Below are 50,639 nucleotides of genomic sequence, written 5' to 3'. Positions count from 1 at the left end.
AGATAATCAGTTCTGAGTCACCTTGAGTCAGGAGCGAATCCTGCAATTGTTGGGAGGGAGGAATCGGACATCAAAACAGCCCGGTTATTCTACAGTATGAGCCAGGCTGATTGTTCATGCTGATTAGTGAGACCTTTCATGCTGCATCTCTATTGGTTGGTAGATGGCGTGGGTGGTAGAAGATTTTACATTGTGGAGTGAATGTCCTAAATGTCTGAAACTTTTATGTGTCGCAGGCTAACTTTGATTGCAAGACTGTGAGATCGCTCTTCTCTGATCATCATTCGCAGTGCAACATAGGCCGTCCTTTTTGGAGGCAAGACAACAGATGTTGCCACAATTCATCATCATTCATCTGGGACAGCCCAAAGTCATACAGTGCACGTATCCGTGTTTCAACAGAAATGTATGCTACAAAACTACATCTAAGTTAGCAATAAGTTAATACTCTTGTTACTCTTAGTCCTAATGTTAATAAAGAAAATCTATAAATGTGAAGCATAAAACACAGATGTCGTCTTGAAAAGTTTATAAAATAAAGTTTAATATTGAATATAAATAAATATGACTTTAATTTTGAAAATGTCACAAAATGCAAAATATACGATTTTTAAAAAATGGGAAACTTGCAAATTAACTTTTTTTCCCCTTAACTCTAGTTTGCTTGTTACCACAAAATAAGTCCACACACTATGATTTTATCGGTATGCTTTTTCATTTATCCCTAAAATATTGCATGCAATAACATGTTTAAAATCAAGGAAACCACCACAGGAAGGAAAGTTCTTCAAAGAGTTATTCTGAACAGAAAACCTGGCTTATTCCAACATAACTCTTGTTCCATTTCGAAGTATGCTGAACTGTAAAAGTTATTTAGAAACTTTAACTTAGCCTATAACTTCTATTGTAAAAGCAAATTGTATGTCACGTACCAGAAATAAAGACAGAAGAAGGACTTTTATTCTGTACAATAACCAAAGAAACTAAGACCATTTTATGTTATGTTCTGTTTTATTTTGACAAACATTGGTGACTTTAGGATGTTTGTATATGCTTGGTTGGTTTTTGCTGCCATTTCATTTTTGCTGTGCAAAGAAGAAACCGTTTTATTTGATTATCCCAGACAATCAATAAAGTGTTTTTCTTCAGAGATTTTCTAAATGGATGGAGTCAAACCAGCTTATTGTTTTATACATCTGACTGTGCTGCATGTAGACGTGATGCTATTAATAATGGAGCACACATACTCATAATAAACTCTGAGCTACAATAATATTTAAACAGCTGCTTTGTCCAGTTCTTCTCCAGAAAAGCAGCTTTAAGTACACTTCACGTCTCCTCGTCTTTCCTTCCTCTACACTTCTTCATTTCTCTCTTTCACCGTCCCATTTGTCTCCTCTGTATTTCAACCTGTTTATCACTTCTCTTCTTTTAATAGGTGGACCTATCTTACCACATATTACAGTAACACCATAATTTCACTCATCTTCTTCTCCATTTTCTTCTCCTCTCACCTTCAGGCATTATCAACCAGTCGTCAATGTGACCTCTCTCCTCTCTTACACTCCTCGTCTCTCTCCTTCGCTCGTCACTTTCACATCTGCCCGTTAACAAATCAGCGACTGTTCAGTGTATTTGACACATCGCCCAGTGGTCGGCCACCCAGGAATCATATCTCTTTACTTTTCCTGTTTTCCAATTATCATTTATTTCAGTCTGTCTCATAATTTCCCGTCCTCTTCCTTTTCAACAAATGCTCTTAGTCCTAATGTTTATTGTTTCTGCCTCTCTTTGTCTCGACCGACTTGTTTCACACTTCATCTCTCTGTGTTTCTCAGCACCACTTTCTCTATGTCCATTTACCCTGATGTCATGTGTTTGCTTTGGTCTGCTCTGCACTCTTTGACATAAATATGGACCAAAACATGTGACTGTTTACACAGACACCTCCTTTAATTGGCCGTTAAAATATCTGAATACAGTAATTCACACGTTTGGGTTATTAAGTGTGAATGAGTGTGCAAGATGAAAGAAGAGCTGTCTTGCCTTTGGAGATGCTCCTTGAAGTTCAATGTTTTGTAAAAACAAGCACATTTTTGCAAATGTACAAAACGCTTCAACCTGTTTTTGTACTATCAGAAAGTGAAGTTCATTCAAATAGAAAGTGTGCAATGCAGCTTTGTTTTGTTTTTGGAAGACATTTTCACTCTAAAATCACATAAATATGCAGATTACAGCATCTTCATTTCTCTTTTTGTGTCTTTAAATTCTATTTTAATCGATTCTTACCATGTTTGCCTGATTACTTTGATAATTGTTTTGCAACAAAACACCAAGACCAATTCATTGTATATGCATTTGGCAATTTAAAAAAAAAAAAAAAAAAAAAAAAAAAACAGATTCTGCTCCTGATCGTTATGTCTGCATCTGAGCCATCATAGACTTGCGGATTAGTGGGACAGCACCACGGACTCGTATACGTCTTTACCAAGAATAGGCCTTCAAAGTGTGTGAATCTGTAAGACGGAGATTGGGATTGGGTCTGAAAGAAAACAGTGAAGTTACAAGAGGTATCCCGCGCTATACTGCTGTATCTTCTTGTAAAAGTGATCCAACCCCCACACATCAAACCCTCATGCTCCACTTTGAATCCATGAGGATGGAGAATATCTGTTCTCCTGTCTGTCCATCTTTAAAGCTTGTCCTGCATACCAGTATAAAGCTTTGACTCCATACACAGTGGGATTCTTCCTCTCAGCTGCTGTAAGCGGTAAATGTTCAACAAAGGTAGTCATTTTTATGGGCAAGAACTACCAGTCACATATTTTTCATGGTTCCTGGGGCCTCTCCTCCATCATATTTGACACACATCTCCCCTCCTCCATCAAACACAGAAAATCAATCTGCTTTGGTCTGGTGGAAGTTGACAGGAATCAGACCTTGACCACCTGTGTGGATTTCTATCACTGAAGAACCAACAATAACACGCATAAGTATATAAACTTGATCCTCACTTGTGAATTAAATTACCCTTTAACTGATTGAGAACTAAAAATTATGATCTGGACCTTGAGCAATGTTATGGTGGGAGAGCAATCAGCAGGCTCCTGGACTAAGGACCCCTGTGTATTTTAGGCAATTCTATTGAATCTTTGCTGATTAAAAAAAAAAAAAAAAAGTTTGTTTTCTCAGTAACAAGTTAATCACTTGACTGCCAAAGTTCAGCAATGGTTTCAGTAACAACAATATAGAAGTAATCAATCTTGTTGCTGATGATTCCGTTTGCCTTTTCGAAGGCCCAAAGACATATAAAGGTTAATTTCTATTTCAAAACTAGGTTAAAGCTCCTTATTGGAGCATTAACATTCTGCTATAATGCATGTGCCATACAGTCCCTGCTCAGTTGTCTCTGCATTGTTAATAAGTTGGCCTAGCTAGGATGAGAGTTAGGTTGCCCTCAACAATGTAATGAACTATTGGTAATCAAAATGTTATGATATACATATCTAGTTTATTTTAAAGATTGCAGCAGAGGAACGTGAAACAACTGGTCTGTGTACTAAGCTCAATCCCACGGTACTGCCAGCACACGGCCTCAGCCTGCTGAGCCACAGATCACCTTGTTAGTCTCCATTTCAGATTCAAATCCAAACCTGGAAGTTCCATCTGTGTGATTCACTCCAAGGCCTAACTGAAGGATCGGGTTGCCCCTGCGGCTCCTTGAAGAGTCTGTGCAAGCTTGTTCTTCCAGACGTATACAATGTATATGTCAATGGGCTTTGTATTTGTATGCGTGTACATATTTGTGTGTGCGTATGTGTGTGTGGGGTGAATGAAGGCCAGGTACGGGTTAAGGAGAAGGATTGATGGTCCAGTAGGGACTCAGCAGCTGGAACAGAGAGCAGACAGACAGACGGATGGATGAAGGGAAACAGGGGAATAAATCAGAGAAATAGAGGAGAAGAGGAGAGTGCCCGGACAGAGGGGAGGAGAGCAGACAGGGGAGGAAAGAAGAAATGAAGAAGAGGGGGATCGTAGAAAAAAACAGATCGGTCCAGACAAACAAACTGCAAATTCTTCAGAAATGATGTGATGCACAATTTCGATAATGGCCCAGTAGGTTGCAATATGTGCCGTCATTTAGAAATGCCAGGAGACCATAGGAAATATCATATAATACTAATGTATCTGACCACAACCATGCTTGACTCTGTGCAGACACAGACAGACAGACACATACACCTCATATCCATCTTTCCTTTTCCTTCGTTCTCCACTTCTCCTCTTTTCACCACATCCCTTACTTTCTCTCCTCTCTCCTTTCTCCTGCTAACCCTTTCAACACACAGAGAGGGTGAGTAAGGGAGAGAGAGAGCGAGAGAGAGAGAGACACACACACACAGACAGAAAGACACACATACACACACAATCATGACCACATCCCCTCCTCACTCCTCCCCTCCCAACCTCAGGTCGTGTGGTAATGAGTGTGTGATGGAGCCTCGTGGCGAGCAGACTGGCAGAGGTATTTTTAGCACTTCTGGTGGTTTCCATCACTACGCTCCAACTTCATATTTCAGGATTGAATCCAACCTCAAAGGGAGAAATGGACAGTTTGTTGCAGTTAGTTTAAGCTATTAGACATCACAGTGAAATGTAGCGGGGAGATTTGTGGATTGACAGGGAGAACAGTAATCGGTGATAACTTAAAAGACAACAATTTGGTAATGGAAGAGGAAAAGGTTTGACAGGGATACAAAGATGGAACTTCACTTGGCGACAAAAAAGATAAAGTTACTTTACCTCTCTGCTACAGTTACAAACCAAGAGGGAAAATAATGAGTGGAAACAATCATCACATTCAATCAGTCACAGCGAAGAATTTTCCTTATGTGGCATCCGTTTTTATTTCAAACAGATGTGAATCATGCATCAAAAAGGCTGGAGTGTCTGAGAAATTGTTTAAATCAAATCAATCTTTTCAGATCTTTTTCCTGGTCCTGCATTGTGTTGTACCTTGTCATTGGCAACATACAATGTAGCAGGAAGAATTATTTCAATTAAAGTACTCTATACCTGGCCATAGATGAAGTCTTAATATACCATTGAACACTCAGTTATTTTGTGATCAGTTGTCCCCTTTTAGCTGACAGAATCAGAGGAGATTTTTTTTTTTTTTTTTTTGGCGCGCAGGAGAACTAGTTTAAAAGAACATCACAGGGAGCAGCCTGTTTGGAACTGGCCCCTTAGTTGAGACTGCAGTCATGAGGGGCAGCATCAACTGAAATGGACATACATGTATATTGTGACATTATGCAACGGTTTGTAACTTTGTCTAAGAGAGAACGGTGTTGGAGAGGTGCGAGGGGTTTGCAAAAACAAAGCTTTCAATGCAAAACAGTCTGTGCCCTTGGCTTATGAATTAGATGACTTGTATGAGCTAGTTAACCATCTTGATACTCACAGAAATCTAATAAAGATGGAGACCGGCTTGAGTTATTCATTACTGTATTATATTTACTGTATATATTTATTACTGTAGTAAAGAAACCAAAATCTAAAAAATGAAAAACTCCCTCAAAAATAGCTCACATAAAAGTTGAAGCCCAGTCTAAAACAGACTAAGGTTAAACTTAACTGTATACTGTGAAGACCCCTGACTGTCCACGCTCATCTTGCTGCCTCGAATTAATTTGATGTTGTGCACCTCAGTATCAGTATCAAGCTGGTTTCTCATTCTCCATCTCTGTCTTGTCAAGATTTTTGGGTTGTGGTGTTTGTTTTACCTCCACAACATCACACACATTCACCTCAGATTTGAAGACTGCATATTCCTTTACTGTTTTACCTTAGTTTTCAACAGATGGTCACTTAAATAACATAAAAACCTTTGTTGCACCATCTCACTGTGCCTGAGTTGTGACAACACCCATTAAAAAAAAAAACCCAAAACAATATTATTTAATAAGCCACAAATGGGTCAATTGCAACTGAAAAAAATCATTGAATTATTAAATTCAAACTTTGCATGGCAACAAACTCAAAACACTTTGCCTTCCAACACACAGGACCCTAATTGTTTATGGCCTTTGGACATACAAAATTCAAATAACATTTACATAATGAATCAATATACTTTGCAAAAAAACACCATATGCACTGCTGATATGTCCTGCTAATCTGTTCTGCTGCTCTGATCTACCTTAATAAACATGCAATTGTCTGATCCTGTGACAAGGCATGACATGGTGATGTGTTTTTGGACGCATTACACACCTTCTATCGCTTGTACCGAAGAGGAGCAAACGCACAAGAGTGACTTATAACGTGAGTCAATAAAGACCCAGGACGCACATTTTGATCAGAAACACGTCACCAGTCAGCAACATTAGACACATACAACGTTTTACAACTACTTATTGCAGATTATACGTTTTACTCAATCTAAAACATTAAATATTTCGCTCTCAAATTCGATGGAGCAGTTTCAGAAAGAAGGTTTACATGATGAAAGGCCAACAAACTATTGATTCAGAAGTTCTGTCTGTGTGTCCATGCTCGTGGATCCCGCTGAGCAACAGTTTCTCATGTTCTTGGGCTTCACAGTCAAGTGATAAAGAAACCAGCAACATTTCAGCCCAATAAGAAAAGACTAAATACAATCGGAAGAGAAGCAGTGATAGATATCTTTTGTAAAGAATTCATACAATATTCATTGATTTGTTTAAGTACAAAATCCATTAAATACACATACATCCCTACTGTTAAGTTAGATATTGTCATATTTGGCCTATGGGAAATGACTCTGGTTTTGGAGCAAGCCTCAAGGGGACAGCTAGGAGCTGCAGTTGTTGACTTATTTCTGTCAGAGAGGTTGCTGCTTGTATCAACACCATGGCAAACCAATTCGGAAATATTTTCACTTGATTCGTTGCATCATTTTCTCTCTGCCACATAACATACCAAAAGCCTCAGTCGCTTTATCATTATTAGAAATTTTAAATAGTCAGAACTGGTTTTAATCTTATTGTGTTGCATGTGGTCATGTGCTATTGTTTACTTACCAACCACCTGACAAAGTATCAGAAGTACCCTGAAAGTACATCTGACCTAACTCAGTGTGTCACATGTGCCTTTTGTGTTGTAGAGAAGTTGCTGCCTCAGCCTCATTTTGTGCTGATAAAACAGCTGCTCATGGATTGCTCACTATGTTTCCATAATGAACAGTCAGCTGCAGCTGCCACTATACAGTATATTTAACTCTTAAACACTTAGCAGAAACTCCCCTCACACAGCCAATCTGTTCCCACAACAAACTTTCCTTCACTACTTTTTCCACTTCCAGCTGGTTGTTTTCCTAAATTCAACCCACAGTGATTTTCTCTGTTCAGCTTTTACCTTTGTCTAATTTAAACCTTGTATTCAGAGAACAATGACTTTTCTGACTGAGAGAAAAACGGTTAAGTCTCTTAAAAAACACTTTTACCTTAACATCATGTTCTTAATCACAAGTTAATACAACACTTAAGGCAGTGGAATCAGACTGAGAAAATGCTGAAACCACAAGGTGTAAAAACATGTCAACATTTGTTTTTCAAAAACCATACCTGCCCAGCAAAGTCCCACTTCAGCACGGTAAACGGAAGAGTAGAAGGAGGGTGATCGTTGGTATCTCAAAAACAACAAAAACATCCACAGTTGGCAGGATGGACTCAACCTGCAAGGGGTTGCCATGGTTGCTTCCTTCTTCTTCATGGCGAATTTGAAAACAAACTATGTGCATACAGAGATAGCCACCTACTGCATCGGACTGTATGAACAAGTGTACTCGGCTATGGAATGATGATACTAAAGAGCAGAGGAGAGGGCAGCAATCAACTCAGGCATGGAACAATAACAATAATTCTTAATGTGAAAACATCCTCTGGTTGTGACAAAGGGAGACCAACTGTGCCATTTGTCACTAGACTGTAGTGTCCATGACATCATTTTACCACACCTTATTTGTTTACTTTCTGTATACGCTGTATTGTTACTTATATTTAAACATTTTACTTTTAAGGTTAGTTTTGCAAGAAGTAATAAAGTTACACAAACTTCTTTGTCCACTAAAATTGGCTGCAGGCTCCACAACACTCTTACTGTTAAGCTTTTTCAATGTTACCAAAATAATGTAAAGAACAATACAATGTCTGTATGTTTTTAATATGTATTGTTATTGAACAGTACATATTACACTGTAAATTGTTCAATTTTCCTCTGAAATGCGGCTTCCTGTGAGATATCTAATGTTTGATATCAAGCGTCCATAGTACGAAATACTTTAAAGTTATTTCTTCTCTCCTTTTGTTTCACCGTTTCTCTCTTTCAAATAAATGAATAAATAAAAATAAAAAATACAGTCAGCAGCAGTGGTCTCGTTTGAGCCCTTAGCATAAATAATATGTTAGTTTCTAAAGAGAAAAATAGAGCTCTATCCTGTCTTTTCCTCTACTTTCTTCCCTCAAAAAAAAGAATGATTGAATGATGATCAAAGTCCTGTGAGAAGAAAAAGTTAAGAGAAGGACATTGTAGAATAAAAGCATCAGTACTCCCTTCTGTTGTTTTTATAGATATTCTAACATCGGATTAATGCAGATATATGTTGAAATATTTATTTAGGTCAACCATTGTGTTTTTAATGGAGCCAACAGCATCTTATATGATCAAAATATAAAAATGTGTTTTTTTGCAAAAGGAAAGAAAATTCTGAGCTAACTGATGGCTAAATTAGTAGAGAAAAGAGCTAATTCTTTAATTCGTTTAAAAGCTGCTTTTCTGCATGCTCTATCTCCTCCATCTTTATGGCAGACTTCTATTCTTCTCTCTGAACATATTTTCTCTCACACAAGGATACTCATTGTCTGGAGAGGATAATGTTAGTTTGTGGTCTATGGACAAGTGACAGAAGCACATAACATTAGTAATAAATCCCATCCCCTCACATCTGACATTGGCTGCTTCGGTCAATTTACTTAAAATTCAGTCTGGACAAAGTATAAACTGAAGGTTCTCTTTGTGACAATGCAGCAGAAAATATATCCTCTCTGGGACAAAGCCAAAGTTTGAAGTAAAACACCTTTTAAAGTTTATTCTTGAACTTTCATGCCTTTATTTTAGATTTCATAACATAGTGAAACATAGCTTTGACATTAAGCTCCAAACCACGAGGCCAACCAGTGCCCAAGAAAAAAACACCTTTGAACATGCTTGTCACTCTCACCATTGACTAATTTTCTGTCTTTAGAGGAAGCTTCTTCCATTTGTAACGTCTACTGGCCCTACTGGCCTTGTTTTCTGTCCATCTGGCTTCCCTTACTTTACTCCTCTTGTCTGTTTTGTCATTTGAATCTGTCCAGGAGTCTAGGTCTTCTGAGTCAGCAGGTCTTCTGGGAAATAGAGTTCTTTATGTCCTAATCCTTTCCATTAAGACGGCAGCTTCCTTTTGTGCGCCTGTGTGTGTGATTTTGTACGAGGCTACATACTAATGTTTCATGGCCTGCTAGGACAAAAATAGAAAACTCATAAAGGCTTGTAAAATAAATTAAATGAAATGTCAAGTAAATGCACACAGGATACTCAAAGTTTCTGGCCAAACTCATCCATCCTATCTGAGGTTGATGTTGAGACAGGAGCAACATTAATTCAGAACCAAACAATCTTTTATGAAACTTCCTGAAATCTGCCTTAAAAAGTTAAAATAAGAAAATCCACTACACATGTCCAACAAGTTATTAATAACCATTATTAGAAAACTTCTTATTTTGCTTTTCCAATCATGTTTTGATTGATATCTTCCTGGCTCCCAAAACAATGGTGTAACATGTAAAAATCAGTCTTTAGTGCAGATTTTAACCATATGTTTGAGTTTGTCAGTTAGAAATATGAGCAGGGAAAAAAAGCTTTTTTCAGAAATCTGAAATGAGCTAAAAATACTCATTTCATTTTAACTGCGGCCACTGAATAGTGAGGTATGAAATGTTTGCAATCAAAGGCTGGTTATCAGTTAGCAAAAAAAACAACAAAATGTCTCAGATGTGGATTTTGGGCTGGCCAATCAGATTTCAAGGGGATCCATGCCACCTCTGGCCACCTTTTATTTTATTCTGCATTTTTTGGTCCACTCATCTGTCAGTTTCTATTGGGTTGAGTAACGATTGATTTATTTAATACAAAAAAAGGTACCAGTTGTATACTGCATTTAAAATGGATATGAAGTAATACAGTAGTAGTTGTAGAACAGTAGAATGAATACGTAAAATGTAAACTCTACACAACTACTTTAGCACGGTTTGTAAGTGCTTAAAAAGCTGCTTTATTGCTGCCATGAATACATCTAGAAAAATACTTTAATCCCGTTTTTTTTTTTTTTTTTAAATATTAAGAATTAATACTAATACTGCACTCTGTTTCATGAACATGAACACACAGGCCGAAATACACACAGATGTACAAACAGGATCCTATGGACATGCATTAATGAAGAGGTTTCAGAGTGAGGGGGCTGCCCACAGCAAGCGCCCCAGAGCAGTTGTTTGGGCTTTGGTGCTCAAGGCCACCTCAGCAGTAGCTCAAGAAGTGGACTGGCACCTCTTTAGCTACTCGGCCAATTTCCGGCAGTGGTCCATGCCAGGACTTGAACCTGCGACTCTCCGGTTCCACACCTAAGTCCCTACAGACTGAGCAACATAGTTTGAACAGGAAGGACACTTCAGGTTCAAACTGAGCGCTATTATAGGTAAGGTTAATTTATTTATATAGCACCCTTCATTATAGAATATAGGCAGTTAATGTGTGATCATTTTATAAAACAGAGATTGAATATAAATAAACATCTGTTTTAAGTCTCAGTTCCATCTTTGTCATTTCGTAAGGCTTAAATTTGTTGTGACAGCAGTAGCAGAGTATGTATCCACTGATCGAACCTTTGAGGGTTTTCATGCTGATGCTCCTCCTCTGTAGGGGAGTCCAGCATGCCCTGACCACAAACCCAGTGACTGCCCGGGTCAACTGCTTCAGGAAGTGGCTACAAAATCTGTGGCACACAAATCCCACAGGGCGTATGCAAGCTTCCAGCTCTGAATCTTCAGAGAATTTCATCTGAAATGTAGTTTACACCTCTTTTCATCAAGAGTTCATCAAGACTTAATGTTGTTCAAGATGATTAGTCTTTAAATAATACAAACGTCTCAATGCTATCAGGGAACAGATGAATAGAAGACATGCAGTAAATACACATTAAATTGCTCATTAAACTCCTGCCTTTTATTTTCACCTTCACTTTACCCTATGCTGCAACAAGCTAATGAACCAGGACATGTACACAATGAACACATGATGTATTATAACAAAGTTCTTGGACCCATAAGAACCCATAAGCATTTCCTCAGTTCATCAAGTCAACCCACAGGAGCATTCCCTTACGGCTTTCCTGATGGCAGACCAAAAGATAAAATATGAATAATGTTACACTTGTCATGTGTAAAGTACCTGAATAACTTTAAAAATGTTACTCTATAGAGCTCAACAGTGACCGCCCACTTTTTCAGTGGCTCAGGTTCAGGAAGTAAATTTCCACATTCAAATCCCATAAATTATAAACAATTACAATGGTATGACAAGGTTATTAATGCATTTCGTGTTAACTAACTAGCTAGCCTGCTAGCAAAACTTCTGTTCGCATATGGCGCCGCAGGGTGGGAAAACAATGCTACGGTAACCTCAAGCTCAACCAATCAGAGACAGACTCTTAACAGAAGAAACTCCACCAAACGGCAATTGAAATATGAGTTAAATTATGAGTTACTGAAATCCTTTTTATCTTACCCAGAAAGACTGTTTTTTTTTAATGATGCTATAGACTATAAATTGCCTTGACATTGATGATTTTGTCTTGTCCCTCTCTTTATTGGGTCCAGACGAGTACCAGTCAGAAAAAATATACAATACAAATCTGTGCAGCTTGGGTTGCATTTGTAGACAGTGCTGAAAGTGCTGAGGAGTGGGATTCATATGGAACATATCATTGTTGTTATGAGCGGTGGATGCCGTCCAGCTGCCTACAGAGCAAGAAATGTATGGGATCATGTGGTCAGAAATCACTTCTACTCTTCACAGCCAAAACCTTGTTTGTGTCTCTCCCATTCTTATATAGGCTGACACAAGCACACAAAAAAAATATCCCATACATAAATAAATGGATGCACACAAGGACACCCAGCAGGCACACACGCAAATAACCCTCAGTCATTCACATGCACGCACAATTAATGCTGATATGAATCACTGGTCTTATTTTTTGTTGGAGCAAGGAGCACTTTTTTCCAAATTCCACAAACTGATCTGCAGTAATTTATGGTGTGTTTTCCACCGAGGGGAGTGATACCGGGTTCTGGGCTGTAAATGTTGCTCTGCCATGTTTATTTTCTTTTCATTTTGTTCTGCCTCTACTAACACTTTACCTTGGTGATTTAAGGAGGCTGAGAGTGGTTTTGGAATACAACCAGCTGGCAGTGTGTGTGTGTGTGTGTGTGTGTGTGTGTAGGTGTGTGTGTGTGTAGGTGTGTGTGTAGGTGTGTGTGTAGGTGTGTGTGTGTAAATTGCAATGTGCTTGTGTGCCAAGGTCTTAAGCTACTGAATCTTATTCTCCTTAAATGCATTATTATAAGTTTGTAAAAAGGTGGCATTAAAGTATCACGTGTTGCAAATAGTGCACCTGTCACTGTCAATACATTTTTCTTTAGTGGTTGAATTTTCAGTTCTTAAGGTGCCGTGTTAGGTTTAGTGATATCTATTGACAGAGATTAAAAAGACATTAGCATCCTCTGAAAAGTGTATTTACATGAACATTATTTCAAAAATCATTTTGTGACTTTAGAAACGGTATATGCCATGTTTGGATAACATAAGGAGATGACCGAAGAGCAGACTTAACCAGAAGTAAACAAACATATCAGTATAAAGGCTCACAGGAATAATGCATTGAAAATCAAAATCTAAAAGAAAACCAAGACCAACTGAAAGTGCAGTTTAGAAAATGAAACACAAAAAATCCAAACTAGAGGCAAGGTTACGAGGTTGGCAGACCAAAAACAAAATTTAAAGAGACCAGAACAAAACAAATGAAAAAACACCAATCTCTACAGAATCAAGTGTGACTTAAAGAATCAAAGTGCCAAGTGGGTTGTCCAAAAATCACACATTGCATTATAAATGCATAAGTAAGTAATCTGTTCTTTACAAATTTATGAAACGTATTTTCACACCACAACTCATTTATGCATTCAGACTATACTCATGTGCCCTTTATCATCACAAAGAAAGACTAACATTGCTCATTTCAATAAAACAGCTTCTAGATTTTGGTTATAAAATGTCTCCTATAAAGCTAGCTTTTCTAGTGTTCTACGTTTGTGCTCCTCGTGTCTGTAATTTATGAGAACAGTCAAACCTCACTTTTCACTCATTAAAAGCTTTACACCACAATACATGATGGTATGTATTGATCCGATTGTGACAATTGGTTGTGCTCTACTTATAATCCCGAAATAGTGCACTGTATAACAAGACAATTAAAAAACAATTATGCAGTAAAGTAATTGCTAAAAATATGGTCTTATATTCTGAGATGGAAAAAATGGCTTCTGGGGGGCATGTAGACCACTCAGGGCCAAAACTGATCATTTGAACTAGTTCAGTTCAGCAGGTAAAAGAAAGAGCTCATTAATCTCACACATACTGTACTCTGCCAGCTGCCACTCAACCAGTCAGTAATCGTCGCTCATCATTCAGCCAGTCAATCCTTCATTCTGTCAGCCATGTTAGCCAGCCTGTCAGCACCCAACTAGCCCATCAGCAAACCAGAGAGAAGAGAAGAGAAAAACAGTCAGTCAAATCAGATCCCATCTAGCTGGTTAAGACTAGTTTTCCTTAAGGAAATCTAAGCAAGAAAAAGAAAGCAAGTGAAAAAGAGGCTTCAAGAACCATGCACGCAGACGTGTGTGATTGAATGAAGGAAGATTTGTATCAGTGTGTGAGTGCGCAGGCAGATCCGGGAGTTATTTTCTGTAATACCCCCAGTTTCATTTCAGGTTTGGTTTGTATCCAGGTGGTTGGCTTTAATGTAGTCCAGATGGGCGATGCAGAGAAAAGAGTGGCCAGATTTTTCCAGAGTTTAGTTCGAACTGGGGCTTTGCTAATAAAAGCAGAGGAGATTTTCACAGTTCCGCAGACAAAACCTTGCGCACCAATTCTCCAGGGGGAACGGAGAGCGAGCGAGACCGCAATGTTATACTTTGTTTTTATTAAAGAGGGTGATTGACAGCTCGGAGGGAATTTTCCAACATTAAAGCAGGGGTCTTATTGGAGAGGACAGAGCGGAGAGTACAGGGACCTGGCGAAGCAAAGCAATTCGCTGGCATGCGGCTACTCGCTGAATGCTTATTTCTTTTTTTATCATCCACCAATTTCTAGTCTATCTATAACTTAGTACAGGATTGCTGCAGTCTGCTCCTCTTCCTTTTTTCTCTAAACCAAGATCACCTTTAACTTCTTGTTTTCTGTTTGAGTTACTCCCTGTTTTCAGCTCTCTCTTCTGTTTGATTTCTTGTCTTGTGCCTCATAAATGTGAACGGGTGCTTTGACTTTCACTTCGAGGAGGGCGGTTCACTGTAAGATGTGTACACGCCCGCTTAGGGACTAATAAAACCTGACTCTCCTCCCAATTCACCAAGCGTGTAAAAGGATGAAACACTTGCAGCCCCTGTTTAAGCACATGGCTCCTTACATGCACCTCAGGGTGTGTCCCAACCTGCATTTATATCAATATACATCTATCCGGAGCTCAGATTAAGTAGATAAGTCGGCGTCACAAGTATTTCTCATATAGCAACAGTTTAAACCAGGAAAGACGGAAGATATCCGCATCAACAGCAGTCACCAGATATTCTATGTTAGTTGATGGATTTCCCACAAAACCATCGATCGTCAGCTGGTTGTCTCTGCGACTGGACTTGGTTAAGGTCTGGATATTGCATCCCTAACAGCACAGAGCTTTTCAGTGAAATGCAAAGACCAGCCCTTTATAATAATCCAGTGTATTATAAATACTAGCTAATTTTCCTCACAATAATTATTATGTTTTCCACTTTTCGGTAGCTTGTGGGAAAATTGCACACTTATCTAGCTCATTATTATTTTTTACATGTAGCCTGGCCTGTGTAAGGCCTGGCTCTGCTCTGGCTCAAGATCAGAGCTGGTGCCCTTTAATTTCTCAGCATATGCGAGCGACCACAGTCCAGATTGCACCTGTGAAACTATAGCAACGGCACAGCAGCCATTGTCAACATTGACAGTGTGAAATGAATGAACATTTATGTTATTAATTACTAGCCTGTAATGCAATTCAAGCATTTTTAAATATGCCTTTACCACAAATGTCCCCTCTCTCTGGCATGAACTTTTGTTAGGGTTTTAATACAAGACTGCAGACAAAAAAAGGGAAAGAAGAGAAATACATAAACATAAAAGCCAAAAATATTTATGCAGTAGACATGCTTGACTGAGGAGGTGACCTAAGCCGTGAGCATTTTGTTCAATCGTCTGCCAGCTCACTGCTACTGCCACTGGTGCCAGTACAGCATGTAGCATGTAATGTCTGATATGTAGCAATGTTCAATTGGGCGCCAGACAGACCCCTAAATCTGTCAATCAATTCTTAAGTTTAAGTTCATCAAAGCACACTACGAAACAAAAGTAAGTCAAGTTGAAATAATAATACTCAATGAAAATACACCATAAGGCAGAAAAGACTCATTGTACTCAATGAAAATGTTGAGACTTTTAAGTCCACATTAACACACATTTATGAAGCCATGTACAATTGGCTTAAGCCTTCCACCTCCATAGGCATCATGCTGTAGGCTACAAGTCTTGATATGAAGACATTGTCCAATAGCTATTATCTAGCTAAATCGATGAACATCAACTAACACACCTAGATAAAGCTGTTGGGAATCGACTTTCTCTAGCATGATTACACCTCAATCTGACCAAGTTGTAAAAGGGTAGTGTTATGAACCCAAAAGCAGCAAACTTGAAAACACAAAATATATAATTAAAAGGCTGTACTTTCTTCGGGAGCAAGGTGACACAGAAGAAACACAGAGTTCGTTTCAGTAATGAAACCAGAAGTTCAAAAAAGTCCAGTCCTGAATGGTCAGGAACAAACAAACAATGAATGTGTGAAGCTCAAAAGTGTCCAAAAACCACTCACACCCAACAGATCAAACTCCAGAAAACAGTACCTTGTAAAAGTAGGCTTAGGACGTAAACGAGGAGGCAGCAAGGTTGGCAACAGGTGAGCCGACTAAGCAAACTTTCTTAGTCGGCGAAGGCAGAAGACGGATGAGAGGCAGGCAGAGTTCAAACCATGTAATCAATCCAAAAAGAGTTGCTCGAAAGTCTGGCATGATGAGAAGAATGATCTGGCAGTGTCTGGGTGAACAGGAGAGGCCTAAACAGCGAAATGATTGTAGATGAGAGGCAGGTGAGTGCACAGGTGAGTTGAGTTGGCTGATTGGTGGGCGTGGCTGGCAGGCAGAGTGAAGCAGAGGCAGGGTGAGCGGAAAAGTACTGAGTGACTGAATGCAGACAGGTGAACAGAGGAGCAAAACTGTGACACAACTGGGCTCTATGTGTTCTTTGCATGCCCAGAGTTCACACGCTGGGCAATGAACTGGAAGTGGAACAACATACTGTACATGTGTACAAGAAAGAAGTGAAGAAAACAATACCAAGGTATTGATGCTTGAATGTCAACCAACTATTTTTGAAAAACGAAAACTTGATATGAAACTTGTATGTGACATAATTGGTCAACCAGAAAAAGTTCCAAGGGTAATTGGTGCCTTTACTGGGACAAGGTCAGCAGTCCAATTGTATCGATTAAACAGTATATGTGTAGCTGGACTTAAAGGTGCATTCTGTAGTTTGGTAGTGAAATTTAAAAGTTGGAGAAGTGAAACAAACAATGCTATAGTTTTTGCTACACATTTTTTTTCAGGTGTACTGGAACACTGTTCACTGTTGCGGCCCACCACCACAACTTCGTGCGTAGCATATTATCTACCAACATTGTTCCAGGGATCAAATTTTCTTCTGAGGAAATTTTGTGTGAACACATACAAAATCAAACGCTCATGTTTCTCCATACCAAAAAATATATGTGCACCTTTAACTGTGCATATAATTATATTACTGAATCATACCATCTACTAATTGCAAAATAAGCTATTTATATCTAAAGTTTTTGCTAATAAGTAAATTATTGTGCTTTCTTCTCAAATGTATTTTCTTGCATTTTACTTCTGGTTCTAAATATCTAAACTTGCTTTGTGACATTGAAACGATGTTTCCAGATGTTGTTTTACATAATTTATCAGAGATGTGTCACAAGGGGTGGCCTGAGTATAGACATGCACCTGTATATTACCATATGTCACAATAATTGTAACAAAAATACTAAAGGTTTATGAAATAAATGATCAACTAAAAACAAATAATTTGAAGAACAGGACACCAGCTGTCCCTTCAGGTTTTGTTGATTTAGAGTCTTTGTCATTTTTACATTGCTCAGACAATCGCTGTAAGCTCCCAATAAGAATTGTTCTTTAAAAACAGGTTGGGCAGAGGAATGAGGGGAGCACAAAGGGGAAACACTGTCACAACAGCAGCTTTCCATATCTGGCTTGATCCCCCTAAACTGCAGACTTCAGTGCATAGAACAGTGTCTGACAAGCAGAGCTGAGGAAACATAACTGGCCATCTATATACAGAAATATGTTAAGGAGAACATTGAGCAAGACAATAATTTTGTTTAAGAAAATGAAAGCAGAACAGACCCACACAGTCAAATACAATTATTAAGGCTTACATGGTGGTATCCACATGAGCAGGAAATGTCTTTTTAACAACACAATTAAAGGTGAGCCAGGCTGCTAGCTTACAACAGGAATGTTTACACAGAGGAGCTTTCTGAGAGAGAGAACGGGAGGAAAAAATCATCGTGGGGGAGAGAGGAGGGAGATAGAAGAGGAGAGGAGGTTAAAGAAAGCTGGAGAGCAAAACGAGGGAGCAGCAAGGATTTGGCACTTTCACAGGTGTGCACAACAGGGGTTTGAGGAGGAAGGAGTTTGTGTGTACATGCTGTGTGTGTGTATGTGTGTTAGAGTGGGTTTCCGAGTGTATGGAGCTGCCAAACTGGCCACCTGTCTTTCCCTCGTTGTAGTTTTAGTGTTTCCTTTCATCCGGCCCTCGGCAGCACAGCTCCCACTTGGAGCAGTTAGACTCCTGCCGTGTGTGACTGTGTGCATGTGTGTGTGTGTGTGTATGTGTGTGTGTTTGTGTAGCTCATGTCCCAGCTGGGTTAGAAAGACTAATGTTCCTAAAGGTGCATTTCACTCTTTCCTCCGCGTTTTTTATATCTTTGTTCTTGATGTTTTATTGAGACAGTTGGAGCTGAGGCAGGAAGTTGGCCAACAGGCCGACAGAGCGGGAGAGGACACCAGAGGAAACTTCTGCTCCAAAGTCAACAGGAGGTCATGCATCAGGAAAAACTGCTACCTATCCATCTTTAATTAATAGACCTAATTCAGCTGGGTACAATCGCAGCACAAAAACATGGATGAGTTGGAGAAACAACAGGAAGTGCTCCTGTCTCCTCCACTGACTCTCATGTTATGACAGTTGAAAAATGTAGACATGTCTCGTTTGTGATGCGGAAGGTTTAAGAGTGATTAAATACACAAAAAACAACATTCCTATATGTTAAAACTTTAGTTACAACTTTAATTTCAGAATATCAAGCTTCACAGCATTTGTTTCCTTCCAGCCATCTACTGGATTAATATTGGAGGGTGTTAAGCTAAATCCTTTTAAGCCAAGGTGTACAAACTTTGATGAAAACTAGTAAATAGTATTACAGTGTTTGAGTGTCTTTCTGTCTTATGAAAGAGGTTACGTTTAAGATTTTTAAAATTATAATCCAAATCTGCAGTTAGCAAAAATACACTGTAAGCAACCATCTGGTTAAAAACAAATTAAAAAGCTCTTATAGCAAATACTTTTCCTCAAAAGATGAAGGATTTCAAGACAGAGCTAAAAGGAGAGTGAATTTTGCCTTTACTTGTTTGAACAGTCGAACATTATTTGACATCCAGCTTTGAAGAGAAAAATGTAATTTACAACCATGTGTCAGCGCTGCATTTACAAAGCAGCATGTGTGCAACAATTCAAGAATAAACATGAGTTTCTAAAACTACAAGCAATGGAATCAAAGTGACTGATATTGTAGGGGTAAAAGGAATGAGTAACAAAGTACAGGTCAATCCACATTGCCTCTCTTTAGAGTATATACGTGCAGGTTTAATTGACCACTTCAGTAACTACTAGTCACATCCTTGTGACTTAAAACTATTGATTTAACACACCAACTTATTTTTATTATTTAAAATAGGAGAACCCACATAAATAGTACACATAGCTACCTCACAAACCTTTACATATTTTTTTGCATTTGACCTTGTTCTTTGGCTTTGGCTGTTGTTTTAATCCATTGGTTAATGCTTTGTCTTGAGAATAATATGCACTTGTTTTTTGGGGAGCTCAGCACAAGTTTAAGACAATCCAGGTCTTGGAGGATGGAATTAGAGACGATCTCTAAGTGCAAACTAGCTGAGAAAATCAGTTTGATGGTACATAGGTGCCATTAGCATAAAGATTAACTAAAGAATTTTACTCTTTTTTGCACCTGGTCAATGTAAATTGGCATCAAAGTGGCCCAAGGATAGATCCCTGAGGTACTCCGTTGCTGACTTTGCTGATCTACAATCATTGCTTGACGTATTTTAAGTAGTTATGAAACTGATTACAAGCTATTTCATTAATACCAATTAATGATGTCCTACATACAGTCAGCAAAAGCTGTTGATAAGCCAATGAAGAGGTCTACACATTTTGTGTTTACCTAAAGGTAAATACAAAACAATAACAATACAATGTTTGCAATTTGGAAGACTTTGTAATATTGAGACTCAAGGATGAATTCCAATGGACATTTTAATCTGCATGTCATGCCCTGGGTTATTCTCTTTCATTTTCTCAGGACAATTTGTAAGTCTTTGCTATGCAACTGCAATGACATTACAAGGACAACACAAAATATTAGATCAGACATCCTACATTCAAATGTGAAATTGGAAAACAGATTGACCTTACAATTGCTTTTTTGTTGAGCTCAGAAAACAGATAAAACCTTGATGTGAAGTGTGACATATTGTTAAATAAATGATTACATTTAATCACAAGTCATTCTTCATATTCATACCTCATCTACGTTCATCTAACTTTCAACAAATTCTCTCTTCAGACTGCAGCCCCTCTGGCTCTGGCATCTCCTGTACATGCCAAGACAAAAGCTGCTTTTTATTACTCGAGCTATCAGCATTCACACGCCAGATTTCCACGGGGGCATCATTGTCAGAGACCATTTTATTGATAATAAGAGCAAGTCCATCGTCCAACCTCCGGTTCACCTTGGTCCAAAACCGCCCACTTAACTACAGTGCAGCAGTCTGCCCTCTCAGCTGATCTGTTTTCATCAATGTGAAACCCAGAGATCATTAGACATATAAGCTATATCACAGATCTTTCTGCTTAACACAGTGCGTGCATGTGAGCGTGTGACAGCACGTGCAAGCGGACGTCCGTGTATTTGTGCATATAAGTTCATTGGAGTATGAGTGTGTGAATGGTCATCTGTGTGTGTGTTAAGTTGTGCCTGTGTAGGCGTTGGGGGAACTTGATCTGGTCTGTGTGGGAGGAACTGGTTCCTTTTTCCGCGCTCTCTGCTGCTCAGACAGACGCTCTGCTAGAGAGATCAGACTCTCAGACTAACTGGACCAGAAGTCATTAGGATACAGACACACGCAGTTATATATATTTTTTATAAATCTATTGCTTCCTTAAAAAAAAAAAAAAAAAAAAACCTTCTGCAGTAATATTATCAACGTCTCAGATCTAAGATCTTTTAAACAAGACACAAGGCACTTTTAAACCTTTGTCTCAGGAACCAGTGAGCAGCAGGGACCACTTACCCTCAAACTGTGCCCTGAGATTTAGTCTTTTGTTCCCAGTGTTAGGTTTTGGTAGGAAAATCTTTGCTCATGCACTTGAATCTAAAGGGCATTTCAAGCAGAGCAGGCCAGAACATTTTGTCTTTGTCTGGTATAAGAAATTTAGCCGGAAGGGTTTTGCAACAATCTTGAACTGCTGTTTTTGATTTTTTTTTTCTAGACTTTTTAAGCATGCTATTAACTTTAGAATTGTATATTTCCACAAGGCCCACATTTAAATCAACATCTTTTTCCCCTTCATCACCTTTATAAGTTAAAGAGTTCACATCTCATCTTTCAAAGTAACCTCAGCTCTCAGATCGACTGCACGTGTTCAGTACTGTTTATGGCACCTGGGTGTCACACACAATTAATTTGATGTAGTTCAAGACTCGATTCCATTAAAACTGTGCTTTGGCTGTGCAATCAAGTGACATTTAAATTCTTGTTGGTTGTTCTTCTTTACCAGGCATTTGTCACATTGAAGGAAAAAAATTCTCCATTATTGGCATTTTAGTTAGAGAAACAGTTTGTTAGCGTTGTTAAAAAAATAATTTGGAAACACTGAACTCGAGCAGCACAGGGCATAGCCTCCATTAAAAGAAAGGCTCGTTTTCGTTCAGCTTAATGGTGGAAAATGGCAAACTAAATATGCTGTTGTGAACATCAAAATACTGAGCTAGGACACCATAGAAAGAGTATAGACATAATTATATGATGCTTTAACTCTAAAGCCACTTTTGACTTTTTTGACTTGTTTGTTTCCATGAAATTATATTTATAAGTTTCTGCCTATTTTGTAATTTAGTTAAGTTATATCACACGATGCTGGGCTGAATAAGACCATGTGCCTAAAATCAAACCCCAACTATGCAACATTTGGACCTCGACTGTGATATTGCTTCTTTTTTTTTTTTAAAACAGCTAAACATCACAGATGTAGAAATCAACAACAGATCATATTTTAAGTCCACCAACTCAACTTGTTCCAAATTGTACCTGAAACTAGACTGTTGCTAAATGACCCAATCATTTTCCTGCACACTTACGACTGTTTGTATCCAGGTTATATTAGTTTTTATGAAACCAGTGAAAATAGAGTTATTTTGTGTGATTCGGATGTATGGGGTATTACAAAGAAAACTCTGTCAGCAGTAGATTTAAAAGAATCCAGAATAACATGTTGTGAAAAGTCTCAGTGATGTTATTCTACTATAGACCATTTTTGTGTTTGTAATCTGTGATGATTTTATATGGTGGGTGGAGCCAATAAAGTAGGCTAGTGGTAGCTAAAACAATTTCAAATTAATACTGCTGGTTGATCAGAAAGTAATGAACCAATTGGTTCATATGCAATTGGATCTTCAGGTGTTTTAAACAGTTTGTCAGCGGCAAATCAAGTGAAACGCTAACTCTTAGAAATGGACCAAAGTTTCCTTGACCCCATCAGACAGACAGACAGACAGACAGACAGACAGACAGACAGACAGACAGACAGACAGACATGAAAGGAAGACAGACAGACAGACAGACAGACAGACAGACAGACAGACAGACAGACAGACAGACAGACATGAAAGGAAGACAGACAGGCAGATAGATAGATATGAAAGGAAGAAAAGGAATGGTGCGTAGCTAAACACGCTGGAAAGTCATCACCAGCCAGACCCGGTCCAGTGGCCCTCCAGGGAAAAGAGAGGAAGAGCAGAGGAGGAGCGGAGGAGAAGAGCATGTGTAAAGGTAAAGAAGAGGACAGCAAGGGGACACAGGCAGATGTCCAAGCAGCCATACCTGCAGATTCAATTCCCCTAATTTTTTCCTCACTTTTTCCTCTGCTCCTCAAACTCCTCTCCTCTGTCTCATCTTTGTGACAGCTCAATGCCCCAGGAAAGAAAAAAGACAAATGGAGAATGTGAGAGAGATAAAAGACAGAGTGATTGAGAGAGTGACGGTCAAATGTCAAACCGGGGGTTATGTTGATGTGAGCTACAGGTGTAGTTGATGTGAATCCTCCATCTACTTCGTTTATGTATTACTTGAAACCGTCTTCCATCGACATGAACAAACATACGTTTGATAAAAGCTTCTTTTGGTTCAAAAATGTTGACTACCTTTTACATTACATAAAAGAATTGTACTCCTAGGTATACAAAACATTTATTGGTCATCTTGAATTATTTTCCAGCATTATGACATTTTCAGAAAGTGATTATCAAAGATAACCAAATACCACACCAGTTCCAGCATGTTTTTTGGATTGAGCCATGAGTTGGGTCTTGCACAGTTTTACCTTTCATATTTTGCCATGAGTGCTGGTTAAATTACATATTTTCAATATATAATGTTATATCACATAAATATACATTTTTATTTCAGTTTACACAATAGTAACACACAGGTTTATTTTTTAACTAAAGATATGTCTTTCATGTGCCATACGTTCCTCAGACTCTGAACAAAGAGCCACTTTGAATGATACAGTACAAAGTCTCTTATAAGTGTTGTTGTAGACTCTTCCTGGTCTTGATAAGCATAGGGACGCTCTTCAAAAGTACTGTTCAACTTTTAAGGAGTGTTTCAAGCATATTTGAAACACTTTAAAAAAAACAAGAGTCCTTGTAGAGTGATATAAAAAAAGAGAAAAGAAAAAAATGATCGTTGGAGTTCCTTAAAAAGTCCTGGAAGTGCTTAAGAAATCCTTCAAAGTCTTTGAATCCCTCACACGTCTGATGAGTCTTCAAGTTGGAGATATTTTAAAACCATTAAGAGCGCTGTGAAGCAGTATGTCTGTGAGGTTTGTGTCCTTGGTGTTAACTTCTGATGGCTGTCTTCCTGTCTCTGTCTTTATTCTGCAAGAGAGAGAAACATCTCACATCATTGTGCATTCAACACTGAAATAATCTTAAAGGAACAGTACAACTTAACTGTTAGGAACAAGAAGATATTTCATTTAATCGTATGGAAGAAACAAAGAGAGGTATAACAGTCAGTTTGAAAAGTGCTAGAAGGAAGATTTTGTTAGCTTTGGGCTACTAGCCATTTGGCTCATTAACCTTTTACACCGAGTGTGTCGTCGACGACACGTTTGCGCAGGCAAACTTTGGATCGCCGAAATTATGTGACTGTTTGTGCAATCCGAAAGATTTCAATGGTTTCTGAAAGCTGGGACTCTCCGCTTTACAGCCAACCAGTTACCATATTGAAATCTTCTGGAAACACTGAATTACGGCGACCCAAAGTGCACCTGCGCAAATGTATCATCAATGACACACTTGGTGTAGAAGGGTTAAGATATGTAAATCGCATTAATCTTCTCATGTAACTTTTGCAAGAACAAAAGAGTATTTTTCCTACTGGCAGAAATATTTCCTCCATGATTGAAATTGATCAGATTAGGTTTGTCATATTTTTAACCATATGTGCAGCTTTTGGTTTTTACAGTGTATATCTGCTGACTTCTATGTTTTCCAAAATGTAATTCACTACATTTCCTGTTTAAACTGTTAACCAAATGGCATAACACTGTTTTTTAAAGCAGGACAGATATGGCAACCTTCCTTGACTTCAATACATAAATCTGCTAAACATTTGAGTGAGAAAGCAGTCTTCAGGGAAATGTAGGGCAAATGAAGGATAAACATGTTCATGTAGCAGATGTATGTGAGGTTTTGTTTTGTGCTATGAATGTACTAAATCAGTGTTACTGAAGTTAATGTATCTTGGCTGCATCTAGTAAACTAACACATTAATACGTTTGTACAGTAGCATACATTCTACACATTAATTATGAAAGTGGTAGCTAATAATCTATAAACTATAACAGGATGCAGAGCTCAAGGTGAATTAGAGTTTGAAAGCCTTGCAAATGCTTCTCATTTATCATTGGTATCAGGACACAGAAGCCTTGATTTCCTGGCTGCTGGGGAGATTTCTCTATCTGGCCAGGAAAATAACATCACATTTTCCCTCTACATTTAACCTCTGCTCTGCACACGTCTCAGACCATCCACCACTCACTTTCCAAGCCACTGTCAAGGGAATTAATACCAAAAAAAAAAAAAAAAAAAAAAATCACTGAGTGATATGCAACACAAGCCACCCTCATCTTTATTATTATACTTCACAGTTGATGTTTATTTAACTCATCAGTCTCTAATGAGCCTATGGCTGTGGGTCGAAATGAAATAGTGGTAGACAAAAGTGAAAAAAACTCTCACTCTCCATTTTCATTCAGAAGTGACTGAAGGACATGTAATTTGGTAGTTAAAGCACACAAAAGTGCTAGACGAAAAAGTCTAACAAGTGACTAACTTCTGTGCGCCTCAGTCCTCTGCTGACTTTTCTTCCCCCTCTCTATCGTCTCGTCTAACACTCGCCTTCCTCTCATCAGCCTCACACCTGTTCCACATTTCCTCTCAGCCGGAGCAAAAGGTGTAGGTGTTTGGAAAAATCTGTTTGACTGACATCACCAAAGGTGGGTAGGTGTTTGGAAGCGTATCAGGCTGTACTGAGACAATGAGATCATAAGATCTGGATAGGAATCAGCCCTCCCACTGATGGATGGTTTGTGTGAGCAGACACATAAACAAATAGTGTCAATACTTCCTCCAGCTGGGTGGAGAGCAGATCATTATTCTAATATTGCTGTTGTTGAGAATTCAACCATTACATTTTTCTTGAACCATGTTTTTTAAAAGGCTTTCACAGTCTTCTTACCTTTTTCAAGCAATTTCTTTCAAACAAGTTGATGATCACAGTGACTGAAGAATGTTAAATACACTTTAAATCCCAAAAGACCTCCCTCGGAAAACACTGTACATGTACACCACGACAACAACAAGCTCGCTCTAACACGCACACACTCAAACATTGGAGAACACACAGCTTTAAGTAATCATAGGTGAAACAGGCTGCTAGAGTCGAGTTGGCTGCCTTCATGATAGCGTCTTAAAAACATTTGTTTTACTGTGGCAGTAGGCTCCCACATTTAAACTTATTGCACGACTGTTGTTTCCCTTCTGCCAACACTTGCTATTAAACCACCAGCTGGAAGAGACAAGTGCAGACGGGCTGATTAGAAGCTCCTTTTAAAAACTGAAGGTATTTATCAGTGAGAATAACAAGATGCAGGTAACAGGAACGCGAGTGCTTGAAAAATCTCACTTAAAAACTGGGCAGGACGATTGGACTATTTACCAAATTAGACCAAATTACTCTGAAACCCATGTGAGTGCTGAGCAGCAGTTTGGGGAGCACAGCTGTGACTGGTTCAGTCAAAACAGGCTGAGGGGGGTTTAAGGGCAGCCTGGTAGTCAAAACAATCTCCTAAAGACTAATCGGACATGCTCAGATGGCTTCTCTGCTCTGTCCCTCTTTCTTTCTTTAAACACCCACACACACACAAGCAGACATACCTCTGATGTCCCGAGGGTGTGATTTGTCCGACACTAATCTGATTACCTGATGATATTTTCTTTAGATATGTTATAATGATATTACCTCGCTGGAATAATATTATTGTTTTACCAGAGTTATATGTAAAGAGTATAAACACTTTCTTCACATCATCTTATCAACTATTCAACTTACAAATGAAAACTCTGAGTTTGTTTTTCTCCAGCCTGTTCCTTTACCTATAACAAAATGATTTTCCATGCTCTCTCTCACTTTTACTGTGTTAAGCCATCCTGTCAAATATAAACATCTAATTTTGTTTCTGGCCGCGTGTCGAGAGGAACGACCTGTTGGAAAAAGTTGTTCCACTCGGGGACTGGCTCCGACAAGCATATAGGAAGATTGGTATTCAACCGTGAAATGAACACTGGTAATATCCCTTTAGTTTATTGAGTGAAAATATGTGAATATGAGTCTGTTCTCTCTTGTGTGTCTTAGAAGCTAAAATGACCCTCATATATAATCATCAATTAGAATATTATAGATGCACATAAAACAAGTGATAAAGAGAACATCAGAGTTTTTAATGAAGCTAACGAAGAAACAGAAAAAGCCACAGCCACATTTATGTGGTTTGGAGACATCACACATGTACTGGCTTCTGAAAAACACGATGACTCTAAAGTTGACTAATCAGACGTAATTCACACCAGTCAGCCACACATACATTTAATTATTCCCACATTTAAAATTGCTTATAATGACTCCAGAATAAGTCAAATTTGTTTACAGCATTCTCTGATGACTTCATTCTGCTGCGTTACACACCAAAAAGCAGCTTATCATCAGTGCTTACATGGTCATCCAATAAGGCATTAGTTCGGTAGGTGTTTACTAAAGAAACTTCTTATTTTAACATCAAATCCTGCTTTTCTCTGTGTTTTAGAGTTCTGTTGGTTTTGTCCTTAGCCTGGCTCAGCTTTCTGTGTTTTTGTTTGAATTTCTTCTGCGAGCAGCTTTCTCCCTACAGACCAAATTACAACACAATGATAGTTTTGCTAATAGATTTTGTTAGTTATCTGAGCTGACTTCTTCTGTTGGTGTTAAATTAGAGTTTAACTGCTTCCATCTGTGCTGAAAATATACAGACAAGCCCATGCATGAAGCCTCACGTCATACACAGAGCCAGGGAGACACACACATGCAGACAAAAACACACACACACACACACACACACACACACACACAGAACGTGGGTAAGAATATTTAAAAAGTGTGTCTAAAGCTGCCTTCGATGCACCTCATTAGCATAGCTTGACTGAGAAGCAAACAGGCCATGCACAAAACATTAACTCCAGTCAGCAGCATGCAGCATTTTATCAGTAAATGAGGGTAATTTAGTTTTCATCTCTGACCTTGAAACGTCTACTTTCATGCACACAAATGACGTCAGGCTTTTTTTCCACTGAAAACAGACTAATAACCAAATGTCTGCAGAAACCGCAGCCATTAGTTTGCTATTGCATATGTCCTATCTGTGCATTTAAGCTCTCTTAAGGTGCACGCTTCATTTCATCTCTATAAAGAAGCAAAGTGTAACTTTGGTGCAGTCTTAAAATCAACTGTCCAAACCGGAGGATAAATAGCTAAGTTGATTATCCCTCTGAGTCTTTGGATATTTCTCTGCCTCTTTTTCGCCCCTTCTCGATCTCTGTTTCCACTACTTCCTGCACACCATTAGTTCCAAAAGTGTTGAAAGCTTGTCGTGATCCAGGGCTCCTTAAGTGAGTAATCATATATGAGACTTTTTTTTTGGGGGGGGGGTGTCATGAAAGACGCAATGAAGTGCCGTCTGGTCGACAAAAACAAAAAATAGAAGAGGTGGAGTGAAACGCTTTTGATAAAAGTCTTACTGAATGTGGTGCACTGTATTTCTGTATGTGTGTGTCTGCATGTGTGTAAATAGTGTGTGCGTGTGTGTGTAGGTGTGTGTGTGTGTGTGTGAGCAGCCAGGGCGTTTCACAGAGAGTGGTTTCTTTAACATAACCATCAAAGACCGTCGTCAATGTGTTTCTAATAGCAGCAGCCGAATTAAACACTGGCTGAACAGGTCTCAGCAGAGGATAAATCATTTACAGAACAATTAGCTCATTTGTTGCTCCACTCTGCACCGCCAATGACTTCCAGACACAGAGAAACCCGCCAATGTGTGTGTGTGTGTGTGTGTGTCTGTGTGTGTGTGTGTGTGTGTAGGAGTGTGTTACTGTACTGTTAAAAAGCCCTTCTATGTCAATCACATCCATCTCAAAGTAACAAACACATACAGATCAAATAACCACTCGCTGACTCTCGCGCACACACTTACACACACACTTACACACTCAAGTACAGATAAGTCCGTTTCCAATTGCACAGTGCAGTTTTAGTGCCACTGTCTTTCCATACGCCCTGCTTTCCAACCACACACAAAAATCTTCATGTATAAAAGTTTTACTGCAGCCAGAGATGAAAATAAACGCTCTTTGTGAAATTAGGAACCGTCAACCCTTCTGCAATGTGCGGTTAAATTACACATTTCTTTTTCATTTCTAGAAATTCAATATAAATAACATTCCTGGAGTTGTAATTAAATTTAGAGTTGTGCCTTAAAATTCTTGTAAACTCAACTAAATGTGATCAGATCAAAGGAACAACAGCCTTTTCACAGCTACCAGAAAATAAAGTATCATTTTAGTCATAATTTTTCACGATTTTTATTTTGTTTCCAAACCCATAAATACTCCTTTAATTTGTAAAACGAGCTTCTTCAAATTTCCTCAATTGGAAAATGTGGGCTTCTCACATGCAGCTTTAGGGGGAAAAAATTCTGATTGATTGCCGTTACTGGGAGATGAATCAACGTCTCTGTTTACGTTTGTCATTGGATGGAATTGACCCTTTACCTGTGTCGAGCCAAAAGAAATAAGAGAGTTGAAGAGGAAGCTGTAAAAATGTGTCAGGTACTGCCGACTACCAACAACAAAGTAGAGAAGCTAACTTAAATGAACTTATGGTTATACCTTTGTGTCAGATATTAGCTCAACAAACCCTTCCCAGTGTCAGCAGCATAAGATAACCTAAGCACAGTGAAGCACAGATAAATATTTATTTACAACACCAAAAATGCCTCTTGTTTCTAGAAGAGATACAGGAGACAATAACTCCAAAATGATTACTAAAGCAGTGATAACGCAGGTCCTCTGAAGGTTCAGTCCAGGCACCTGACAGTTGCAACGATCAACGGAAGCAAAGGGCTGCACAGGATATCTGCATCAATCAACCCGACAGCGCAGGGATTTCAGCAGCCCTCTGCTCACCTTAATCCTCCATCCTCAGTCCTGAACATCTCATTTACAGATGGATCCATCAGGAGCCTCCCTGTTTTTTACTGCTACTATCACAAGCACAGGTTGCGCTCCAATGCATCGCTGCCAGCTGCTGCTCTGTCCCAGAAATACTTCTTGAATATTTGTCAGGACACATGTGGACAAAGAGGAATAGCTTGGAATCATATCACAAGATCATGAGTAGAAATGTTCCTCAATGTGTGGCTAAAGAGCTGAGAACTAGAGAGGATAAAGAACATCATACAGTAGAGATAAGTCATAGATTCGCAGTATGATCTCCCGCTGAACTTGAGCAACAAAACTGAGAAGATTTTCACTGATCTTCAGACCTCTACATGTGTTCTCCTAAACAGAAACAGTCTAAGGGAAGTGTGCATCTTGGAATTTGGGTGAAAATTAATTCCTGTGCATGAGTCTCACATAATGAAATCACATCAGTATTGCACTGAATATGCAATTCACCCTCCCATTGCAGTAGTCATTACTAACACACTGTTTGTTTTGAAACCGTTATACTGTATGGACACATAATAAGAGGAAATGAGCGTATACTTTTCTCACTTTCACCCTCTCCAGCACTCGAAATAAGCATAATTGTAGCAGCAGCTCTAAGCAGAGCTGACAGCTGTGATGAACCTCAATGAGCATAAAAACATACAAAGAGAGCACAAAGTCTCGTTTTACCTCCACAATCGTTTCCTCTCTGTAATCACAGCACTGACTCTGCCCTTTAGCCCACTTAAACCCTCTCACGGCCACTTTTCCAGGGAAAATGAAATCCTGTCAGGTGCTGTCAATCAACCGTTAACTATTTATATGCCAGGTGAGCCTGGGATCCCTTAAAGTCTCCTTAAAAATATATATCTGGTGATATACTAAATGTTTCATGTTTCCAACAAATCCCTTTTTTTCTTCAGTTTGTGCATTATTGTATATTTAACTCTGAGTCAGTCACACTAATATCATTCTGGCACCCTAAAAACTACCAGCAGCACAGAATGTGAATCAATCCACTGAAAGAGTCCCTGGCTATACAATATACTTTCAATCCTCCTTTTTGAGCTTCTTTAATTAAAAAAAACGAACTCTTCAGGGAATAATACTAACCATTTGTTTTCATAAGCCACTGAAAGATAAATGGGAGTTTGCAAGGTTTATTAATATGAAATTACATTTAAGTGGATGATGACAGATCGTAAAGCAAATTCTTTGTAACAACACAAGACTTACAAACATGCAACAAAAAAAAAATCACAAACGTCTACAGCTGATTTAAAGCGGCTCTTGCTCCTTTTACGCAAACAAGATCAAAACCGAGGAATATTGTTTTTTCCTGATGGGTGCTTTTTGTAGACTGTAGAAAATCAATCAGCAGAAAGTAAATGGCAATGACATCCATTCAGGTGTTTTTTTTAATTAGTATTTTTTTTTTTTGATATATGAATCAAAAATATAGAATCAAAAAGTACCAAACCTTTGAGAATATAAAAACCTCAGTCATATTTTCACTAAAAGCTCCTGCAAGACCTTAAATGCACAAACACCAACAACAACAACGTATTTTGCATTTTAGTCAGTGCAATAGTTTGTTGAGACCTTTTTAGAATTAAAAACATTCATTTCTCCCAAATTGGTTTTCTTGGATTTTAGTTGCATGGTTTTGAGGTTTAAAATCTGGTTACATGAAAATCTGATATATTACATGAGAGACGAAAAGAAATTGTTTTCCCCATACTACATACACAACAGTGAATGGTGTTCACTGTTGGGCTAATGGGAAACAGCATCATGTAACTGACATGAGGTCAGAGTGTCTACAAGTGAAGGTTTTGACATGAGAAAGCTTCAAAATAGGTTTCTACCCAGCATGCAGTTACAGGTCAGTCCTGTGTCTGCAGCAGACAGCTGACAGCAGCAGATAATATTACACAGCTCCTACTGACAGCTCTGACCTCCACCCGGCTGATCGATACGCAGAGAGACGAGGGAGAGGAGGGAGAACGAGAGGAGCAGGGAGGAGGAAGATGGGAAACAGAATAAGCACTATGTAGGGGTATATGAGGAAGAAAAAAAAGTGAAGAAGTGAGGAGGGAGAAAAGGAGACAGAAGAGAGAACAGGAGACACTGAGGATATGAACCGAGGGTGTCTGGGTTTCAGACACTGCGGACGTCTAGGCTTTCACTTATAAAGGCTCAGAGTGGAGGTAGCGAATGTGTGTGCGTGTGTGTGTGTGTGTGTGTGGGGGGGGGGGGGTCTCACACTGTTGAGACTCAGGTTATCCCCCAGCTAGAGGGTCTCAGGGTTTAGACACTGAGGAGGGTATTAGCTTTCACACACTGCTGGGGTTACGGGGGAGTCTGCCAGATGTCAGCTCCTCACCCATAAATCCTGCTAAATGGGCAGCGGCTGGGTTTGAGGGGTGTGTGTGTGTGTGTGTGTGTGTGTGTGTGTGTGTGTGTGTGTGTGTGTGCGTGTGTGTGTGTGTGGGGGGGGTGTCACCCCTCTATCATCGTCTGAACGTGCTGCTGGTGTTTGTTGAAGTCAAACTGGAGGCCTACAGTATGAATTTACTTCATCAGCTGATCGATAGTTTCTAATCTGAGGGAAAACTTTCTCATGCTGGAAGTGTTTCTAATTGTGTTGAAATCTTGAGAGGAATCAGTCAAACAGGTTTACCTATAATCTCATTGAAGCTCCTCTCAATGTTATCTCTTAAATTGCAGACTTCAGAGACTGTGACTGCAGAAGGTAGAGACTTAAGTCTTAACAGATACAAAACTTTGAGCTCTTGATTCGAAGAAATAATACAAATTTGTTCTCCTTCCTAAACTTCATTAGCGCCCGAAATGTTAATTAATTGTTGTGTGTAAAGGTACAAAAACATCTTCAAGTGCTTTTGGAAAATGTTCTTTCTTTAAGGGTTGGCGCCCCCTGTTGACAGCGGGCAATACGTCTTGTTTCTTTGTTTAATGCTGCTTTGTAATATGTTGTATACACTATTTCCTCTTCCTTCCTTTTAACTTTTCAAAGTTGTACTCACTTTGAATCTTCTCAGGGAAACTGTAAACAGTGATTCGTCTTTGACGGGATCTGATGACAATAGTAACAGTCGTAAGTTCAGTCTCCTTTCCTTGTGTCTCATTTACTTCAACGGATAAACAGACGTTATTTATTTCAGTATGTTTAATAATCAGCAAGAAATTCCTCACAGTGTGGTAAAAAGAAGTTTTTTTGTGACTTCCAGTTTCAGTGGAACAAAGTTGGTCACTCATGTTTGTTCTTCAGCAGTCGTGATTAAAACTTTTCATATTCCAACTGACGTCAATACATTCTTTAAATTATACACATGGTTTTGGAAGGACTTTATAGTCGTCTTGTCATAAATCTAACTGTGTAAATACCCCAGTAAACTTCAAATTCTTATTTTAAAAAAGAAAGGGGATTTGGTTGGAGGATTTTATATCCAACAAGTTTGAAATATTGTCATTTTAAAGTTTGTGCTTCCTCTCTCTGCCCTCTCTAAAAACTATTACTTCTGTTTTCTAAAACGTGAAAAGAGTTTTAGAAAGCGCCTTCCACTTTCAAGCCACCTGCTCGAGTAAAACAAACCCCCAACAGAACAATAACACAAAGTCCTTCACCCCCAGAAGAGGACTTTAAAGAGGTTCTGCTTTTAATGTCCCTCAGGGCCAATCAGGTTTATAGGCACAGTCACTGATCTCGGGTCAGCTTTAAGCACCATATTGACCTCAAAGCACGCCGCACTTTCCCAAAAGGGGCTTCGCTCCAAAGACTGAACCGCGTTTTTCTATTCTTTAAAGCTGGACAATGCGCTCCTTGAAAGTGTGTATAGTATTTTTGTGCAGAGCATGTGTAGAAAACTGAAAAGTGTTATTAAATTACACTTAATGACATTTTATTGTAATTTAGTTTAACATCTTATGCTGAAAAACATTTGTGGGTCGGATGCGTTTAACTACTTTCCGCTTGTTGATATAACTCAGGTCTGCTCACCATTTTTCTCTGGTTGCTGAGACAGAAGGTACAGATGTGCTTCGGCTGAGCTGATTGGTCGGCTCCTCGGCTTGGGGAGGAGTTAACGTGGAAGAACGGTGGTGAGGGAGCGTGGCACGGCTGTCCGTCGTGGAGACCTTCGCCCAGGAGCAGCACGTTGCCCAGATGGCTGATGTAGCTGCTCGCCAAACGTAGCGTCTCAATCTTGGACAGCTTCCTGTTCAACAAATAAGAAAAGAATATATATTATAAATACAACGGTTACTTTTGTAGTGTATAAAAAAATATGAAAAGAATGATATAGTACTTAATTTGCAATGGGAAAAAAACAACTTCAAGAAAAACTACCTCTACCTCTATTAACTATTATAAGAAATATTCACCAATATTTAAAATACCACCAACACAATAAATTACAGGCCCCTCCTGTAAACAATGTCATGATTGCATGTCACCTGTTGTCTTGAGAGACTTTTTTATTCCCCTGGTAATGAATACAAAATGCTTTGTCACATCCCTGACTCTTGTTTCTCCGTACCTGTCTGCTGGCTCAGTGGGGATGAGCGTCCTCAGTGCTGTGAATGCTGTGTTGACAGAATTGGTTCGATCCCTCTCCCGAGCATTCGCTGCCGTCCTCTGGCGGCCCTCACCAGGGGGAGAAGAGCCCGGAGGCACGAGCCTTTCAATCATGGCAGCCATGTCTACCCCTCCTGCTCCCCCACACAGTTTCCTCTTCCTGTTCACCTTGATGTGAAAGGCAGATGGTGAGGAGGACAAACGGTAAGCGCCAGAGTTGGAGGGGTTGTTGGAACGTTCCTCTGAGCCCGATCCCTCGCTCCCGTTCTCATCATCATCTTCGGAGAGGAGGGCGATGTCGCCGTACAAGAAGCGGCCTGCAGGAGGCGCTGTGCGCAGCATCGCAAAGGTCATCTTTGCTATAGATGCTGTTATAGATCTTGATCTTCTTATGGATGCAACTGGGCGATTATTGAAGACTTGTCACTTCTAAAAGTTTGTTATCAGAAGTGCTTGGCTATTCTTTTTTCTGTGCTGCTAACTAAAGTTTGTCAACTCTACTCCTGCGACTTTACGCCACCTTTTTTTTTCCAAAAGTTGATAGCGCCAGGTGAATCAGATACAGCCTTTAAGATGATAAATAGAGCTCAGTTTAACAGGTCCTGAAGTCGATCCTTAGTCAGTAATCAAGAGCAACCCGTCCTCAGAGCTGCTGGTTCTCGGGTGGCTGCAGGTTCCAGGTCAGACTTGTTTTTCTCTCCTGGTTTACTCAAAAACAGTTCACATTCCAAAGGTCAGTTTTTCTCTCAGTTAATCCTTTGAAAGAAAGACAAATCAAAGTGGCATGTTGCAGCAAAATGGCTCATGAATTGTCCTCTATCACTTCTCAAAACATCTGTCCTTGTCCTTTGCTTCTATATTTGTCTGTTTTAATTCCAAGATCCCTCCGCTGTTGCAGAAGTTTGTCACTCTTTTTCTCTCCTTAAGACTCTCTCCGTCTTTCTCTCTGTCTTTCTGCCTCTTTGCTCCACGTGTGCCTGCTGTCTGAGTGTTTCCGTCTGCCTCGGGTCTTATAGCCAGTGGGAGGGCCGGAGGACTTGTCCGCTCCTCCCTCTGAGCACTGAGGGTCCCTCGGCTGCTGTCGAGGAGCAGGCCAGAGAGACCAGAGGCAAGAGGCGAACCATCACCAGCAGTTTGTTTTGGCTGCACGTGGATGTGTTTAAAGGGAAATTCAATGGAATACAGAAGCTGCATCTTCCTTCAGTGCTCGGTGGGTTTGGTGACATACATTGCTGATCAGAATGTTTTATTAGTTGAATGGTGAACTACAATGGAAATGTAATATTTGTAATTTGTTATCTGATGCAACAAACATCTGACACTGAACTAACTTGGAATCTGTTTCAATCTAGTTGTTGATTCTTTAAAGACCCTTTTCTTACATTACAAGTTGCTTAATCTAACAAATCAACTTTTAGTTTTTAGCTGTTGGTAAACATTTATCACAATGGTTTATTACAATGCAACATGTCCGATGTGTCCTTGGGCAATGACCCTGAATTGCTCCCCCTGCTGCATCAGGGGCGTATAGATGTGTATGAATGGGATTAGTTACTTGACGGTCAATATACAAGGCAACCAGTGGCATCAGTGTAAATGGGTGTGAATAGGTAGGTGTGACATGCGATGTAAAATCGCTTTGAGTATTTTAACAAATGGCACCAAATGAACCGCTATAATAACTCAACAATTGCTCTAAACATTTTTGATTGAAGATAGAAAAAAAATAAAGATAAAAGACTCCAATTACTGCTGGTTCTCCTCATGTGCAAGTACAAAACAAAAACAACAACGTAAGTCCCAGTTTTGATTTTCAATGTGAATAAAAAGGATGTAAGAGACTAACTTCCAGGTTAAATTGCATCCATCATTTCAACTAGTCAGTCTCTACTTTCCAATAAATGTCCAACATAATGTTTAAATAGTCTCGCTTTCATCATCTACCCAAAGATCCAATTCTGCTCTTATAAGTCAGGGCATGCTCTCTCTCAAAGGGGACTTTAAGACTGAGCAGTGCTGGTTTATTTTATTGTATGTCTTGGTGCTCCTCACAGCTTTTGCCTACAATATTCTTCGCAGCAAGAGGTTGGACTGTGAGCTTTGCAGGAGCGGATGTTTTCTTCAGCCACATTCTTGACAGCAAGAAGCAAGGGAGCTTGAGTGCTGAAGCAAGAGTTTTCCTTTCTGCCTGTGTCCTCTTTCTTTCCCTCTGCCTCTCTGCTCTGGGCCGTGTTTGTCTCTGAACAGCAGGTTGGGAGGCTTGCAGCCGCAGCGCTGGACAGTCCGAGCTCGTGGTCAAAGCCAGAAACTGGTTGTATTCAGCCACAGCTGAAGCCTTTTATCAGCACGAGCTGTGACGCTGCTGGGCCTGCAGGCAGTTTTTCCTCAAGGGATTCTGATTTTTAGCGTGAAGTGTTTTTGGTGATGAAGGGGAGGCTCCGGGGTGTGTAGGAGTTGCTTCTTTAACTCACTTGCACTCCTTTTAATAATCTGTCTTCCTCTGAAATAAAGACAAATGAGAGCAGACAGCAAAGGGAGCAAATACAGAGCAGTGATGAAGACTAGAGTTGGATAGAGCTAAAGAAAGACAGAACAGCTTGTTATATTTCAAGCTATGGATACCTCTTAATACATGTAATAAGGTAGACACGTTTTTTTCTGTGACTAGTTTGCCACAGATTTAAAACCTTTACACGGCCTTCTTCAAACTGTGATCTGCTTTTCTAACTTAAAGTCTTTTGGATTTTATAATCCTTGATTGAGCAACATAGATCATTTCCAAGGAACTGACTGACCCTTACATTTTATTTCCTGCTTCGACTGTGCAGGGTTTAAAGGTTGACAGCCTATGTAAAACTCAACTATGAAGTCTTTAATCCTCAGTGGTACATTATTGAAAACTCTAAACCCGACTGCCATTGCTGGTATGCTGCTTTTGTGTAGATTGGCAACCGAGAACCGATGTTGAAAACTAATAGCACAATGAATAATCTGTCAGTAACACAATGTTAAAGTCAGCATTCATCACTGTTTTCTTCTGCTGTCCATATTTCTCTCTCTTTCCCTCTACTTTGTATCTATCTCTACCCTTCAATCATAGTCTGGTGTTTATTCTGTGGTACTGACTGTTTGAGCTGAGGCCAGAGTTGGCTGCAGTCATGGGTTTCACTACATGCACGAAGTGCTTGGGGCAGCGTGAAGGGAAGAAGCAGATCAATGGGTTGGCTATAGGTGGGAGATCAAACCACGGCCATTACAATTTAAGAAAAGAACAGCACACAAATCAGAGTTTTCCCATTTCTATAACAAGTATCTGATTTTGAAAGACAGATGAGAAGAAAAGATGAGAAAAGCATCTGGGGTTGGCACACTGGGATCTCGCCTGAAGGAAACATTAGCCCCAGCAACACTTGTCTGTTCCTGCTTGGATAGCCAAGTTAGCGTGGGTTAACATCTTGTGGTTTGTGTCCTATTTTTTTTGCTGCATGCTAGACATGCAAATGCATAATACATTTCCTATCATTCCTGGCGTTTAATAACAACAATTGTTGGAAAAAAATGGAGCAAGACTGGAAACAAGACAGCAAAATGATTTGGGCTATAAACATTTTTCCACCCCCTCTAGATCTCTTATGACACGTCTGGTCACTGGATATGAGGTCTGTTTGAAAACAGTTGCCTGGCTGTGAAATATCTGAGGCTCAGTCTGGATCAACATTACTTGGTATAGGTTAAAAGCTGCTTCCTTTGCCCAAGGTCCTCTTCAGTAACTTTCAGATCCAATTCCATCACCAGATCTTTACTTCCATATGTGATCTTTAAAAGCCTGTATGACTTTGAAGAGAGTTGTGATATGATTTTAAATAACCACACCTCAATGAAACGGGACAAAAAAGAAAAGAATTGGCCAATTTAAACAAACTCAAAAATCCAACTTTGAAAAGCAATCAAACGGCTCATAGCTCCCGCAAAAGAAAAAATATGACAAAAAAGGTAAACAATGGGGCTTGGGTCCGATTTCCTTTTGGATAATTTATTGACAATAACAGCCAGAGAGCTCAAGGCAAGTGATTGGAGACCTTAAAATGATCCAAATTGAACAATAAAACTATCAGAGAAGTCTTTCGATCATGTTTTGTTTAGGGTGCAGATGTTGTAAGATCCAATGAGAGCTAATATTTTATGTTTTGAGGAGAATTTGTTCAGATCTAAGGAAAGTCTCGAGATGATTTTAAATGTATTAGAAGATATATTTAGGTAAGCCAAAAAAGTGGATTCAATAAAAAAAAGTGAACTATGCCTTAATGAAATGGGCTCTCAGTGATGTCATCCCTTGTAACCCAAATATGCCCCTATCCCTTACTGATAAGTTACATTACCATCTGTATGACCTTTAGTTGCCACCACAACCAAAACAACACTGCCACCCTCAACAGACCCAGACTGTGTTTATGCAAGCTACCAGAAGTGACAATAATGATACTACCTGCCCTAACACATGTCCCCTTCTGCCCCCACAACTCAGTTAACTGTGTATACTTACAGTACAGACAGGAAGAGCCAGGAACAAGTATATCCACACCTGTATATACCTTCATTTATGACTGTTTTTAGACTGACTATATGTGGATTTACGTTTCTTCTCAATACTTAACTGTATTTTGAAACTAACCTCACTCTCTGTGGTCCCACATTACATGCATTAGCATGATCTTCCTCTTATTTGCATCTCTCAGGAGTGTGTGGCTGCTCTCACACACAGTATCCATTTCTCTCTGAATCACAGCCCGCAGGCCAGAAAACATTGACTAGGTATAATGTCGGGTATTCATAATCACAAATGGCTGTATTTGCCAGAGGAATGTTATATAAAGGAAATAGCTCTATCACGGCACAGTAATGGTGACATTTACATAAAACTAAAGTGTTGACCTTAGTTTAAACATAGGCTCTGAATACTAAATAACCACAACCACTGGTTGTCTCTTACAGGGTACTGGTAAAAATATTACCTTAGACATAGATTTATGATGTAAAGTTTAGACAGTGCAGATCATAAGACAACAATACAGAAACAAGCAAGTCTCAGATGGGACAAGAATACATGTAGGTACTGTTTTCATAGATCACATTTGAATCAATGGATGAAAAATCTGTAAAAATAAACGTTCCAGGTCGGCATCATGTAAACTTACTAAAAAAAAGTAGTAGTTAGGCAAATGAACTGGAAGGTACACTGAAACCAAATACACTGGAGTAATCAAACAGAGGTGAGACTTACGACACAGATGAATACCATTAGGTCAATCAAAATGGTACTGCTCTCTACCTACTCCCCAATGACTAGCTCTTCTGCAGCAAAGTCCTAAACTATATTTACCTTCCATTTATCCATTTCCAAGTGTTTGTTTTTTTCTGGCATGTTTCAGCAGAGGTTTCAACATATTTTAAAATAAAAGAAATAAGCATAGCGTTGATTAAAAGTGATAGCATGCAAACAGTGAAATTGTAATAAACCAGTTGGGGCCATATGGTGAAACAATCAGATCAGACTACATGTGACTCTTTAAGGCCAAAGCGAAGTGGAGATTGAAGTTGTAGTTCTATGTTGGTTCAATGCTGCTTGGGATATTTTCACATCGTTACACTGGTTTCACTTTGTGAAGAGTGAATCAGTCCCTCCTGACAGCTTTAGTAAAGTTCTTACTTGTGCTACTTTTTATATGACAATAACAAGTTAGACTCTTGAATCTGCCTCAATAGCGTGTTTGATTCCTTTATAAAGTGATATACAGATATAAATGTAAATAATCGCATCTGTGTATTTGATCAATTGAGTGGTGTTATGCTTAAGGAAACAGCAGCAGAAGCAGCAGCACAGTAGTAGAATACCATCTGATAGTCATTACCCTCCATTTTCCTCCCCCCTGCTCTCTCCTCCTCCTCCCCTCTCGCTTGATACTCTTCTCTCAGCTCAGACGTATTATTCATTAGTCTGATGAAAAACACCCACCGACTAAGCCTCGCTTACACACATGCACAAAGATACATCACACACACACAGTCCCAACCCAGCTGAACTGCTCTGGCATGGGTCAGGGACCTGTCAAAAGTCGGAAGCAGGTCTGGACCCGATATGGTACCACAGAGCAGGGAGAGGGGGAGACTCTGAGAAACTGAGCTATTTATCGTAGTCCATGGAAGGTTTTTTTTTTTTTTTTGATAGAAGAAGAGGAAGAGACTTGTTATGGTGCCACTGAGCAGACGTCTGGAGAGAGTCATTACCAAACGTCTGCGAACCAGTGAGCAGAAAAAGAAGAAGAGGAGAAAAGGAAGATGAGAATGTGAGATGTTGGATAGGAGTGTGGAGACAGAGAAGGAAAAGTAGGATGGAAAGGACGGCAATGAAGGAAGAAATGGAAGAATACAAAGGGGATAGAGCTGGCGGCAGCCTGCCAAAGCTCCAGACTGCGTGGTGTATCGCAAAGGGAAAATGGTCGGAAGTGCACCCCTCTAACTTGCACCCCCACCACCAGCCCCAATTTCAGCCTCATTCAGCCCCAGATCCAGCCACACTCTACTGTGTTTCCCAAGAGAGCCCAACTCTACAGCTGGCCTTATTAAACCGAGAGAGGCTGAGAGACAGAAAAAAAGACGAGAGAAGGAAAGAGAGGTCACACAACTGGAAGACATCAGCTAAAACCGTGCTGGCTCTCTTTTTTCCGTTCATATCCCGTTTTATGATAGAGTTTCTCACAAACACTCTGGTGGAGCACTGGGTTCAAACACATAGTAAAAAGCTATTGTTTGATTCGACATCCCCCAGAATGCTGTAAAACAATGAAACAAATGCCTGGAAATTAAAGTCTGTGTGACTTTTATCTCAATTGTCTGAGTGTGTCTGAAGGCTGTCGTCATGCATCTGAGCTGCGCTGCACGAGGACATCTCTCCCAGTTTATCTGTATTTGTGAACACACTGGGGCAATAAAAGAAACTTTGAAGGCTTGGAGGCTGTTTTCAATCAATTTTCTGGTGTTCATTTTTAATTTGTGTCTTTTCTGCTGCAGCTTGTCAGAGTTTCAGTATGACCTCCAGGAGTTTCTCTTAAGTTTTTTTTAAAATGACAGATGAATACACATTCACTGAATGTTTCCACACTTGGGCAACTGATTGTTGGCACATTGTTAATCAACATATCATCTTCTGTATCCAAAGGCAAAAAAATGGACATTTTTAGTGTAAGCCTTCAAATTGGCAGAACTCGACAGCTAACAAAAGTCTATTGCAAAAGACACTCGTTTTGTCTTATTTGGATGTGCTAGACTCGAGCAACAATATATATATATACTTACAGGATTTAAGTCAGAATAAAAGTTAAAGTTTTAATGTTGAACCATGCAGGAGTTTTTTAAGGTCTATATGACAATAAAGGCACTTTTTATTGATTATGCTAGTGTCTTTGAGTTTACTCGTAATTCATTCATAAATGAATCCTCATTCAAAGAGCAGCATTAATAGTTTGAGTCCAGGTGGGAGTCCTTTCTTTAAATTGTCAGTATATACAGTAAGCTAGAATATAGGGCTGTGATCAGTGATGGGAGATTTGCATCCAGGTCGTTGAAGGCCTTGAAAATCAAGGGAAACTCGTCCCTGCAGATCAAACCATTTCAACCAAAGGGACAAAGTGCAAGAAAAGTTTTTGGAGGCCGGGAGTAGGAATGAAAATGTGAACAAATGGGTCAACATAATTTTAAAGGTGGTGAATGAAATCACTTTAACACACCTGCCCAAAGTCTTTTGGGGGGAGCCTCCTTTGGTTGCAATCTAGAGGTGATGAACTTTTCTTTTAATCAAATTCATGTTATCAAATCATGTTGTGAATATTCGTGCCCTACAGATGGGGCATTGTTATCCTGAAGACAGGCAAAAGATGACGTCAAGGCTAGCGGGAATCATGGGAGTTCTCTCTGCCACTACCACCTTCCCCCCCGGTTAAAACGAACTCCATATTGGCCGTAGTCAGTAGGAACGGGCTAAACTGGCTGCAGAAAGAGAATACGTTTAGTGACGATGTTTCCAAGTATAATTTACAAGATGTTTTTATCACTCCAGCACATACAGCAACAGTACGTTTTCTTGGCAACGAAAATCCGTCTCATCGTGCGGCACTTCCTGTTACAACTTTATGATTACAGATTTCTCAATGATAACTATTGGAAATATTTGAGGTAATGTAAGTAGTCAAAAAAAGTATATATAGGCTTAGAATTGAATTTTTAATTAATTTAGATTATTAGAGAATATTTGAATGTAGATGTTTATATTCTCTGTACTATACATTTGAGAACAAGTGGAGCCAAAGAATAAAAACAAAATGTCCCAATAACATAAAAGTTTTATCTTCAAATTTTTCGTCCACCTTTGCAATTACGTGTGTGTGTGTGTGTGTGTGTGCGCGCACCTGCCTGTGTGTGCTTGTGTGTGTATGAGAGAAAGGGAGAGAGAGAGAGAGAGAGAGAGAGAGAGAGAGAGAGAAAGAGAGTTTATTTCTTCGCTTGATCAATAGGCACAAACATAAGCATTCTAAGGTGTTACATTTCCACTTATATCCAAGCCAAAGTAGTTTTTAGCTGACAACAGTACATCATTTTTATCCCACAGTAAATAATGTTCCATTTAATCGTGTACAAACTATACTCAATAACAGCAAAACCATTCTCAATAATCGGATAGGCCCAGTGTTATATTCCAGCGTAGGTGAAAGATCTGGGTAATGTCAATGGATATAAAAAAATCAAGACGTTCAATTTCCTGCAGGCAATCAGATCCCTGAACAATGCTTGTTATCCTCTTCTGGGGAGTATTATTCCTATGCTTCCTGATAAATGGCTGTTCTGTTCGACACAGATGACAAATGGAGGGAAATTTAACAAAGAGATTGAATGAAGTTTACAAAGGGCACATTTGGAAACACTGCTGCACAAACGTGAGATATTTGCTTTGTTTCAAAGTAAAATATCTGAAAACTCTCTGTAGACTTTAAAGTAAGCCTCATCCTCATGGGAAACTGTTCAAGCCTTTGTTTCAGCTAAATCATTTCAAGACAGACAGCTGCAGTCTGTAGTAGTCAGTGGTATTAAAGAATCGGAGCTGTGATTACTCAGCTCAAAAAAAAAAAAAAAAAAGGCCTCTCCAACCTGAGCGGATCCGGGCTCCTTTTTACTCGCTCTGAGTTATAGACGATATAAAAGCAGCTCCCCAGACTCTGCCGTTAAAGATTGTGGTCAGTAGCAGCTTCCCCCTCCTGTAACAGAGCAGTGGTGGAGTGTTTGAGCATTATAGTAGCAGGCTAAAGTAGAAATCAGCTGTGATGTCATCGCCACTAATGAGGTGGCAGGAACGATTGTGACCACCTGACTCACTCACCAGCTCACCTCTCTCTCTCTGTATTTTTAGCTTTCTCTTGAACTCCACCCCCCTCCCCCATGTGCACCCTCCCTGCCAACCAGGGAGGGTGCAGTGGCTTCATGACTGCAACCCTTAAATGAAACAGTTTGAGCTTACTGTGACAGAAATGCAAAACAACTACATTTTCTTAAATGAAGCTGAAGTGGCTTAACCTTCTAAACAACCATTAACGTATGTCTACAACAGTGTTGATCAGAGCATATGGACACAATCTGGGAAGCACGGTGAAGAAGAATTTCTTTTGTTTCAATTGCTGTACTTCTGTGTACTCTGTTTCTCTTACAAACTCATGCATTTGAAATTCTACATGAGTAGATGTAAATTACAAAACTTTAAGCTTTACCAGAAAAAAATACTTGAAAATGAAAAGTATTCTATGGAATGCTGCTCTTGGGAAAGTGAAATTGTGAAGCCTTCAAAGTCCTAAAGAATGATGAAAATAAATAAAATATCCTTTTCTGGTGTGCAACAAGATGAAACTTCAGGGGTTTCTTAAAGAATTACCAGATTGTTTCTCCCCGTTTTGTTTTTTATTATCTTTCATAAATCCGAGCACTGCTTCCAACATCTCTAACCTGACTGGTAACATTAGCAGCTCAACTGTAAACACCAGTGGTGTAACGGTACACTGAAGTCATGGTACGGTCTGTACCTTGGTTTTGGGGTCATAGTTGAGTCCAAGTACAGTACAACGGAAAAAAAAACAGCAGCAGAAGTCAAGGATACATAATTCTAGGTTTCAATCATTTGCTTTGAACTGACTGTAGTACAAGTTGTTCTGGTTTGTTCCATTTAGTTTAATTTACTACCTGTGACAGTGTATAAAAAAACAAATGAAAAAGGAAGAGTAAAAAAACAATGATGCAAAATAAACACCAACATAGACATGAAAATCCCCAGATTTTACATTATGAGACTAAAATAAAATACATGCCTTTAAAGTAATGTATCATATTTATGATCTGGTTGGTTATAATGCAGCTCCAAGGAGCATAATGATTACTCAGAGTTGATGAAGTGTGAGGTCACTGTGAGATAGCTTGAAGTGGCACAGGTGGTCTATCCATCTGATGTTGGCGCAACAGCAGCTGCAGTGGTTATTTACACTCAATCACCGCTCCTGTATACCAGTAAAGGGAAAGACCCACAGACTAGCTTATGTGTGCAGGACGGGACGTTCTAACGAGGTTTGAGCACTTTAAATAAATGCTTGAAGCAATTGTCCTCTACTATAGGCATAATTGTGCAAATGGTTCACACTTGGCTCTGTAACTTAATGTACAGCACTTTGATCCACCGTAGCTGTTATAAATGTGCTATCTAAATAACGTCTTGACATGATTGTTCATCCTGTAATGACATGCTGCCTCAGATTCCAGGGAGCTCACATCACTACAGTTAGAGAGAGAGACAAAAAGAGACAAAGAGTCAGAGAGAGAGAGAGAGAGAGAGAGAGAGAGAGAGACATAGAGTCAGAGAGAGAGAGACATACAGAGAGAGAGAGAGAGAGAGAGAGAGAGAGAGAGAGAGGAAGCTGAGACAGGTTTTAAGCCTGTTGACGTACCATTTCATTCATCATCTGACAGTCATGTCAGCCAAGTGGCTAACTATGGATAACACGTACCTTTAAAAAAATAAAAATAAAAACAGAGCCATTTTAAAAATCCCCCCCCCCCCCCCCGTACAGAAACAGTGATAACAACAACTAATCAGACCTATTTTGTTTTGTACCAGGCTGCAAACATGTTTATCTATGCTATAAAGCGGCCTTTGTTAATTCCAATGTTCCTGGAGCCATCTTCAAGCGGACACTCGGGACCTGCAGGATTTTGCACTTCCGCATTTGCTTAATTTTTTCAGAAGACCAAAGGTTACCGCTGAATATTAAGTAGTAAAGAGTGCCTTTGGGCAGGAAGTGACAGCAGTGAGGTGCAGGGACCCAGAGGAGAACAGGCTGCAATTCAAAAAGGTGCATATTTAAAAAGATGCCAGGGAGCTCACATCAGTAGCTGTGAGAGACACCCACAAAGGGGATGGGATAGTGCCCTTTGTGATGTCATGAGGGGAATATCTCCAAACGGCCTGTTTGAGCACACATTTTCTGAAAAGTGGTCCAGGCAAAAGAGGATGTGCTTTTCTAATAAGTATGGGTTAACAGACTAAGACAAATATTAGCATTTAACATGTTAAGTGTATTTTACCTGATCTTTTGTAAAGAGATAAAGAGTAAGGTCCTGAGATAGTCAAGTCAAGTCAAGTCAAGTTTATTTATATAGCACTGTTCAGACACAAGGCCATTCACAGTGCTTTACAGACATAGAAACAGAAAAACATTAAAACAGAGCTTAAGGAAAGAATGCAAAATACATCATTAAAAGACGGGGATGAAAGTGAAAATACTCGATAAAGGAACAACTGTTAGAACTATCAAAGAAGGAAGAATGTGTTGCAGTAAGGCAGACAGTATATTTCTAATTGAAAGCCTGAGCGAATAACAAAGTTTACACAGATAACACTTGCATTGATTCTATAGAAATAAAGATTGATTGATTGATTGATAGATAGATTTTACTTAATATGTGACCTTTAACACTCATCTGTTTCAATGCATTATTTAAAGCTGTTATAGGATTTAATTGTTTTTTTTTTCTTTTCCCTGTACTAAAAATGTAAGGTGAGGTGACATCTGACTCAGTGGCGGCAGGCATGGGTTAAATCATTTTACTGAAAGTCCTTAAAGTGTCATTATTTTAATGGCCAAGTGAGTTCACTGGACTCTTAGTACAGAGCTGTCTCTTAGTCGGAGATTTCAAACACTTTGACAACTTTTGAAATGCCCATTTTTTTCCATGCAGGAGCCAGACTTTGGAAAAGCTAAAGTAGAGGTGTAATATAAATAAATATTAAAATGTAAAAGCAGTTTAATTGTTAGGTCAAAGCCAAACCTTTTATACTTCATTTTATGACTTTACTACTGTGGTGCAGCAGGCAACTTTCCCAGACTAGACCCTGATGACTGAAAAACAGTCCTTCTTCAAAAATATCACTTCAATTATTTGGCAGCGGGTTAAAGAGGATTTTCAAAGTCTTGCTTCCTTAGTTCAAAGATTAGATTCACCTTTAGATTTATACACGTCCAATGATGCAAAAAAGTCTGCAGAAAATGTTCAATATACTGGCAAATACTGGCAAACAGACGTTTGTTTGTATTTCAAAGAGTGTAGAGCGAGCACAAAGATGGGAGTGAAGATCAGAAGTGTGTCAACCAAGATGTGAGTAGAAGAGTTCATTTGATGAACTTGTTAAGGGAGGCTGAAGGTTGAAGTGAAAGATGTGTGAAGTCAAACCTTTGTGTTAAGTGTGTGCGTATGTGTGTGTTTGATGTTACAGTCTTGTAAAGCAGCAGCTGGAGAGGGCTGTCCCCTGAGAACCACCACAGCCGGCTAGTAAACCACACACACACACACGCGTGCACACACACAGATGCACTCTTTAATAAAGCCATTGCTCGGGAAACAGACCAGACCCGGCTGATCTGAGGCTGTTTTAAGGTGAGAATGACTTGGTCATGCTCTCATTCATATACATTCATATTCACTTAGACAAAGAAAAAAAGAGACAAAACTCATTGTTCTGACTTTAAGCCTGACAAAGCTTCATATTCCTGATCAGGCAATAAAAAAAATATGATATAGACATGAAGTGGAAGTATTGAACTGAAGGCCAATCATGGACTTCTTTTTACTGATGTTATCAATTACAAGTGTAAGTATATATTTTGTCTGCATATGTTTCCACTGTAAAACTGTAAATGGACTATGAAACTGTGGAGTCCAGATGTGGAGTTAGTAATCCAAGCCACAGCAGGAGGGGACACCTTAAGAGCTCTATGAAGTCAGTAGCTCAGTGAAACTCATGAGAAAAGTGAAACACCTGGTAGAGCCTGAGAAATACCAGAAATACTGGAGGTACAGTTTCTCAGGTATTATGTATTTTCTACGTTTACACAATAAGCTGATAACACAGCAGGAACAGATAGAAAGACTTTGCACATCTAAAATAGTGGTTTACTGCTGTTTTAGTTGTTCATCCACTTGAGAAAATAAAAGACAGCAGGTGCAACACATTTCTGTGTTTATGGGAGGTTTCTGTGTAGACAAACATTAGCTTCAGACGGAGAACCAAATTAGTCTGCACCACAAGAATCTCCATATTTAAGGAAACCGCTGTTCTTTGCACATTCACATGTCATCAAATCTCTTTTTTTTCCTTGATTGTTGGAAATATATTGGATGACATCATGCTGCAGCTGACTGGGAGCAAACAGTCCTATTTTAAAACTGTGGACCGTTTCCAGTGACATGATATAATGCAGTCCAGATGAGCCTCTCCAAGGATTGTCTCATTATCACACACGCCGCAGCTGCACCACCACTGTGTATGAATGTTTATATGTGTGTGCATGCAGGCTGCATGTGTGTCTCAGCATGTGCGTTTTTTGTTACCGTTTAAACTCTACTCAGTCAATTACCAGAAAATGACTTGTGTGGACTATTTTCCCTCCAAAAAAACTAATGATAGGTTTTGGGTTAAGGTTAGGATTGGGGTTGAACTGCAGGAAGGTTCCATGTGGACGACGTGAAACCAGAGGCGTAGCCGGAGCACGGTCAGAGTGGAACTGGACTCCATCCAACTCTGATTGCTCCCCCTTTGTACCACCCAAAAGCTTTTAGTTTATCTTAAGATATTTTGGAGTTTCCCATTTCAAGCCACTAAGGTAGTCTCCCTGACTGTTAGACTTATTTTAACAAGTATTAAGCAGCCAGAGATCCTTCAACAACAACCTTTACAGTCTAAAACGTTTAAGCAGAGTTCAGTCTATTCTTTCTTTGAAATCATAGCAAACATAAAAACATATTAAGCCTGATAAATGTGAAATTTGTCTTTGTCAGCTCATTACATACAGTTTTAATAAAAGCTTGTAACTGATATCCAATGACATTCAATCATCTTTCCAAAAGCTAGAAGAAACTGATCCATTAGTAGCAGCTTTTTTACAATTCATCACCATTATGATTATTCATACAGTTGTATTTTTTACAATCAGTAAACTCTACAAGATGAAACACTGCATGATTTGACTGGTTTCATTTTGAAGTGTTTTTGTGCTATACGGTTCCAATGAGGAGAGTTCAAAAATATTATGGCTATTAAAAAACAATGCAGGATTGGGCCATAGTAATAACTTTTTTTCTCATTGTCCCCTTTGAAAAATCCCATAATATTCGTCATTCTTTACTAACTGGAAACTTTTGTATCTGCATATTGTGTCTGTTTAACTCATCATCCCTCAGCTGAAGAGATTTCACAAAAGACGTTTTATACTGTTATATTTTGCTCATTTAAAAAATAGCTTTTTCTTCTGTGAGAATTGTTTGCTATTGTTTAGACATACTGAACTGTGGAGCTGAGGTTTGCATCTGAGTTAAGGTCCACTTTACACTTAACTTGTGGTCTATGTTGTGTACAAAACTGTGTCATAATGAGTTCATATTTCTTTGAGAATTACCAAAACATGTTCTTTGAGATGTCTCTGTGACACTGACTTGAACTCCTCATGTGTTCTTTTTAAAATGAATGGACTTAAAAACATTATATAAAACATTCGTGCCATAGCAATGTCATAAAAACAAATCTCAACAGATGTTTTAACTTCCCATAAGTAATATAGTGTACCTTTAAAATTGTGTATAACATACTAACTTCATAACTAAATGTATAATCTGTATGCGTTGTATGATATTCACATGTAAGAGATTTCAAAAAGGGGAGGAGTGGGTGTGTATCCGACAGTAGCCTTCACCTGACAGTTTCCCTCATATCCAGACTTCATTCAGTCTCATACAGGAACTCTGCACATGGTAAACCCATCGCAGGCACCGACAACACACACACACTGCCTCTGATTTTTATACACATACATGATTGACCATTAGGATGAATTTCGTGCCACTGTTTAATGAGATTAAGATAACCAGCAGTGAACATCTGGAAAGTAGAAGAGTATAAGGTGTTTCCCATTTCTTCGCTCCTATTGTCTGTTAGACCCGAAGCCGTCACTGTCGCTCTTAAGTGCTCTAGAGAAGCTACAAGTTTGCCCTTTTGCTGTATCTTCAGTTGCTACCATTCTTCTATACATTTCCTACATTTTTAAGGTATCTTCCAAAATGGACTATATTAACACAATGGCCAAGTCCTGGGATGTCACATTTAAGGTGGGAAGCTCAATGTTACTGTATCCTGTTAGATTTTAAATTTAACATGGATGTGATAAAAATATGTGTAAATTAAATGTAGGTATAAACGCTCATTGTGAACACATCAATAGGTGAAACTCACTGGAAGTAAATTATTTAAGGCTGTTTTAATTTTCGTTATTATTTTTATAGTGTTTCTTGTTACTTGGAGAAAAATGCACAGCGGTGTTGCCATCAATGCTTTTTCAGTCCTTCATCACAACGGAAAATAACATTTTAACACCGACAGCCAAGGTTTTGAAGTTAGTTGTTTTAAAGTTTCAAGTCAAATGC

General features: G+C 39.2%; 1 protein-coding gene across 1 annotated transcript; it reads right to left on the bottom strand.

Moving 5' to 3' along the window:
• Positions 1 to 23,351: 23,351 nt before the first annotated feature.
• Positions 23,352 to 35,934, bottom strand: LOC306823482 (basic helix-loop-helix transcription factor scleraxis-like). The gene is made up of 3 exons (XM_079343041.1): positions 34,543 to 35,934; positions 34,005 to 34,221; positions 23,352 to 24,058 (listed from the first exon to the last, which is right to left on the bottom strand). The coding sequence occupies exons 1-3, from the start codon at positions 34,932 to 34,934 to the stop codon at positions 24,020 to 24,022; spliced, it is 648 nt and encodes a 215-aa protein (XP_079199167.1). The 5' UTR covers positions 34,935 to 35,934; the 3' UTR covers positions 23,352 to 24,019.
• Positions 35,935 to 50,639: the final 14,705 nt, after the last annotated feature.

This window comes from Symphodus melops, assembly GCF_947650265.1.
Source record: "Symphodus melops genome assembly, chromosome: 5".
Taxonomy (NCBI): Eukaryota; Metazoa; Chordata; class Actinopteri; order Labriformes; family Labridae; genus Symphodus; species Symphodus melops.
The sequence above is the reverse complement of the archived record's forward strand: the minus strand, read 5'-3'. Positions and strand labels throughout refer to the sequence as shown.

Excerpts from the sequence above, each read along its gene's own strand:
- LOC306823482 (XM_079343041.1), bottom strand. The coding sequence starts at position 34,934 with ATGACCTTTGCGATGCTGCGCACAGCGCCTCCTGCAGGCCGCTTCTTG. Across the intron at positions 34,222-34,542 it reads CCCACTGAGCCAGCAGACAG|GAAGCTGTCCAAGATTGAGA; the intron begins GTACGGAGAAAC and ends TTTGTTGAACAG. Across the intron at positions 24,059-34,004 it reads TCAGCAACCAGAGAAAAATG|AATAAAGACAGAGACAGGAA; the intron begins GTGAGCAGACCT and ends TCTCTCTTGCAG.